Here is a 72,089-nt window from a genome sequence, read left to right as displayed (position 1 = left end):
AGCAGAAATGAAGAGTGAGTTCAAGGCAGTAGATTTCACTCCATAGTTTAGGCCTTCATCCAGCAAGGAACCATAAATGATGATGTCAGCACTCCTCCAGCACGGCGATGCAGCTTAGAGAGGTCGGAGAACCACATGACTTCTCTCACTGGTTATTGATGTTTATCTGTGTCTATATATAATTTATGTCATGTATATATTTGTATATTAATATGTTATTCATGTTACATAAAACATGTTAAACACGGAACGGCGTGGACACAACAAATGAGCTGGTTCAGAGACACGAGGCAAAAAAAGCTGGATGAACTCTTCATTCCAAAAATGACTTCACCCTTGAACACTGACGTCAGGTCATTTTATAGGGTCCTCCATTTTTTCATTTATGTGACGTTGCATATTAGGAAATAATTAATTATAAAAAAATTATATATTTTGATGAAAACTATATTTGATCAGGAAAACTACATTGGGTCAAATATATCCATCGTTAGTGACGGTGTTACTAATTTTAACTTTAGTGCTCTGGTGCTGATTGCCTCATTAAGATCTTCATGAAGAAATAAACTGAGATTTGTAAAAATGTTTTTTTTTTTTCTTTTACAGAGTTGGCAGTTTGAGCATTGAATCTTTCTTTGTGTTGAGAACAAACCCTCAAAGCCTTCATGTTTCAGTTTGCTTCACAGCTAACAGACAAACACCTCTTAGCCTGGTTCTGGTAGTCCAGGTTCTGGTAGTCCAGGTTTAAACACCAACACAAGGATTTTATGCTGATTTCTTCACATGCAGCTGAAATCTAGACTTCGAGTGTTCATGTGAGGTTACAGCTTCACGCCTATTTAGTTTTCAACAAATATTAAGGCACTTTAATGCATTGAGCTTTGAGCATTGAGCCTTTACCAGATCCCCCCCGTGTGTCGGTGAAGTCAACAATACCGGACCGCAGCCGATGAATCCCTCGCTCGTTATGGCAGCAACCGTCCCGCTCGCAGCAGCCCGCAGCAACAGACCTCCGTGAATCCGCAGCAGCGGCACATCCTCCGACTCCGTCGGCAGTAGTGACGCGTCCTCCGTTCATGACTCTCTCCCGAGGCGACTATCCGAAGCTCCTGTCCCGTCCGTGCAGCGTCGTCTCCCTTCAGCGTGGACAGCGTTAGCCTAGCTCCCGCTAGCTTCTGTAACTGGACTTGCCTAGTGCTCAAAACACAATCGGTGGCGGAGAATCCGACTCACGCACTCCGATCACGTCGGTCAATTACAGTTCACAGTCCGTTACCGATAAAAACTCCTCTCCGACGACAAACAGTCTCCAAACTCCGATAACGTTACGCCATTACACGATGCTCCTTCCTCGCGCTCGTTTCTCCCGGAAGTGTAAACACTAAAGGTCATGAACTCACGCACGTAACCTAACGTAATAGAATTACTTTAACATTTTTGAAAGACATTCACACCCCATGAAATGATGTGTTTTTGAAAGTTACTAATTTTAAACAAATTTTATTTACATTTTAATATCTTCTTCATAATACTTATTGATGTAAATTTTAGCTTAACCATGAACTGGCATTTTATTCTTAACTTATTCCTATGAAAATCATGAAATAAGTACCACTGATTTCTCAGAGTATTACATCAACCTAGGATTAAATTAAAGCTGCAGTCAGCGTTGTTTGGGCCTGAGCCTCCTCCCGCCCACCGCAGCCGAGTAGCAGGGGTCGTCCTGAATCCAGTGATGAATTTTATGAAAGCGGTGGGACTTGTAAATTTACAGCAATTGCTTGCAGTGTACTACAAGATTTCAACAGTATCACCCTGTTTATAAAAATACAGTACTTTGCCGTTAATTCTAATAGGAATCTGTTAAATTACACCCCATGACTGTTTAACAGAACTATGCTGTAATGCTAAAATACAGTACTTCACTGTAAATAAATCAACAGTATCATGCAGTATCTTTGCCTTATGGACGCAAGGAGAATCTCCTGAGCTGCACGTGAGGCCAGAGCCTTGGTTATCATCCATCTCAATCACAGTCATTTGGTGAGTAGCGATTGCATTTATTGTAGACACTGGCGCAAAGTCTGTAGGCCAGTGGAGGCTAAGTGAAGTTTCCAGTTTGTGTGGCGACACACGAGTGGGGGTGCACTTATTAAAATATAATAGTGACCAAAGCCGGACAACGCCACCTTGGGAATTTCGCCCAAGGAAATAGTTAACGTACCGACCAAAAGGCACTCACAGGTTCATTTACTAATTGGCAGGAGATGTGGTTCCATGACAAAAATATTTTATTGTAAACAGGCCAGCAGATTAAAAAGATAACAAGAATGAATTTAAACAAGTCTGGAGCTTACCAGTGGGGGGGAGGGATCCCAAGGCAGAAGACACCCTGATCAATTGGGACATCACATTTAAAAACACATGATTAAAGCAAAACAGGGGTGCACAGCACACAAGAGGAAAAGCGACGCCAGGACCGTGAGCTCCCAGTACCTGAAACGAAATGACAAGAATTATAATTTAACACCAAAACTAAAAAAAACAAACACAAAAACCAGAACCAAACTCAAACCACAATTTAAAAATTAATTCGAGAAACAAGATTTAATTATTAAACACAAATTAGCAAGGAAAAATAATACAACCCAAAATAACCAGAAACGAGTTCATTTCTCCATTGCTAGACCAGGGAGCTAACAGATAGCCGTCCAGCAGCTTGCTCCACCCTGAAGCCCAAGCGGAGGAATGGGAAACAATGCAGATCCAAACCTTCAGCGCACCATGAAGTACAGTTCAGTGGCGCCACACGGTGGACATCAGGATCTGGCAGACTGGTTAAACAAGGTGAATTACTGAAACAACCTCCAGTTCAACACACAGCGGATTCCAATTCGTTAACACAGAAGCAGAGCACTCCAGTGAACAAACAAACAAGCAAAACATGTGTAGATGGCCAGTAGGTCACAGAACAGGCTAGTAGCAGAGCAGGGTAGTCTGTAGCCAAACAGTAGCCAGCGCAAAGCAGGGTAGTCTGTAGCCAAACAGCCAGCGCAAAGCAGGGTAGTCTGTAGCCAAACAGCAGCCAGAGCAAAGCAGGGTAGTCTGTAGCCAAACAGCAGCCAGAGCAAAGCAGGGTAGTCTGTAGCCAAACAGCAGCCAGAGCAAAGCAGGGTAGTCTGTAGCCAAACAGCAGCCAGAGCAAAGCAGGGTAGTCTGTAGCCAAACAGCAGCCAGAGCAAAGCAGGGTAGTCTGTAGCCAAACAGCAGCCAGAGCAAAGCAGGGTAGTCTGTAGCCAAACAGCAGCCAGAGCAAAGCAGGGTAGTCTGTAGCCAAACAGCAGCCAGAGCAAAGCAGGGTAGTCTGTAGCCAAACAGCAGCCAGAGCAAAGCAGGGTAGTCTGTAGCCAAACAGCAGCCAGAGCAAAGCAGGGTAGTCTGTAGCCAAACAGCAGCCAGAGCAAAGCAGGGTAGTCTGTAGCCAAACAGCAGCCAGAGCAAAGCAGGGTAGTCTGTAGCCAAACAGCAGCCAGAGCAAAGCAGGGTAGTCTGTAGCCAAACAGCAGCCAGAGCAAAGCAGGGTAGTCTGTAGCCAAACAGCAGCCAGAGCAAAGCAGGGTAGTCTGTAGCCAAACAGCAGCCAGAGCAAAGCAGGGTAGTCTGTAGCCAAACAGCAGCCAGAGCAAAGCAGGGTAGTCTGTAGCCAAACAGCAGCCAGAGCAAAGCAGGGTAGTCTGTAGCCAAACAGCAGCCAGAGCAAAGCAGGGTAGTCTGTAGCCAAACAGCAGCCAGAGCAAAGCAGGGTAGTCTGTAGCAAAACAGCAGCCAGAGCAAAGCAGGGTAGTCTGTAGCCAAACAGCAGCCAGAGCAAAGCAGGGTAGTCTGTAGCCAAACAGCAGCCAGAGCAAAGCAGGGTAGTCTGTAGCAAAACAGCAGCCAGAGCAAAGCAGGGTAGTCTGTAGCAAAACAGCAGCCAGAGCAAAGCAGGAGCATCTAGCAAAGCAGGATAGTCTGGCAAGACAGCGCCCGGTAGCAAAGCAGCAGCTAGTTCTTCCTCAGTGTCACGGCTCACCAGCTGTGCCAATCAGGTGTAGATCGCACGCATGCAGAGCAAAGGGTTTCACAGCTAGTATGCTGTGGCAAACAGCCTCTGCACGTCAGATGGGGGGGGGGGGGTGTTTCCCCACTAGCGGCGATTAAGGGACCGTGTCCCAAAAGCCGGACGCCTACAATTAAACACGTGAATATGAAAAACGTGCATGATCAGCATGCAACACGAGCTACAGGGAGCTACTGCTACATACCAGCACAGACGGTGGCGAGAAGGCAGACGTGAGGCGATCAGAGGCGGAAGCGAGGTGACCAGGAAGTGGGAGGACCGCGGACCCCAAGAGCAAGAGATTGACCAGGTAGATGCTGACCCTATTTATAGAGCAGCGCCTCACACTGGTTGGCTAATGATGGTACAAGCCAAGTCAGGCATCACCAACCAGTCTCACTGCTAGGATGGGACCTCTCATCCTGCCACATTTGCATTGATAATTACACTCGGTGCACATCATGCTAGCCAGATTTAGCAGCTAGCCAAAATGTTGAAAATGCTTGCAAATTAATCCAAAAAACACAGAGAGTTGACTTTACTTTTTACATCTCGAGCCTCCACAAATTAATGTGTGTGACATCTGTATTTTGCCTGTGAATTCATGAAGCTTTCTGATAGACTGAACCATTTTACAGTACACACAATATACGTGTCACACAACAGTTAAGTCGGTTCATATTAAGATGAGTGCACACTGACTGTGTTTACATGCAATTACGTTCCTCCATCTTGTGCTAGGCTACTGCTCTGGCATGAGTCTGTCTGATGGCATGATTACAGTGTAGTTAAGGCCATAGAGCAGAAGCTGTGGTTGTATTTGTTTAAAAAAGAGTGGTTTTAGCATCGTTCAAGTGCCTGCTCATTTGTGTTGATTTTTCTTTGTCTCTGATATTGCCTACAGATGCAGGAGCCTATTTTCCAGCTGCCCTGATCCTAGTAAGTACTTGCCTGTCCATCACATTTCACAGTTAATCAGTTATTTTTTCAGACCTCAAACATTGAAATAGACAACTATGTTATCTGGTCAAAGAAGCTGTTTTTTTCTTCTTCTTCTTCTTCTCTTCTCTTTTCTCCCTCTTTTCTTGGATCTCCAACACTACATCTACATGTATATATTTGATGGCTTATAATGTCTCATTCATCTGAGTGAGTTCCAACACTCCTTTTTTAGGCGCTTCATTGGAATAAATCCTGAGAGTGTCTGCATGTTTTCCCTGTGCTGGTTCTCTCCAGGTACTCCAGCTTCCTTCCACAGTCCAAAGACATGCAAATGGAAATGCAACTCTAAATTGACCGTAGGTATGGCTGTGAGTGTGAATGGTTGTCTGTCAATATTTGTTGGCTGCGGTGGACTGCGATGGACTGCTTACCTGTCCAAGGTAATGTCCCTTCTGGGATAGGCTCCAGCCCCACCCTGTGACCCTTAACAGGATAAGCGGAAAAATGGATGGATGGATGGATGGATGGATGGATGGATGGGTGGGTGGGTGATCACTCACAGGACTGTGAGTCTCTCACTCTGACCACTTCATGCTATGGGACTTACACTCACGTAACCTGATTAGCTCAGTCAGTCGAGCACGAGACTCTTAGTCTCAGGGTTGTTGGTTCAAGCCCCATGTTGGGTGTTGATCTTAAACACCACTGCTTGTCCTCTCAGTTTTGAAAGCTTTGTTTGTAAATTGTCAGAAAAATCAGTGAATAAACAATACAAACTTAGGCTTTGTCAGAAATTCCATGCTTCCAAACTAACCAATATGAAAAAAACAAAAGGTGAGACTTTTTCGTGCATTCGAAAAATTTGTATGCGCTTCATTGTATCCGCTTTCTATACTTCCATGCATCCCAGCTTATTTCTGTTAAGGGTTGCAGGGGGAGGCTGGAGCCTTTCCCAGTGGCTTTCAGGTGAGAGGCAGGTTTCACCCTGGACAGGTAGCCAGTCCATTGCAGACAGAATACCCACGCAGGCACGGAGAGAACATGCACACACCACACAGAAAGAACCTGTGCTCGAGCCAGAACTTGAACTTGCTTTGAGGCGACACTGTTAACCACGGTACCACCGTGCCACCCATTGACTGTAACACATTGTAAACAATATACACTCTTGTTATCATACAACACGTAGCCGTGTACAAAAATCAAATAAATTACATCGCATAAAAAGCAGTGTGAAAAAGTTCAAAAATAAATAGAGTTCATGATCGTTAAAATTGGTTATAATGTGAGCAGGTTAAAAGCATAAATATAATATGTAACATTTAAAAAGTAAAACTATTTACAGTTAAAAAATAAATTCATATAAAGGTCTTTAAGTTCTCTGAGTCTGGAAAAGATCAGTGATCTGAGAATAAGGAGAGGGGAAGAAGCCGTGTTTATATGTAACCTCAATTGTTACCTGTCAATCATTTCATTCCTGTCTTATCTTTGGGTGTATTAAGACCGCAAAAGCCAATGAGAGGAAAGTTACTGTGTAAGGGGTGGGACTAGTGGCGCAGGTTTGTGAGGTGAGTAGTTAGCGCGCATGGGGAGAGAAACAGAGGCAATGATCAGAGAGTTAAGAGGGGAGGCATCATTTGTGTGGAGAGCATTTAAGTTTATTTTGGAGGTCGACGACTGGTGGTCCTGATGTAAACTTCTGTGTGACCTTCGAGAGGTGAATATTTATGCCTGTATTTGCGCTTTATCTAACTGTTATAGTGAAAAGAGACTGGATGTGTACATGGTTAGCGACGTGCTAGCTAGGGATAGCATTCCGTGCTAATGTGCCTGCAGATCGTAGCTTTAGCGTTGTAATATTTTTGGAGCGAAAGGAAAGGTAATGCGAATTCGACACGAGATAATGTTTGATAATTGTGACTAAATTAAGATAATATGCTTGAAGGAGACGGACATTGGAGAGAGAGAGACGGGTTTCCATCCGATGGCTCTGCTGTTCTGCTGTGCCCTGTCCTGCTGTGTTTTCTTCTTCGTGACTTTCGCTGTCCCGCCATTGCGTGTGAGTGTTTGGATTGTGACTGCCACCACCATTGCCATTACCATTCAGACTGTCATCCTCCATTCCCGTTCTCCCCCTTCTAATAAAACCCTGGATTTGTGAGGACTAACATACACATGCACTTGCTTTTATTGTGTGCTCAGCTGCGAGTGAAGCGGCCATTACAGTTGTGAAGCCCCGACCGCACACGAGCTTCAATAAACAGGCCTGAAACAGGTAAAAATCAAATTAAAGGTTTTTCATATGAATGTGTGTGTGCCCACAGGTAAAATATTGAGTTTTAGTTGTTGTAAATTAAAGAATACCGTTTTAGAAAGTAACTTAAGGATTCTGAAAGGGATTAAATATGATGTATATTAAAAAAAAGAAAAGAGTTATCTTTTGTAGAGGAAACTGTTTTTTCCTTACAATTGAGGTGTTAAGGATGAATTGAGGGTATTTTATGTGAAACTATCTAACTAAAAAAGATTTTTATTTTCAGTGGAACGAAAGCTCAGAACCAAGAAAGACATTGTTTGTTTTGTTTTGAAAATCCTCTTCCTCATTGTTAATAATTTTGTTCATTGTATTTTTATAATACGAGAATATATTCAATTTTTATTTCATCCATCTCCGTGAACAAGTACCTGTGAAGGATTAATTTGCAATTCTTTTAACTTCAGCTTGAGGAAAGGGCAGCTTTGAGTCTTTAGGGACCAGCATGAGCGAGCTTCCCTCACACACCTTTTCTTGAAGCGCCTTTCTGCAGCTTTGAAATTGAATTTCATGCAGCGTGTAATTTGAAGTAGACAGATGGCAGATGCAGTACTTTTCTCTCGATGACATCAACATTCTTTTCTTTGTATTGACAGGACACCTATTTGGCGTGTGAAAAGACCGTGAGGCTGTTGCACATCACTTTTTTTCTGAGATTGTAAAGTGAGTGAAATGGATATAGAACCCATGTGTGTAAGAGTCAAGGGCTTACGGCCATCCCGCTCTGAACACGCCCGATCTCGTCTGATCTCGGAAGCTAAGCAGGGTCGGGCCTGGTTAGTACTTGGATGGGAGACCGCCTGGGAATACCAGGCGCTGTAAGCTTTTTTGTTTCTTTGTGAGGAAAGGGCAGCTTTGAATCTTTGGGGACCAGCATGAGCGAGCTTCCCTCACACACCTTTTCTTGAAGCGCCCTCCGCAGCTTTGGAATGGAATTTCATGCAGTGTGTAATTTGAAGTAGACAGATGGCAGATGCAGTACTTTTCTCTCGATGACATCAACATTCTTTTCTTTGTATTGACAGGACACCTATTTGGCATGTGAAAAGACCGTGAGGCTGTTGCACATCAGTTTTTTTCTGAAATTGTAAAGTGAGTGAAATGGATATAGAGCCCATGTGTGTAAGAGTCAAGGGCTTGCGGCCATACTGCTCTGAACACGCCCGATTTCGTCTGATCTTGGAAGCTAAGCAGGGTTGGGCCTGGTTAGTACTTGGATGGGAGTCCGCCAGGGAATACCAGGTGCTGTGAGCTTTTTATTTTCTTTGTGAGGAAAGGGCAGCTTTGAATCTTTGGGGACCAGCATGAACGAGCTTCCCTCACACACCTTTTCTTGAAGCGCCCTCCGCAGCTTTGGAATGGAATTTCATGCAGTGTGTAATTTGAAGTAGACAGATGGCAGATGCAGTACTTTTCTCTCGATGACATCAACATTCTTTTCTTTGTATTGACAGGACACCTATTTGGCGTGTGAAAAGACCGTGAGGCTGTTGCGCATCACTTTTTTTCTGATGTTGTAAAGTGAGTGAAATGGATATAGAGCCCATGTGTGTCAGAGTCAAGGGCTTACGGCCATACCACTCTGAACACGCCCGATCTCGTCTGATCTCGGAAGCTAAGCAGGGTCGGGCCTGGTTAGTACTTGGATGGGAGACTGCCTGGGAATACCAGGTACTCTAAGCTTTTTTTGTTTCTTTGTGAGGAAAGGGCAGCTTTGAGTCTTTAGGGACCAGCATGAGCGAGCTTCCCTCACACACCTTTTCTTGAAGCGCCCTCCGCAGCTTTGGAATGGAATGTCATGCAGTGTGTAATTTGAAGTAGACAGATGGCAGATGCAGTACTTTTCTCTCGATGACATCAACATTCTTTTCGTTGTATTGACAGGACACCTATTTGGCGTGTGAAATAACCCTGAGGCTTTTGCGCATCACTTTTTTTCTGAGGTTGTAAAGTGTGTGAAATGGATATAGAGCCCATGTGTTTCAGAGTCAAGGGCTTACGGCCATACCACTCTGAACATGCCCGAACTTGTCTGATCTTGGAAGATAAGCAGGGTTGGGCCTTGTTAGTACTTGGATGGGAGACCGCTCGGGAATACCAGGTGCTGGAAGCTTTTTTGTTTCTTTGTGAGGAAAGGGCAGCTTTGAGTCTTTGGGGACCAGCATGAGCGAGCTTCCCTCACACACCTTTTCTTGAAGCGTCTTTCCTTTGCTTTGAAATTGAATGTCATGCAGCGTGTAATTTGAAGTAGACAGATGGCAGATGCAGTACTTTTCTCTCTACTTTTCTCTCTACTCCTCTCTCTCCTCCTATATGTGTCATACATAAATTATACTCATAGGTATTACTAACTTGTCTCCTTCTCAGGATCCTTTAAGGCTCCTCTCATTCCAGATCTGGGTGCTGCTGGAGGAGGCTGCAGAGCTGAAGAGGCTCAAGCTGCCACCCGTAGCTCCACCTTCTCACATCACCGTCTGTCCATCAGTCTCTCTCTCTCTTTTTCTCTGTCCCTCTCTTTCCTTCTACATATCCGTCTTCCTCCATTATCTGTTTTGTTCCTGTTCTCTTTCCCCCCAACCGGTCAAAGCAGAAGGCCGTCCCCATTGAACCTGGATCTGCTCGATGTTCCTGCCTGTTAAAAGGAAGGTTTTTGTCGCCGCTGTTGCAGGATGTGCTTGCTGATGGAGAATTGTTGGGTGTAGATTCATTGAAGGAGTTTGGTACTGGACCTGCTCTACCTGTGAAGTGTCATGAGATAAGTTTTGTTGTGATTTGGTGCAATATAAATAAGATTAACTTGACCAGTGTTATTTGTGGTCTTTCGTTAATTGCATGCCACATGAAATTATTATTAGTCACTTTTATCTCACATTTGACCTGCAGCTACAGTCTCACAGTGGCAAGACGAGAACACTTCTACTTCTGATGATAACAGTTTGTTCAACACTAAACTTCATCCAGTACCATGTTGTCAAACACTGGAACACCAGCACAGCACCTGAACAAGGACTTGAACCCTGGACCCTCTGATTAAAAGTCTGATGCTCTACCGTCTGAGCTACTCAGGCTCTTCCTACAGCATTTAGACAGGAAAAGAAACACCTGTGAAGGTCAAACTGCTGCTTTCTTGACTTGTTCAATCCTCCATGTTAAAGTCCACCATGCTTTTGATTGGCTCTGATTCTCTGTGGCAAAATCCAACAAGAGAATCCAAAAATGTCTTGAATGTCATAAGAATGCACAGGACAAGATGTTAGTCTCCTTCATGTCTGCAGTTCCTCTACTGGGAAGTAAAGTCAATGCTGTTCCTCTGCTGAAACCTGGGATCGGACCAGGGACCTTTAGATCTTCAGTCTAACGCTCTCCCAACTGAGCTATTTCAGCTCCGAGTGAGGGCCCTGCTTCTCTCATTTTATAATCTGTTCCACTCTCACTAGAACTTAGAGAGGATTTGAGCTTCTGAAGTCATGACACATTGAACAGTTCTACAGGACCATTTTTGATGAATGTCTGAATCACACAAGCCTTTTTTGTTTGTCTTCTTCCCAGTTGCCTCAACATTGTGTGAGCCAATAATTCCACATCTGTACCAGACACACCTCTGGTTGGTGGGTTTTCTGGATCTTTCTGTTCTAACAGTGTCTTTTATCTTAAATATGCCACTTTCACATGAAAACATCAATAACAGGACAATATCAAAACTATTATTGCTGCTGTTGCTGTTGTTGGTTTTTGTGTCTGTCTTCCATCCCCCTGTCCCCCTGTCTTTCTCTCTGCTTGTCTTTCACCCTCATCTTGTTCCCCATCTTTTTGTCATTCTCTCCCTCATTTCTCTCTGTCTTTTGTCTTTTCTTCTCCATATTTGTCTTCTGCTGCTCCAGGATCAGCTTCTATCACACAGTGGTCCAGAACCATTATGAAGCCTGATCATGAATGTGAGCAAAGCTCTTGGAACAGGCCTGCTGTCACCACAACTAAGATCCTGCAGGTCACTAGAAACTCCAGTGTCCAGCTGACAAGTGGACTTTCTTCTGATCAATGGTGGTGCTGAGTTTAGCAAACATCTCCAACAAGAAGATGAAGGAGGCCATCAACTCCTCCAAGCTCAACATCTATACTGGCTTTACTGGGAGATAAGGAGGTCAAAGCAGATCTTCACCCTCCACCTCAGATGGTTTCTACTCACAGAGATGAGGGACCAGTTCAAACCAGCTACCTGGAGCTCCCTTAAGCCATTGTCCCCATCAGCTAACATCTGGATCTGGACCTGCACCGGTGCTGATTTGTGTCTTGAGTTCCCAGAGTTTGTTGAACCAGAGAGGCTTCAACTGGTGACGGTCGTGCAACCAAGCGTGAAGGTGAGCCTGCATTGTCTGATCTGGAGCTAACAGGGGAATTAGCAAGTGCTCTGACTGTTCTAGAGTTGCTGCTTAGTTGAATTTGAATTTATTTGTTGAAATGTTCCAGTTTCTATGAGGTCAGGGAAGATTGGTGTGGATCTAAAGGTCCCTGGTTGGATCCCAGGACATTGTTTTGGCTCATTTGAACATTTTCAAACCCTCGTTGCTCAGATTTTACATGAATTTGATCATGACTTTTGGACAAATGTTCTGTTTATTAATTAAATAATCACTTCAGTTATGAATTAAGTGAGTCACCCAGACTTGGTCAATAACAAAAGTTAGTCTGGTTATTATTCAGTTTCCAGTCAGTAGGGACACACACACACACACACACACACACACACACACACACACACACACACACACACACAGCCTGTCTTTGGTATAAAATGGTCTGTCACGTTCACGTTGGAAGATTTCTCTGACTCAATTGTGAATAAAGAGATTCTTCATCTGACACCTGAGTCTTGATCCACTGATTCCTCTGATCCACCTCTTTCTGCTCCAACAAGGCTGACATGGATCAGGTGGGTCCATGTCATCCAATCAGTAGGTTTCTCCTCTCAATTAATTTTCTTCATCCCAGTTTAGATTGATTCTTCTCAGCCTCATGAAGGAGCATCTGATCAGGTGTTTGGCTGCTTGTTAGTTGTAATTCCATAGATTTTTATCTCAGATGTTATAGAATTAATAAGAACATCTTAAAGACCTTTGTCCAACACTTGAAACTCACCTGTCTGTGGAGGCCCAACTGGCCTTTGGTAGTGAGGTGGTGGATGCATGTGAATGAAATGAGGCTCGTGTTGCTGTGAGGAGCCACTAGAGGGAGACACCTGTCGGTCCTCCCAGCTGACAATGAGGCTTCACAGCTGCATTTGAAGCTGTCCTTTATGAGTCACAACTGTCTTGAGCTCAGGAGCCAAACTCACCGAAAACATATGCAAGTGGCTTTGGACAAAAGCATCTGCTCAATGAAATTGTAGGATTATAGAATTCTATAAATGTAGAATATAATTGTAGAAATGCTCTCTATCACCACCCCCAACGTCTGTGCCAGGGTCTCTGGCCAGTGGTCAATGGCTCCTATCACCTGCCCAGGATGGATCAAGCTTTGTCTTTGTAATTCTGCACTTATTAGAGACCTGGAAACAAAGGAATGCTGAAAAAGAGAAAATAGGACCTCACACAAATGGGCTTGGAACATAATTTTAAAGAATTGTGTAAATGTGAATCTTTTACAAATGTGTGTGTGAATGTGGTTGTTGTGGCCGAGTGGTGAAGGCGATGGACTAGAAATCCATTGGGGTCTCCCTGCTCAGGTTGGAGTCCTGCCAACAACGTTAAAGTGTTGATGTTCTGGAGGAGACAACATCTGATCTTTTTAGATCCACGAGTCAAAGGTTTTCTTTAAAGTGCTGCAGCAGCTGAGGATGAGGGAGAGACAGAATTTCAAACCATCTTTGTGAGGACATTTTGAAAAATGATGATATTTGCCACAGTTATTATTGACTTGGAACACTGCAAAAATATCCCCTCTCCAAAAACCCTCCTCTTCAACTTTGTACCCAAGTTGTCTCCTCATCAGGCACCACAGTGTCCAGGATGTTCAGTCAAAAAGTCATTAATGATTTTAAAAATGTCCATCAAACACAAAATAAGGCTTCAAATAGGTAAAATCACCATCTGTAGACTGAACCAATATGCTGATGTGATCCTTTGATTAGTTTAGGATCAGTCAGAGATCAAAGACTGAAGCAGGAGATCAATGCTCAGAACCCAGAGATCAAAGACAGAATTCAGACATCAAACACATACCTGATGGAGGCTCCACCCCCCCCAGACAGTTTCCATGTAAGTCGTAAGTTTTATTTTTAAAGCGCCAAATCACAACAAGTGTTATCTTCTTTTTATTCTTTTTATTAAAGATTGAAGCTCCATACAAGACAGAGTTTGTAGACAAGAACATCACAGCCTGGGAAGCTTTCACTTCTTTTGATGGACAGCTTTGATTTCAGGTTCTACCTCTGTAAAATTGAAAGTAAAGTAAATGAAGCACCTGTGAAGGTAAAACTGATGATGTCATGACTTGTTCAGTCCTCCAACGTTAAAGTCCAGCAAGCTTTTGATTGTCTCTGATTCTCTGTGGCAAAATCCAACAAGAGGAAACAGAAAATCTTGAGGTTGTCTCACTTTTTTTTTTAAAGAAACTCTGCATAGGACAGTGATAGGATGCTTGTTTCCTTGGATGAAAAAGTCTGGTACTCTCATCTTCTTAAACATTTACTTGTTCAATCAGGACAAGAGAATCTGAGCTTGGATGTCATTTTGTAGTAAAAGGTGAATTAAACTTGTAAACATCAGCTGGTGTTCACTCTGATGATGTATCGATGGTTTGTATTCTGCCTTCTGTAGCACGATGCTGCTGGGAAGAAGCCTGATTATGTCAGAGTTGTGTTCAGTGGCTCCTGCTGGGTCCATTTCTGAAAAATAGGCTCCAAAGAGTTCAGGTGTTTAAAAGCTCAGGGTTGCTGTCAGCAGACGAGGTGGCCGAGTGGTTAAGGCGATGGACTGCTAATCCATTGTGCTCTGCACGCATGGGTTCGAATCCCATCCTCGTCGTGAGCGACTCTGGTTTCTACTCCAACATTATGGAATTACTGTGAGGCTTTTAACTGACACAGATACCAGTTGGGTCAACTTCCCTTTCACAACCTGACCAAAACAACTCTGACACCCAGAGCTCACATGTGTCAATCACCTCTGTAGAAGGTCCCGCCCCCACAGAGCTATAAATCCTCCCATCAGTGAAGAAAACTGAAGACACCTCTTGGATGAGAGCTGAAGCATCTTCAAGAAACCTGAAACAGTCCACTTGGTATGTTTAAATAATTCTACAATTTCTATAAGCTTTTGTCCAAAGCCACGTGCATGTATCACATGTATATAATATATATGTGATACTCTTTCATCTACTCATGAACCAAAAATGCAGTCTAATACCAGTAAATTTGTGCAGAAAAATGTCATTTGTGCTCCTTCTTTTATTTATTTGTTTATTTAGTATTTTTTTAATGTATTTACTTTCAATTCACATTTTGTCCATTAACTTCATAATCACTCTTCACAGTCGCCATCTCATCACATGACTAAAGTTTGGGTTCTGTATTGGTGGTAAAATATCCTTCCATGCCCCTCACTAGTTTGCACACAGAAAAGCATATTTTACTGGTTTCAAATCTCTTAGTGTGTTCTCTCTCTTAAACCAGCTGTGGCAGCTTTCATTGTGTGATTGATTTTAAAATATAAAGATAGAACAGAACCATTGGAAGAAGATGTCAGGACATTTGAAGGAATGTAAATCTCCTCTTGAAATGTTGCAGTGTGCAGCTGAGGCTCTCTGGCAGTGGCACAAGGAGCCACAATGGCAGAACCTGGACCCTCCTGGAGGAGAACCACAGGTGAGGGCCTTCTTGGCTCCAGATTGATGGAAATCAAGTGTCTGAGGCTGTTAGCAGCCATGAAGTTGATCTGGTTGGGCACTGGTATTTTTTCTTGCTGCAGCTCAGGAGTGATTCAGGAGAAGAGTTTCAGAACAGCCAAGGTTGGGGACTGGAATTTTCAAATTTCCCCTGGAACCAGACAACCTTGGGAGGTAAAACCTCACATCATAGCCACTCAGATGCAGCAGCAGAAAGAAGCTGTCATCTACCCTGACAGTCAGAGCATCAAGTCAAGAAAACATCAACCATCTTGTAGTTCCAAACCTTCACCTGTCAGATTCAGCTACTTCTTATTGTGGGACTTTAAATTTGAACACAATGGAATTTGGACAAGGAGTTTTCCTTCAAGTCAGAACATCATCGTCCAGCCTCCAACCAGAGGTCCATCAGTTATCATGGGAGCCACATGTGGAGTCTGGATTCTTTTCTAGAATGTGACGGCAATGACAGTCCTGCCAAGTGACATCACTGACATGAATGGATGACTTCAGTCACATGAATGGATGACTTCAGTCACATGAATGGATGGCTTCAGTCACGTGACTGGATGGCTTTAGTCACGTGACTGGATGACTTCAGTCACATGACTGGATGATTTGAAAATTTTGTTGTTGGCCTCTGGACCTTTTTTAAATCAGTAGTTGACCACAGGTAGCTTAGCCAACTGTTAACTAATTAACTTTTAGTCCAGACAAAGAATGTGGGTTGACAGTTATTCATACACAGTCTTTGGTTTCAGATGCAGCCTCAACTGAGACTCCTGGTTCAGAGGATGGGTTTGTTTGCTGTCAGGTTGCCACCTTTCAGAAATGAAAATCAGGGACGCCCACCACGGCTCCTGGGGGCCATGACCACCAGGGGCCTGACTCCCATGAGGTGGGTGCCCACAGCAGTGGTGTGTTTTATTTTGTAGGTGTTATTAGTCAAGGGGTGATCAAGAAAGCAATTCCTCCTACTTAAAGCTTGAAATGCTTTATCACCAATAAACACATTCTTTATTGTTCAACACTGAACTGCACATTTAAGTTTTAAAATACAAACTCAATAAATGGAGAACTTTATGTGACTTAAGTTCATAACACATCAGCAGGTTTCCCTCCCTTCTTTTTCCAAGTCTCCTTCTTGTTCCTCCTTGCAGCTCTGGGGAACTCTTGGTCTCTCAAAGCCCTGTTGGAAAACTCTGAACAGGACTGCTCAAAGTTGAGAGTGATCACTCCTTTGAGCTCCATGGAGCTCCTGTTCCTGCAGTTACTCCATTTCTGCTTTTCATTTTGTGTTTGTATTAAAGTTCTATTGCTGAAAAAAAAGAGAATTTTTTGCCTTTTTCTTGAAGTAAATATATGAGGGTCGAAACTGACCCATAACACCATGGATGTTACAAAAGTTAATAATATTAAAATGAATAATAAATCAAACCAATCCATGTCAGAGATGTGTTCTAACACCCCTCAGTAATGGTCAGGAAACACAACAACATTTTGTTTATTTCTATGATTTTCTGGAGGTTCATTTGATCATTTTTTCACTGAAATCGAGGGTTTACTGACTAAAAAAAGGTCCAGAGGCCCACAACAAAATATTCCAATCAATATTTCCATGGATAAGGAAGCCTAACAAGGTAACCGGGAGATGGGAAACAACTTGGATGATAGAAAATTGTTTTTAGTTTATTTTACAGCTGATTGAAGACGAGGGTCAAAACTGACCTGTTAACATCAGAGATGGGAACAGAAAGCTAACACAAGAGGAAGGTTGAAGCTATGAAAAAGGAGTTTGATAAAAATCTTGAACTGACAGTAGAAATATCCTTTTGTGTGTTTACCTTTGTTGACAGAAGTCACTTTAGCTTGGCAGTGAAAAGAATCTCTGCTAGCTTGACAAATAAGTGGCACAAACTGGGTTCAAGCTGGACTTTGGACACTGGTATCTGCAACAACTCCCATCAACTCCTAATCTAGCATCTCTGCTGTGCTCAAACTATTTTACAGAACATTTGACAGACCTGTGGAGCAGTGAGGACAGACATGAGTTGATCCACATGATCCACTGAAGCGCCATTTTACCCTGCCACTGAGGTCACCAACATGAGCTGGAGTTGGGACTCTTGAACTGAACCTGGTATCACAGCGACACCTACTGCTGCAAAATGGAACAGCAACATTGAACCCAAGTACAGGATTGGAGGGAGACTGATGGTCGCTGTTTGGGTTTTTGAAGAACAAGGAGGGCGTTGGTTCAAGCTGGATTCTCAGAGACTATTTCCCCAACCTCTACATTGGAATCTACACTGTCATCCAGTCATGTGACTGAAGTCATCCAGTCATGTGACTGAAGTCATCCATTCATGTCAGTGATGTCACTTGGCAGGACTGTCATTGCCTTCACATTCTAGAAAAGAACCCAGACTCCACATTTCCTCCTATCTATTATTGTGTCCCACCCTCCTGGTCCTTACTCTGAATTCTCTGAGTTTATATCCAGTTCAGTTCTCAAAAGAGACTCAGTCATGAGTGTAGATTAGTTTCCTTTTCTCCACTGATTATATGTCAAGGTTTGTGTGTGGGGGTGGAGCCTATCCCAGCAGCCTTCGGACAAGAGGCGGGGTTCACCCTGGATGAGTCACCAGTCCATCACAGGGCCAACACACATAGACAGACAACCATTCACACTCACAGTCACACCTACAGTCAATTTAGAGTATCAATCAGCCTCGTCCCCTCTTGATGTCTTTGGACTGTGGGAGGAAGCTGGAGTACCAGAGAGAACCCACACAGACACAGGGAGAACATGCAGACTCCACACAGCTGGGGCTCGAATCTGGAACCTTCTTGCTGTGAGGCCACAGTGCTGACCACTGCACCATTGTGTCCCCTGAAAATGCCACCAGATCGTTTGGATTGTCTATAAAATCAAGTACACATGAACATGAAGAGGTTTTCACAGGGCTGGTGGTGCAATGGATAGCATGACTGACTACTGTCAGAAGATTCCAGGTTCAACTCCTGGCTCGCTCACTTAAAATTTTATACTCAGAAGCTTTCACACCTGAAGTGTGAACCACTGCTAAAAGTCCCTGAAATCCTCCAAGGTTTCCTCCTTGTCTGCTGTAAACATGAACACATGCATGGATCCTGCTACCTCTCACATGTTAAGCTGGCACTTGACAGTGACAGCAGGAGAACAAGAAATCCCAGTGTGTCATCAACATTTCCTGGAAACTAAATGACAGAAGCCAGTGGCGGCTGGTGAAAAAAATTCTTGGTGGGGCTGGTGTGCCAAAAACATTTCCGTGCCTAGTCTAGTATAATCATTCAAAAAGAGCAGCCGGACAATTATTAAATGTTTTAAAATAGTATTTACTTTCCTTCTTAAAATTGACAGTTTCAAAGACAAAAAAAACAACAACAATTTACAACTACAGTCAATTTTATGCGATCAAATATTATACAATGATGTTAACTTTACAGAAGGTGATTTGAGCTTAATCTATACAATACAAATCAACAATGTGTGTGTGTCTCTCTCTGTCTCTCTCTTTGTTCATCTGTGTCTGTCTCTGTCTCCTTCTCTGTGTCTCCGTCTTTGTGTCCTTTTCTCTGTGTCTCTATCTCTGTTTGTTTGTCTCTTAGTGTGTCTGTCTCTCTCTGTCTCTCTCTCTTTGTGTCCGTCTCTCTTTCTCTCTTCGTCTACCTGTCTCTCTCCCTCTGTCTCTCTGTCTATTTGTTTCAGTCTTTCTGGGTGTGTGTTCGAATTCAGCAGTCATTTGTACAGGAACTTTGCTCGTCTCTCTTTCTGGGAGGCAAATTTCTCAATGACCCTGGTGTTGAAACCAGGAATGTTTCGTGTCAGTTTTTTCTCAATGGAGAGCATAGCCAGAGCGTTGAGCCGATCTTGTGCCATGGTATTTGTAAGAAAAGTTTTTATCCTCTTCAAAGTGGAGAAGCACCTCTCAGATTCTGACGTTGTCATTGGTGTGGTGATGAGGATGTTGAGCAGACTTACAGTTTCAGTGAACGTGTCTTGAAGGTTATTTTCCATCAAAACCTGATAGAGAGCCAGTGCACCACTGCAACTCTGAAACTCTTCGTTCCCGTAGATCAGAGACAGCTCTGTTTAAAGTCTGGCCTTGTCCAATGAGGGATAGGCTTCCACTGTGGTTTTCAGTGCTGAATCTGGGAACTTTCGGCTGTGCTGTGGGAACAGGTCTCCTTGCAGGAGTGTGGCGCTGACAAGATGCTTGGTGAAACTAAATCTCTCCTTGGCATGGCTCACAATGGTGTCACATACCTATGCAATGATATAATTATACAAAATAGGAATTATTGCATCTTCACTTGTCTTAATACATTGACCTGATGAGCTAGCCTACATTATGTAATAAACATACTGTAATGATTCATATCATCATAAAACAATATACATTTAAGTCTGGACCACTGTATCATATGGCCAACATCTTATTTTGATTTTATTTAATAATGTGATTCAAATCACACTAAGAAGCAAGTTCTTACCTCCAGTGCCAAATGGTGCAGTGTGTCTTCTCCCAAGGTTCTGCGTCTCTTTGCGGGTGGCTCCTGAGCAGGTCCCCTGAACTCCTCATCCTCAGCCAGAGTAGGCACATCCTCCCTGACCCAACACATAAGTTTCATGAGTAAGTTCTAAAAACTGGTTAGGGATACATGAACAAAACCAAAGGTGGATATCATTACTGTCAATTATATTATACAGATAAATCAATTCTTTAAATAAGATGATATATAAGCATTTAAGTCTACATATACAGAGAAATTTAGGTTAGGCTACAAATTAATTAATTTAGCATACCTGATAGCCTGCATGTGGTCAATGAATGTCTGGGTGACTCCTGCCATGTAGACAGCATCAATGTTTCTCTTCTGCAGCTGGTTGTAAAGGATGTCCACATGTGGCATGATTTTGTGGAACAGGGCCAGTAAAAAACAAAAAGTTTCATCTTCCAGCATTCTCACATAGCCACCAGCTTCTCTCTTTGTCTGGCTATCAAACCCTTCACTGTTCCTGATAGCCTGAAAGCAATTCACCAGATCCTTCTTGTGCTCATAAACTGTGTTAACACGACTGTTGAAGTTCCAACGTGTTGATGATGCACTTGGAAGTCGGTGCGCAACCATCTCATCAAGCACTGCAGTTCTCTTGCTTGACTTAGAGAAAAGAGAAGCAAATCCCCCCATGTCAGAAAAAAAGTGACTGATCTGAGGGATGTGGGAGGTTGCTTGCTGCAGTATCAGGTTTAACTGATGGGCATAGCAGTGAACATAGTGAGCGTTTGGATAGATGTCTTGTACCTTTCGCTGCACTCCTCCTTTGGCACCCCTCATCACAGCTGCCCCATCACAGGCCTGGGCAATCAGCTTCTTTTCTTGTCCCTCAGAAAGGATGCTGTGCAGCCTCTCCAATAAGGCACTGGCTATTGCATCCGCACAGGTGTTGGGCAGTTTCAAAAATTCAAAGAACCGTTCTTGAATATTGTGGCGGTCGTCAATGTATCTCAGAACTAAGACTAACTGACACTGTGTTGAAACGTCAGTAGTTTCATCAGCCTGGATCGCTAAAAAGTCTGCCGATTTAACTTCATCCAGGATCTGTTCTCTCAAAACTGCCAGCATACAGTCCAGGAGCTCGTTCTGTACTGTCTTCGAGGTGCCTTTAAAAACGGTTGCATTTTCAAGGTGCTCCCTCAAGTACCGATCAATGGATGCCATCAAGTCAACTGGACCTCTGAATATTCCAGCGTTGTCAGAGGAATCACTTTCGTCATGTCCCCGCAGAGCCAGTTCAAAAGCACCACAGAATTTAACAGTTAATTATCTTAGATAAGATGTTACGGTTCTTATCTACGTCATCATTGTGCTTCCTTACAGCGATGCGGTGACTGTCATCGAGCTGCGTTGCTATGCTAATCTTCCCAAGAACCGCTAGCTTCACGCAGTTTTCCATGTGAATTTTCGCTCTTTCGTGTTTCTTAATCCGCTCGGAGAGGTGCTTCAGGTCAGTGATTCCTGTCTGTGTCCATGCTGAATCACACCGGTCACTCCTGAAAGGGATGCAGGGGAAGCAAAAAAGTGCGTTGGCTGCTCCACAACCCGTCAGCCACGGCTTGCGCTGAAACCAGCTCCGGCAAAAAGTCCTGTTGTAGGATTTAGCCTTTTCCTTGGACTGCTGCTGGATGTTGATTTCAGGCTTGTCCGGTCCCAGCTCCTTAACGCGGATTTTTTCCGCCATGGTCCTCCTCGCAAAAGGGAAATTTAAAAGGGATCTCACCGAATTCGGTGGAAACTGCTGCTCTTGAACTTCGATCGTTGTTGTCGCCATTTTCTCTCTCACTCACTTCTCGCGGTATTTTTTTTCGTAGGGATTCGGAAATCTGGGAATCTCACTACGCAAAAAGAATATCGCGGGCTCCTCGGCTAGCTTTAGCAATCCAAACCTTCACGCATTTTACGTTGGCGTAGGGGCGACTTTTCCAGCGCCCCTACGCCGTTAAATTTGGCGATGTTGATTGGCCAATTATTTATTATTTTTCCCTAGCAACCATACAGGATTGGCTAATTAATTGCAGGTCTGGGGCGCTTTGACGAGCGCCCCTAAAGACAAATTATACAGTCTATCAGAGTAAATTCACTATTAATTGAATGAGTCAGTTGGCGTAAATGTTGTTTAAATGACCCATATTGCATGTAGACACACACAATTAAGTAAGGCTGACATTGACGATACAAATTGTAAACATATGCACATATATATGTATAAATACATGTAGAGATTTTCCTCTCCACAGCTGGTGGGGTGGCGCCCCAGCGCCCCCTATGAGCCAGCCGCTACTGATACTGGCTTTACTGGGAGATCAGGAGGACAAAGCAGATCTTCACCCTCCACCTCAGATGGTTTCTACTCACAGAGATGAGGGACCAGTTCAAACCAGCTACCTGGAGCTCCCTTAAGCCATTGTCCCCATCAGCTAACATCTGGATCTGGACCTGCACCGGTGCTGATTTGTGTCTTGAGTCCCCAGAGTTTGTTGAACCAGAGAAGCTTCAACTGGTGACGGTCGTACAACCAAGCGTGAAGGTGAGCCTGCATTGTCTGATCTGGAGCTAACAGGGGAATTAGCAAGTGCTCTGACTGTTCTAGAGTTGCTGCTTAGTTGAATTTGAATTTATTTGTTGAAATGTTCCAGTTTCTATGAGGTCAGGGAAGATTTGTGTGGATCTAAAGGTCCCTGTTTGGATCCCAGGACATTGTTTTGGCTCATTTGAACATTTTCAAACCCTCGTTGCTCAGATTTTACATGAATTTGATCATGACTTTTGGACAAATGTCTTGTTTATTAATTAAATAATCACTTCAGTTATGAATTTAGTGAGTCACCCAGACTTGGTCAATAACAAAAGTTAGTCTGGTTATTATTCAGTTTCCAGTCAGTTAGGACACACACACACACACACACACACACACACACACACAAACACACACACACACACACACACACACACACACACACACACACACACGGCCTGTCTGTGGTATAAAATGGTCTGTCACGTTCTCTCACATTGGAAGATTTCTCTGACTCCATTGTCAATAAAGACATTCTGCATCTGACACCTGAGTCTTGATCCACTGATTCCTCTGATCCACCTCTTTCTGCTCCAACAAGGCTGACATGGATCAGGTGGGTCCATGTCATCCAATCAGTAGGTTTCTCCTCTCAATTAATTTTCTTCATCCCAGTTTAGATTGATTCTTCTCAGCCTCATGAAGGAGCATCTGATCAGGTGTTTGACTGCTTGTTAGTTGTAATTCCATAGATTTTAATCTCAGGTGTTATAGAATTAATAAGAACATCTTAAAGACCTTTGTCCAACACTTGAAACTCACCTGTCTGTCGAGGCCCAACTGGCCTTTGGTAGTGAGGTGGTGGATGCATGTGAATGAAATGAGGCACGTGTTGCTGTGAGGAGCCACTAGAGGGAGACACCTGTCGTTCCTCCCAGCTGACAATGAGGCTTCACAGCTGCATTTGAAGCTGTCCTTTATGAGTCACAACTGTCTTGAGCTCAGGAGCCAAACTCACCAAAAACATATGCAAGTGGCTTTGGACAAAAGCGTCTGCTCAATGAAATTGTAGGATTGTAGAATTCTATAAATGTAGAATATAATTGTAGAAATGCTCTCTCTCACCACCCCCAACGTCTGTGCCAGGGTCTCTGGCCAGTGGTCAATGGCTCCTATCACCTGCCCAGGATGGATCAAGCTTGCTTGTCTTTGTAATTCTGCACTTATTAGAGACCTGGAAACAAAGGAATGCTGAAAAAGAGAAAATAGGACCTCACACAAATGGGCTTGTAACATAATTTTAAAGAATTGTGTAAATGTGAATCTTTTACAAATGTGTGTGTGAATGTGGTTGTTGTGGCCGAGTGGTGAAGGCGATGGACTAGAAATCCATTGGGGTCTCCCTGCTCAGGTTGGAGTCCTGCCAACAACGTTAAAGTGTTGATGTTCTGGAGGAGACAACATCTGATCTTTTTAGATCCACGAGTCAAAGGTTTTCTTTAAAGTGCTGCAGCAGCTGAGGATGAGGGAGAGACAGAATTTCAAACCATCTTCGTGAGGACATTTTGAAAAATGATGACATTTTGCCACAGTTATTATTGACTTGGAACACTGCAAAAATATCCCTTCTCCAAAAACCCTCCTCTTCTACTTTGTACCCAAGTTGTCTCCTCATCAGGCACCACAGTGTCCAGGATGTTCAGTCAAAAAGTCATTAATGATTTTAAAAATGTCCATCAAACACAAAATAAGGCTTCAAATAGGTAAAATCACCATCTGTAGACTGGACCAATATGCTGATGTGATCCTTTGATTAGTTTAGGATCAGTCAGAGATCAAAGACTGAAGCAGGAGATCAATGCTCAGAACCCAGAGATCAAAGACAGAATTCAGACATCAGAGACAGAATTCAGACATCAAACACATACCTGATGGAGGCTCCACCCCCCCCCCAACAGTTTCCATGTAAGTCGTAAGTTTTATTTTTAAAGCGCCAAATCACAACAAATGTTGTCTTCTTTTTATTCTTTTTATTATAGATTGAAGCTCCATACAAGACAGAGTTTGTAGACAAGAACATCACAGCCTGGGAAGCTTTCACTTCTTTTGATGGACAGCTTTGATTTCAGGTTCTACCTCTGTAAAATTGAAAGTAAAGTAAATGAAGCACCTGTGAAGGTAAAACTGATGATGTCATGACTTGTTCAGTCCTCCAACGTTAAAGTCCAACAAGCTTTTGATTGTCTCTGATTCTCTGTGGCAAAATCCAACAAGAGGAAAAAGAAAATCTTGGGGTTGTCTCACTTTTTTTCATAGAAACTCTGCATAGGGCAGTGATAGGATGCTTGTTTCCTTGGATGAAAAAGTCTGGTACTCTCATCTTCTTAAACATTTACTTGTTCAATCAGGACAAGAGAATCTGAGCTTGGATGTCATTTTTTAGTAAAAGGTGAATTAAACTTGTAAACATCAGCTGGTGTTCACTCTGATGATGTGTCGATGGTCTGTATTCTGCCTTCTGCAGCACGATGCTGCTGGGAAGAAGCCTGATTATGTCAGAGTTGTGTTCAGTGGCTCCTGCTGGGTCCATTTCTGACAAATAGGCTCCAAAGAGTTCAGCTGTTTAAAAGGTGAGGGTTGCCATCAGCAGACGAGGTGGCCGAGTGGTTAAGGTGATGGACTGCTAATCCATTGTGCTCTGCATGCATGGGTTTGAATCCCATCCTCGTCCCAAGTGACTCTGGTTTCTACTTCTAGATTATTGAATTACTGTGAGGCTTTTTTTTTTTTTTGGAACTTATTTTTTATTTAACATACATACAGCACAGATAGAACATGACAGAGATGCGCAGACAAATATTCCAGACAAGTGTTCAGATACTTTTCCAAGATACACATGAAAAAAAATAAATAAATAATTTTTTTTAAAAAAATGTTGATGTTTATAATTCCAATACTGTTTTCACTGGTGCCCATCTTTCAGCAAACTGTCCTGTTTTCAGCTGTAACCTTGCTGTGATTTTTTCCATGATGTATACATTTTTTACTCTATTCCTCCATTGTGATATGTTTGGAGGTTCTGGCTTTAGCAAGCAGGCTGTTATTGTCTTTTTAGCGATCAGAATCAAAATCCTCCACAAAGCAATCAGGTTTCTGTCTGTCAGATTCTCAGGTGGTATGCCGAGGATAAACATTGCTGCGTCCAAAGCAAAATTAATGTCCAAAATTTGCCCAATCTCCTTCCGACCATTCTCCCAGAAGTTCAACAGCTGTGGGCAATCCCAGAATATGTGCGTAAAATCTCCTATTAACTGACATCCTCTCCAACACAGTTCAGATGTGTTGCTATATTTTGAAGTCTTAGATGGAGTGTTGAAATATCTCATCTTCACCTTCCAGTCAAACTCCCTCCACATTGGGCTGCTTGTTAATTTGTGTCCTGCTCTGAATGTTTCCTCCCAATTTTCATCTGGTATAATCGTATTTGTTTCTAATTCCCATTTTTCCTTAACATCCAAATTGTTGTCCTTACATTCATGTTGTAGTACTCTATAGATTTTTGATATTAACCCCTTTTTAGTCTCCCCCTCCAAATACGACAACAGCAATTCCTCCAGCTTAGATGGTGTTCTACAAATATTTTCCCACTCTCTGTGCTTCTGAAGGTAGTGTCTTCATTGTAGAAATTTGTAGAAGTCATGGTTCGGTAAGTTAAACTCTTTTTTAAGTTGCTCAAACGACTTCATATACTGTCCATTGAAAACTTGTGCAATATAAATTAACCCCTTACTTCTCCATTTGTTGTACCCTGCATCCATAACAGATGGTAAAAAGTCTGGATTTCCTGCTTTTTTGGTGATTCTACTTATTGAGTTCGATATTTTCAGTTTTTTTCGCACTATTGACCATACTTTTATTGTTACCCTAATCCAGTCATTACGCAGCCCCTCTTTTTTCTGCATCTTCTCTTTCAAAAACGGGAGTACCTCCAAAGGTGTTTTCTGACAGGAATTTTGTTCCATTCCCACCCACATTGTGTCTGTCTCCTTCGTGATCCACGTAATAATCGCTCTAAGTTGTGCTGCCCAATAATAATTTTTTAGACCAGGTAAATTTAACCCTCCCTTCTCTTTTGGGCAAAGAAGGATTTTGTATTTGATTCTAGCTTTTTTATTTTGCCAAACAAATTTAGATATGATTTTGTCTAACATCTTAAAAGTTGAACTAGAGACCATAATTGGCAGTGACTCGAACAGAAACAACAATCTGGGTACAATGTTCATTCTCACTGTTTCGATTCTTCCCACCATCGACAGGGGCAATATCTCCCATCTGGCCAAATCCTTCTTTATTTCTGTAATCAGTTTTCCATAATTTTCTTTAAATAGCTGTGATATAATGGGAGTAATAATGATGCCAAGATATCTAAACCCTGTGGTGGTCCATTTGAAATTGAACTTTCCCTCTAATTCAGTTGGATATTTGCCTGAAAGCATCATTGCTACTGACTTAGATTCATTAGTTAAATAACCTGATAATTCTCCATATTCATTCAGATTGTTCAATAAAGCTGGTATAGTTCAGGAGGGTTCACTTAGATATGTTCATATATCGTCAGCAAATAAAGATATTTTATGCTCCACTCCCCCTTCATCTCTTATTCCCTTAATATCCTTATTTTGTCTTATTGATTCGGCTAATGGTTCAGTACTTAATGCCAACAGCAATGGACTCAGACAATCCCCTTGTCTGACCCCTCTTTTGAGGGGAAAGAAATCTGAACAGCATCCGTTAACTCTAATCCGTGATTTGGGGTTTTTATAAACCAATTTTACCCAATCTATAAATGTTGAATGAAACCCAAAAACTTCTAATGTCCAATATAGGAAGCTCCATTTTACCCGGTCAAATGCCTTTTGTGCATCTAAACTGAGCATCAAAGCGGGCTGTCTGTTGTTTTTAGTACATGATATAAGATTTAATGTTCTCCTAATATTGTTAGCTCCTTGTCTACCAGGGATGAACCCTGTCTGATCTGGTTTGATTAATTTTGTTATATATATCTGTATCCTATGTGCTAAAATATGAGTCAATATCTTCAGATCACTACATAACAAGCTGACAGGCCTGTATCCTTCACATGTGGTTGGGTCCTTTCCTTCTTTATGTATGACTGAGATAATGGCTTCTGACCAAGATGTTGCTGGGTCACCTGATGTCAGGGCATAATTAAATCCTTTGAAAAGGGCTGGTGTAATCTCCTTCGCAAAACACTTATCAAATTCTCCCGAGAGCCCATCCGTGCCAGGGGATTTATTATTTTTAAGTACCTTAATTGTATTAGCTATTTCCTGTACTGAGATTGGCCGAACCATTTCAGATGCCTCCTCTGTTAATAATGACGGTAAGTGCAATCTTTTGAGGAATGCCAGTGTTTTATTTTCTAGTGATTGCGAGTCAGGGTCATCATATAGATTTTTATAATATTCTGCAAAGGCTGCTGCTATCTCCGTTGGCTTTATCATATATTTTTTAGAGTTAGGATGTCTTATTTTATTTATCGTCCTATTTGCCTGGGCTTTTCTAAGTTGAAATGCTAATAATCTGCTGGCTCTATTCCCCATCTCATAATATCTCTGATTCGTAAACCTTAAAGCCCCCTCTGCTTTGTAAGTTAATAGTTCATCGAGCCGTTGTTTGATTTTTTTCAGTTCGATAAGTGTTGAGTTACTTGATGTTCTTTTGTGTTCCAATTCCAACTCTCTAATTTTATTCTCTAACATATTTTGTTGCTTTAATCGGGCCTTTCTCATTCTGGAAGATATCTCTATTATTTTCCCTCTAATAACTGCCTTCCCCCCGTCCCATAAAATTGAAGGTGAAACTTCCCCTTTGTCATTAGTTTGAAAGTATTCCTTTAAATTTTGTTTTAGTTCCTTTACCACACTCTCATCTGATAACAGAGATACATTAAGTCTCCAGTATTTGAAAAAAGATTCATTACCCATATCTACCGTTAGCGTAATAGGAGCATGATCACTTATAGTGATGGTGTCTGTGCCACAGTCCAGCACTTTATGCATATGTTGTTGTGAAACGCAGAAAAAATCTATCCTTGAATAACTCCCGTGTGGGTTTGAGTAAAAAGTCAAATCCTTCCCTCTAGGGTTATTTCTTCTCCATGGATCAGTAAGACCTCGCTCTCTTATGACATTGTTTAGTACCTTCGATTTTTTTGCACTTGGTCCCTGTTCTGGAGGCAATCTATCCAGCTTACCATTCTGCACTGTGTTAAAATCACCCCCAATCACTATCATCCCTTTCCCATTGTTGGCAATTACGTTGGCTATATTTTTAAAGAATGCCGCATTTTCCTCATTTGGGGCATAAACATTTAGTATGGATATTGTCATATCGCTTATGGAACCAACTATCATTATATATCTTCCCAGATGATCTTTTATCACTTTCTCTGTATGAAATTGCAGGGATTTATTTATTAATATGGCTACTCCCCTTCTTTTTCCAAAAGAAGCATGAAATACTAAAACCCACCAACCAGAGGTGTGTCTGGTACAGATGTGGAATTATTGGCTCTCACAATGTTGAGGCAACTGGGAAGAAGACAAACCAAAAAGGCTTGTGTGATTCAGACATTCATCAAAAATGGTCCAGTAGAACTGTTCAATGTGTCATGACTTCAGAAGCTCAAATCCTCTCTAAGTTCTAGTGAGAGTGGAAGAGATTATAAAATGAGAGAAGCAGGGCCCTCCCTCAGAGCTGAAACAGCTCAGTTGGGAGAGTGTTAGACTGAAGATCTAAAGGTCCCTGGTCCGATCCCAGGTTTCAGCAGAGGAAGAGCATTGACTTTACTTTCCAGTGGAGGAACTGCAGACATGAAGGAAACTACCATCTTGTCCTGTGCATTCTTATGACATTCAAGACGTTTTTGGAGCCTGTTGTTGGATTTTGCCACAGAGAATCAGAGCCAATCAAACGCATGGTGGACTTTAACATGGAGGATTGAACAAGTCAAGAAAGCAGCAGTTTGACCTTCACAGGTGTTTCTTTTCCTGTCTAAATGCTGTAGAAAGAGCCTGAGTAGCTCAGACGGTAGAGCATCAGACTTTTAATCTGAGGGTCCAGGGTTCAAGTTCAGGTGCTGTGGATGTTCCAGTGTTTGACAACATGGTACTGGATGAAGTTTAGTGTTGAACAAACGGTCATCATTAAAAGTAGAAGTGTTCTTGTCTTGCCACTGTGAGACTGTCACTAGAAAAGTGACAGTTTGTGTCACTGCAGGTCAAATGTGAGATAAAAGTGACTAATAATAATTTCATGTGGCATGCAATTAACAAAACACCTACATTAATGGTTGCAGGGGGGCTGGAGCCTATCCCAGCATCTACGGGCGAGAGGCAGGGTTCACCTGTGAGCTCTGTCAGGTATGAAGGAACCTGACTGTTGAGGACGTCAGACATGCAAAGACACAAACACACCCACCAACTGGACCCTGCACACACAACGCTGCATAGGACCCAGGCCTGGGGCTATCACCAGTGTTCCCATAGAAACCACCAGCGTCGTCCAACATTGGGAACATGAACTGTGTTATAATACTTTTCCAGACGTCTCATGGAAAAAGTCAACAGAAGGACAAAAGTAATTTTAGCCCACCAGATATTTGTTTGGACACTGAGTTCATGTGAAATTTAAATGACAGCTGAGAATCACGCCAGAGGCCTGGATATTCAAAGTCTTCAACTTTTGCTTTTGTTGTTCCATCAAGAAAGCCAATGAGCAGTTAGTTGTCAACCAAGAATCAGGTCAAACGGAAAACAACATACGATATGAGGTTTTTCTTGTTTCTTGATGGGCAGCCAAGAATATTTTCAGCATTGGATCATTAAAGTCTGTTTCATTTCTGATGTCGTGTTCAAAAATAATTGCTCACCTAAGAAGATTCTAAAAAGTCAGACTTTCTCAGTGATATTCTCTTCTCAGGCTTTCAAATCTTTTACATTTCCATTTTCCACAAGTGAGTAGAAAGTTGTTACTCTCTTTGAATCCAGGATTTAAATCTAGGGTTCATTTCATGAGGCTTGAACCCTGGATTAAAAGCACATCATTAAATGACTTGTAGTGATATTCTCCTGTTAACATTCCAAATTATTCATTGAGATTTGGACTTTACGGAAACATTTTTCCAGATTTTGGTGGGCCAGTACAGCAGGAACTGGGGCTCATTCATGTAGTGGTGTAAATTTGAGCCTGGGTTTCTTCCCCTGCAAGATAAATCTGGAAAGCATTTTGTTCAATTCAGAAACGGTTTTGAAGGCAATTTCTCCAGTTGGTCCTGGAACTAGAAAGAGATCTTGTGGGAGGACATTTATTTTTACTCTATCAATCCTGTGACTCAGACTCAGAAAGGAAATGGAGTTCCATCTTCTTCTATCATCTTCAAGGAGTTCTGGCCCCAATCCAGGTGGAGGTTTTCCTCCATGTGTTCTGGAGGTGAGGGATTGAAGGTCAGAACCTGTGTTTTAGAATGGAGAATTAATATCCAGCAGAGCTTCCCAGTGTTTCAAAGAGTTTTATTAATGCAGGTCCTGTGTTAGGGGGCTCACTTCAATATGTTAAAACATCATCAGCGTCCAGCGCCACCTTGTGTTCTTCTCCATTTATGTGGACACCTTTAATATTTGTGGTCTCTCTCAACCACTGTACGAGGGGCTCGATATGAAGAGCTGGAAGCAGCAGGAACTGGAGGGTCATGTCTCATGGTCTCTCTTATTTTGATATCCCATTTGTGTCCTGTTCTTCCTGTTTTAGTTTGATGTCGAACCTCCCTCTCATTTTCAGGTTACTTCACTTGCCCTTGTCTTCTGTTTGCCTGAGTCTCTCGGTGCATCTGAATAGACGTCAGGACTCTGGCAGGGAACGACCTCAGCAGAGACTCCTCTATTTCGAGGAAAGTAGAGCTCAGAGAACCCTTTTTTGACATCATTCAACATCCTCAGGGACGATCGTTTACAAAGTTCGATTCAATATAGGACACATAAAATCACACCACATGAAGCAGGCTAATGAATAATAAATCAAATATAAAAATGCTTTATTTAAGATATAAAATATCTTGTGAATATCTGGAGCTTAATTCCAGCAGCAGACCTCCTCAGGTGATGGAATTTATATTTGACATGTTTACCATTAAATGAGACACATTTGCAGTCCATTGAAATCTACTTGTGTTCATGGTGAGTTGATTTCAAAACATGAGCTGACAGAATCTACGTTTAGGGAGGAACCACCATATCCAGGGGTCTGGACCTTTTTGTAGTCAGAGCCATCAAAGTAGCAGACTAAGCTAGCAGACATTAGCATTGAGAAGAAACTGATACCTGGAGCCTACTTTTGGGTCTGGTCAAGTGATAACAAAAAAATATGACATCATTGTCAGACTGACGCCTGCTCAACACTGACCAAACACTGCCTTATTGCATTGTGGGAAATTTCAGCTTGGTTTGTGTCCATCAGTACACGCAAGAAATTTGTCTCATGCTGCCGTGACCTGGAGCCAAACCAGGGTTGCTGCGGCCACAACACAGAGTACTAACCACTATGGGATCACGGCCTCCTCAATACCAGATTGAGCGTCCATGTCTTTGAGATCAAACAAAGAATTCTAAAATCAAACACAAAACCCTTAGATCAAAGGTTGAAGTTCCTCAAGATTCAATTTTAGCTCAGACCCTCTTCAAGGTGGAACCAGCAGAGGAGCTCAGTAGAGACAACTGGACAGCAGCAGGACAGAACAGAGGCTCTGCACAATGGCAGGAGACAGGAAACAGGTTTGGACCATCTGGGCTTCTGTCCACTTTGATGGTTTTTAAAACATTGAAGGAAAATGTAAAAATCAACATTGCGTTTAAATCATGATTTCTAGTTGAGTGTGTTTGCTCATCTGTTCCAGAAGCTTCTTCTAGAGTTGACCCTGAATGAGTGGAGGGACCTTTTTGATCATCAGGACTGGTTTTTGATGGCCTGATGGTGCATCGGGGTCATCATGGTCCTCCACCATCTGCAGGGGTTCCAGGACTGTTGTGGTGTTTGTGGGAACTGCAGGGAGAAGCTGAGACCTGGAGAGGAAGTCCCGGACACCAGCAGACCTCTCAACACCTGCAGCATTTTTTCAGCTCCACCAAACCCAACATTCACTGCCTCCTCATCATCTGGGCATCAAAAGCAGCTCAGACCTGCTGCAGCTCAGCAGACCTCAGCCATTTTTAGGATGTCTCAATGATTCTCCTTCACATGATTTTCATTCAGAAACAATAGAATTGTCAAATATCACAACAGTTTTCAGCTTGCTGGTAAACAACATACACACACACACACACACACACACAAAAAGTTTGTGTTTGTGAGAAGATTAAAAAAATTGACTGTGCTTCGATGAAAATGAAATGTTGAATATCAATCCTCTACTCATGCTCATGGGAGTGTAGTTGTTGTGGCTGAGTGGTTAAGGCGATGGACTAGAAATCCATTGGGGTCTCCCCGCGCAGGTTCGAGTCCTGCCAACAACGTTAAACTGCTGTTCCAGAGGAGACAACATCTGCTCCTACTGTAGGTCCATGTGTCAAAGGTTTTCTTTCAAGGGCTGTAGCAGCTGATGATGAGGGAGAGAGAGAGGATTGGTAGCATGTTGTCTTGTCTCAACCATTCTGGTGTTGACCAAAATCTTTGTTGATACTCCAGTGGTGGTGAAGGTGATGGAAATGTTCCAAGTGGGACGGTTCCATGTTCAACCAGTTTCATCTGGAACTGAGGTGGAGCTTAGGGTTAAGTAGGAATTGGTTTGGTTTAGTCCCTTGGTTTGGAATCCATCTTAGTCAGGACATTTTGAGAAAATTCTATCATGTCGTTGTAGTTATTTTGATTTACAACACTGGAAAAAAAAATCCCCTCCCTTCCAAAAACCCTCCTCTTCAACTTTGTACCCAAGTTGTCTCCTCATCAGGCACCACAGGATCCAGTAGGTTCAGTTAAAACAAGTCATTAGAGATTTAAAAAATGTCCATCAAACACAAAATAAGGCTTCAAATAGGTTTCCAATTTTATTTCATGTTGACACATTTTGTCCATTTAACATCAGGACTGATCCCAGATCATCTCCATGACCTCATCCCAGCACCAGAGTACCGCCCAAGTTCATCAAGGACAGCAAACATGAGCAGGTCTAGGTTCACCTCCATATTTGGAGGTTGTTGAATTTCCTCCTGAGCACCGTCAGGCTGTTTCCTTACTTTGCTGTGACACAACAGCAGACAGCAACAAGGACTGCTGTAGTGCACTTGGTAATTGGATGCACTGAAGTCATCCATTCATGTCAGTGATGTCACTTGGCAGGACTGTCATTGCCGTCACATTCTAGAAAAGAATCCAGACTCCACACGTGGCTCCCATGATAACTGATGGACCTCTGGTTGGAGGCTGGACGATGATGTTTGGTCTGGGGGGGTTAAGATTGTGGGGGTTGTTTCAGTTCTAGTGCTGAAGGCTTTCGCCATGACAGTCAGACTCTCATCTGTCCTTCATGTTCCCTCAAATGTGCAATGTGGACCTCACACTCTGACATTTAGCCTGAAAACTCTTCATGAAAAGCAGGAGACTCAGAGTCTCTGTGGCTCAATCGGTCAGCGCACTCGGCTGTTAACAGAGAGGCTGGTGGTTCGAGCCCACCCAGGGACGATGAACAGGTTCTACTGGTGCTTAGGACTCTGTTGATCAGCTGCTGAGTTGCTACTTGATGTCAACATTGGTCTGTTTCATCCTGAGTAGTTTGATCATAGCAGAGATGTTGCATCAATGATCTGAATGTGGACGGACAGATTGACCCTCCACAGCAGACGCATGTGACAGATCTCTTGATGAGACACTTTGTGGTAAAGCCAGATTCTGCCAGTCCCACTGACATATTTCAATCACACATGTTCAGAGATGGTTTTTTTTTCCTGAATACATTTATTATTTTCTGATCACCTTGTGGATTTTTCATCATTCTCCTCATTACCATACTTTAGGTTGCAGTATGTACACCTGAGTTAGTCTTGGGTTTCAGAAATCATACAGCATACAAATAATAGCAGGTTGAAACATATTTATTTAAAAGAATTTAACATGGTTACACACACACACACACACACACACACACACACACACACACACACACACACACACACAGCCTGTCTTTGGTATAAAATGGTCTGTCACGTTCTCTCACATTGCACAACAACAAAACAAACAAAGACGGCCATGTCCAGTGTGGTCCTGGATATGACGACTGGACTGCAGGGTCCCAGTATCACTGTGACAATTCTTTTACCAGCTATGACCTTGGACAAGAACTTCTCAGGAGGAAACTTATCATGGTGGCACAGTGAAGAAAACTAGACCTGAGCTGCCTGCTGAAATCTTGCAGGTGAAGGACAGAGCTCCACCTCTTTGACAGACACCACCACTGTTGGCTCATGTTGTCAAAAAAAAGTGTCAGTTTTTGACACACACGCATCTACACACACACACATACACATGCATGTTCTTACACACAGAGACTTTTCCTCTGTTTTTGTTTTTTACTGGTTTTGAACCAGTAGTTGGTTTCTGTTGGTTTGATTTGCTTGACTGGTTGTTGTTTGTTTGACCTTGCAAATCCATATTTTGGGTTCTGGCCTTTTCTGCTTTTCATTTTATGTTTGTATTAAAGTTCTGTTGCTGAAAAAAAGACTTTTTTGTCTTTTTGTTGAAGTAAATATATGTGGGTCGAAACTGACCCATAACACCATGGATGTTACAATAGTTTATAATATTAAAATGAATAATAAATCAAACCAATCCATGTCAGAGATGTGTTCTAACACCCCTCAGTAATGGTCAGCAAACACAACAACATTTTGTTTATTTCTATGATTTTCTTGAGGTTCATTTGATCATTTTTTAATTGAAATCGAGGGTTTACTGACTAAAAAAAGGTCCAGAGGCCCACAACAAAATATTCCAATCAATATTTCCATGGATAAGGAAGCCTAACAAGGTAACCAAGAGATGGGAAACAACTTGGATGATAGAAAATTGTTTTTAGTTTATTTTACAGCTGATTGAAGACGGGGGTCAAAACCGACCTGTTAACATCAGAGATGGGAACAGAAAGCTAACACAAGAGGAAGGTTGAAGCTATGAAAAAGGAGTTTGATAAAAATCTTGAACTGACAGTAGAAATATCCTTTTGTATGTTTACCTTTGTTGACAGAAGTCACTTTAGCTTGGCAGTGAAAAGAATCTCTGCTAGCTTGACAAATAAGTGGCACAAACTGGGTTCAAGCTGGACTTTGGACACTGGTATCTGCAACAACTCCCATCAACTCCTAATCTAGCATCTCTGCTGTGCTCAAACTATTTTACAGAACATTTGACAGACCTGTGGAGCAGTGAGGACAGACATGAGTTGATCCACATGATCCACTGAAGCGCCATTTTCCCCTGCCACTGAGGTCACCAACATGAGCTGGAGTTGGGACTCTTGAACTGAACCTGGTATCACAGCGACACCTACTGCTGCTAAATGGAACAGCAACATTGAACCCAAGTACAGGATTGGAGGGAGACTGATGGTCGCTGTTTGGGTTTTTGAAGAACAAGGAGGGCGTTGGTTCAAGCTGGATTCTCAGAGACTATTTCCCCAACCTCTACATTGGAATCTACACTGTCATCCAGTCATGTGACTGAAGTCATCCATTCATGTCAGTGATGTCACTTGGCAGGACTGTCATTCCCGTCACATTCTAGAAAAGAATCCAGACTCCACATGTGGCTCCCATGATAACTGATGGACCTCTGGTTGGAGGCTGGACGATGATGTTTGGACTTGAAGGAAAACTCCTTGTCCAAATTCCATTGTGTTCAAATTTAAAGTCCCACAATAAGAAGTAGCTGAATCTGACAGGTGAAGGTTTGGAACTCCAAGATGGTTGATGTTTTCTTGACTTGATGCTCTGACTGTCAGGGTAGATGACAGCTTCTTTCTGCTGCTGCATCTGAGTGGCTGTGATTGGAGGTTTTACCTCCCAAGGTTGTCTGGTTCCAGAGGAAATTTTAAAATTCCAGTCCCCAACCTTGGCTGTTCTGAAACTCTTCTCCTGAATCACTCCTGAGCTGCAGAAAGAAAAAATACCAGTGCCCAACCAGATCAACTTCATGGCTGCTGACAGCCTCAGACACTTGATTTCCATCAATCTGGAGCCAAGAAGGCCCTCACCTGTGGTTCTCCTCCAGGAGGGTCCAGGTTCTGCCATTGTGGCTCCTTGTGCCACTGCCAGAGAGCCTCAGCTGCACACTGCAACATTTCAACAGGAGATTTACATTCCTTCAAATGTCCTGACATCTTATTGCAATGGTTCTGTTCCATATTTATATTTTAAAATCAATCACACAATGAAAGCTGCCACAGCTGGTTTAAGAGAGAGAACACGCTAAGAGATTTGAAACCAGTAAAATATGCTTTTCTGTGTGCAAACTACTGAGGGGCATGGAAGGATATTTTACCACCAATACAGAACCCAAACTTCAGTCATGTGATGAGATGGTGACTCTGATTATGAAGTTAATGGACAAAATGTGAATTGAAAGAAAATGCATTTCTTCTGTAGACTTTGATCCAACATCTGAAGTTAGATTTTGGTGGCTGCTCCATGTTGGAGGAAACCAGGCCGATGTTGGAACGTCACAGGGAAACTCGTTTGCCTCCTCTGCTGCCAGTTCAACCCACTTTGGCAGACGACCACTCACTCCCATCAGTGGAGAGCAGCTTCAACTTGGTTTGGAAGTTTCCATTGTGGATGCATAGGAATGTGGAGAAAACATCCTTTGTTAAAAGAGGGATTTGAACCCACGCCTCCAGGAGAGACTGCGACCTGAACGCAGCGCCTTAGACCGCTCGGCCATCCTGACAGAAACTAAACGTTGCAGACTGCAATATGAAATGAATTAATTCATTGACAAAGTAGAATTTTTCCACTGGAGCTACTGGCTCCTGAGTTGTTGCATTTATTGTTAACATTAAACACACAGTCTGTGTTCATGGCAGTAAGAAATTAATTTAATTTTTCTAAAGGACAAGAAATGAACCAGAACATTAGAACCACATAATATCTCTCTATCAGTTTGTTCCATGGGACACATTCCAGACAGGAAGGTCCCTCTGAGACTTGAACTCTGATCACTGATTCAGAGTGCAGAGTGCTCACCATTTCACCATGGAGCCAAACACAAGGAGGAGTTTCCTCAAAATACAACTTGACATCACCTGCAATCCAAACTGTTGCTATTTGGAGGTTCATCTTGCTCTTGTTCCAGACTACATTGCCAAAAGGAATATGAACCACAAGGAAATCATGGTTAACCAGGAGGAATCCTGCTCCTGAACCATGGATGGAACAAAATCCACTGGAAAACTCAGCAATTCCTGAGTGCCACATCCATCCAGGAGCTTGGGTCTCCACTTGACTGTGATGATCCATGAGATCCAAGGAGGACAGAGGAAAGAAGGATCCTGTTGGAGATCTCCTACCTTCTTCCTACAAGTCAGAGGTTCATAACCTCACTTGTTGGTGGTGCCCTCAACCTGCTGAGAGCATCACTTAGTTAACTACAGAGAAACATAGCAGCTCTTCTGAAGGCTGCAGGAAACCTGCTGGAACTGAGACTTGGACTCAGGTCACTGGATTCAAAGTCCAGGGTGCTAACAGGTCCACCATGGCATCTGGGCTTTACTTACCGTGTAAACAGGACCACAGTGGTCGTCTGGTTTTAATTTTCACAAACAAATACGGTTTAAAACTTGTAGACAGTGACACAGGGCTCTTATTTGAAGGGCCATGGGATGTGAAATATCCCAAACCTCTGAGATCAGAGCGCTCACTTTGATCTCAGGGTCCTGACCTTGGGGGTTCTTCCTTTGGTCTTCCAATACTTGTGGTTTTTATTGGCATAACTTTCAACTTGCATGCAAAAAGAGAATCACAGTCAATTTAAACCCAGCAGACAGTGTTTATTTCTAATGAATCAGACAATCGCACAAATGAGAATTAAAGGAAAAACAAAAAAAAAAAGGTTTAAAAAAAATCATTCTCCACTCTGAAGCTTTTGAAAGTTCATTTGAAGGTTTAAAGGTGGTGGTGAGGAGGACACCCTGATCCTCCCTGTCGTCACTGCCAGGATTCTTTCTTCTGGTGCTGTGGTTCTTCTGATGAAGGGCGGCATGATGTTTGCTGTCTCAGGCTCCACCAAATGTCCTCTTTAGGACGCCACAATGCGTCCTCTTCAGTGCTCCATCTTCCCTGCATCGGAGACACAAGGGTTTCTCCTGGTGCCGACTCTATCATCCTTCTACCGAATGGTGCGGCGATGGATCCTCAGAGGACGCTGGGATCCTTCTTCTCATCAGTGCCACAGTTTTTCATGGAGGGAACAACAGGAGCTTTTTAGTCATGTTTTGCTTGGTGTTTCCTGCTCAGAGCATCAGGATCTGTGACGCCATCTTGTGATAGTGGGTCATCATCTTGTTGTGTGATAGTGGATTCATTCATCTGCTATTTCAACACATTCAAGTTCATTATCCCTACATGTCAAAATACATTTGGTGTGGAGTTTTACTTTCTGGCCTCAATCATAATGTGTGCATTTATTCTTCATCAACATTTCTCAGCTTTGTAAGTTTATGATATTTTGTCTTCCTCTGTTTTCTATTCCATTGTTGTTGATGATTCTATTGCAGGTTTGAGTTCCCTGTTGACTGAAGCAGAAACAGGAACAAAAAGCTGGAGGTGGTCAGAGCTCCAAGTTGGGACGCTGATATTAAAGTAGGAGATGAACACATCCAGGTTAGCCATCACTCTCAGAACCTGCTACTTTACCTCTTCAGAATGTAGCAGCATAGCATAGCTTCATCTCACCAGTTAGTGGCCCACTTTGATGTCTGGGATATGAGGTTAAAGGTTCTTTACAGCTCTGAATGAAGGGTTTATAAAGTGTTTACAATGCCATAAATAACACAAGCATTCAGTAATCCTTGATAAAAGGAGACTCACCATCAAGTTGGACCAGTTGATTTTTCCATTTATGTGACGTTGCACATTGGGAAATAATTAATGATAAAAAAATAATATTTTGATGAAAACTATATTTGATCAGGAAAACTACATTGGGTCAAATAAATCCATCGTTAGTGACGGTGTTACTAATTTTAACTTTAGTGCTCTGGTGCTGATTGCCTCATTAAGATCTTCATGAAGAAATAAACTGAGATTTGTAAAAATGTTTTTTTTTTTTTTTTTTTACAGAGTTGGCAGTTGTCTGAGCATTGAATCTTTCTTTGTGTTGAGAACAAACCCTCAAAGCCTTCATGTTTCAGTTTGCTTCACAGCTAACAGACAAACACCTCTTAGCCTGGTTCTGGTAGTCCAGGTTTAAACACCAACACAAGGATTTTATGCTGATTTCTTCACATGCAGCTGAAATCTAGACTTCAAGTGTTCATGTGAGGTTACAGCTTCATGCCTATTTAGTTTTCAACAAATATTAAGTCACTAATGCATTGAGCTCACTAACGAACTTTAGTCTCAGTAGCTGAATCTGTTAGGGGGAAGGCAGTGTGGACCGGCAGGAGCCTCCTACAAAATGCAATGGAGAGAAGAAGAAATCCTGAGGAGTCGCTATGAGATTGAAGTGTTAAAGACGTGGCTCCTTTGGTGGTGATAGGATTTGAGCTATTGACTCTATTTTTAGTTTATTTCAATGTTATTGCAAACATCAGCTGCTCACTTATCAGCTAGCAAGTAAACAACAGTATTGTTCAGTGTGCTAGCTGAAGTAGACCGAGCGGTCAGTTGAGTCTTTATTTCCATGTGTGCTCATGGTAGCAGGGGTTTAGATTTCTAAATGTAACCCTTTTACCACCGGCTCCAATATTAAAACCCACCTTAGGCTTACAGGGAACACTTTAACTCATTTCAAATATCTTGTATGGTAAAAGTCCCATCTGGAATAATTAATATCAATCTAGGGCAATGTATGATTCTCACTCTTAAATATTCAACTGGAGGCTATGGGGAGTACACTTGACCTTTAAACTCTGCTGTAAAGCTTCAGTAACAACACACAAATTCAATGAAACAACACAAGATTTCAGTTTAGAAAATGTATTAAAGGCTTGCAGAAAAACACATTCAAACCTTGAATAAACAAGACTATAGAAAATAAAAAGAACCCCGGGGTATATTGTTTGTCTTTTTCAACTGTCTAGTTTTATTTCGAGTGCACTCTTGTTTACTTTCGTTGGCGCGCTTTAGTTGGAGCTCATGATGGAAACCTTTACCAGATCCCCCGTGTGTCGGTGACGTCAACAATACCGGACCGCAGCCGATGAATCCCTCGCTCGTTGTGGCAGCAACCGTCCCGCTCGCAGCAGCCCGCAGCAACAGACCTCCGTGACTCGGCAGCAGCGGCACATCCTCCGGCTCCGTCGGCAACCACGACCCGTCCTCCGACTCCGTCGGCAGCAGTGACGCGTCCTCCGTTAACGACTCTCTCCCGAGGCGACTATCCGAAGCTCCTGTCCCGTCCTTGCAGCGGCGTCTCCCTTCAGCGTGGACAGCGTTAGCCTAGCTCCCGCTAGCTTCTGTAACTGGACTTGCCTGGTGCTCAACAAAACACAATCGGTGGCGGAGAATCCGACTCACGCACTCCGATCACGTCGGTCAATTACAGTTCACAGTCCGTTACCGATAAAAACTCCTCTCCGACGACACACAGTCTCCAAACTCCGATAACGTTACGCCATTCACACGATGCTCCTTCCTCGCGCTCGTTTCTCCCGGAAGTGTAAACACTAAAGGTCATGAACTCACGCACGTAACCTAACGTAAGAGAATTACTTTAACTTTTTTTTTTAGACATTCACACCCCATGAAATGTTTTTTTGAAAGTTACTAATATTCAACAAATTTTATACAATATCTTCATAACAAATACTTATGTAAATTTTAGCTTAACCATGAACTGGCATTTTATTCTTAATTTATTCCTATGAAAATCATGAAATAAATACCACTGAGTTATCAGAGTATTACATAAACCTAGGATTAAATTAAAGCTGCAGTCAGCGTTGTTTGGGCCTGAGCCTCCTCCCGCCCACCGCAGCCGAGTAGCAGGGGTCGTCCTGAATCAGTGATGAATTTTATGAAAGCGGTGGGACTTGTAAATTTACAGCAATTGCTTGCAGTGTACTACAAGATTTCAATAGTGTCACCCTGTTTATAAAAATACAGTACTTTGCCGTTAATTCTAATAGGAATCTGTTAAATTACACCCCATGACTGTTTAACAGAACTATGCTGTAATGCTAAAATACAGTACTTCACTGTAAATAAATCAAGAGTATCATGCAGTATCTTTGCCTTCTGGACACAAGGAGAATCTCCTGAGCTGCACATGTGAGGCCAGAGCCTTGGTTTTCGTCATCCATCTCAATCTCAGTCATTTGGTGAGTAGCGATTGCATTTATTGTAGACACTGGCGCAAAGTCTGTAGGCCAGTGGAGGCTAAGTGAAGTTTCCAGTTTGTGTGGCGACACACGAGTGGGGGGTGCACTTATTAAAATATAATAGTGACCAAAGCCGGACAACGCCACCTTGGGAATTTCGCCCAAGGAAATAGTTAACGTACCGACCAAAAGGCACTCACAGGTTCATTTACTAATTGGCAGGAGACGTGGTTCCATGACAAAAATATTTTATTGTAAACAGGCCAGCAGATTAAAAAGAGAACAAGAATAAATCTAAACAAGTCTGGAGCTTACCAGTGGGGGGGAGGGATCCCAAGGCAGAAGACACCCTGATCAATTGGGACATCACATTTAAAAAACAAAACAAAAACACATGATTAAAGCAAAACAGGGGTGCACAGCACACAAGAGGAAAAGAGACGCCAGGACCGTGAGCTTCCAGTACCTGAAACGAAATGACTAGAATTATAATTTAACTCCAAAACTAAACAAAAAAAAACAGAACCAAACTCAAAACAATTTACAAATTAATTCGAGAAACAAGATTTAATTATTAAACACAAATTAGCAAGGAAAAATAACCCAAAATAACCAGAAACTGGAGTTCATTTCTCCATTGCTAGACCAGGGAGCTAACGGATAGCCGTCCAGCAGCTTGCTACACCCTGAAGCCCAAGCAGAGGAATGGGAAACAATGCAGATCCAAACCTTCAGAGCACCATGAAGTACAGTTCAGTGGCGCCACACGGTGGACATCAGGATCTGGCAGACTCTGGTTAAACAAGGTGAATTACTGAAACAACCTCCAGTTCAACACACAGCGGATTCCAATTCGTTAACACAGAAGTAGAGCACTCCAGTGAACACAGTAAACAGTGAACAAACAAGCAAAACATGTGTAGATGGCCAGTAGGTCGCAGAACAGGCTAGTAGCAGAGCAGGCTAATAGAGCAGGAGCCTGTAACAAAGCAGGGTAGTCTGTAGCAAAACAGCAGCCCGAGCAAAGCAGGGTAGTCTGTAGCCAAACAGTAGCCAGAGCAAAGCAGGGTAGTCTGTAGCAAAACAGCAGCCAGAGCAAAGCAGGGTAGTCTGCAGCAAAACAGTAGCCCGAGCAAAGCAGGGTAGTCTGTAGCCAAACAGCAGCCCGAGCAAAGCAGGGTAGTCTGCAGCAAAACAGCAGCCAGAGCAAAGCAGGAGCATCTAGCAAAGCAAGATAGTCTGGCAAGACAGCGCCCGTTAGCAAAGCAGCAGCTAGTTCTTCCTCAGTGTCACGGCTCACCAGCTGTGCCAATCAGGTGTAGATCATGTGTGTGTGGTGTTTCCCCACTAGCGGCGATTAAGGGACCGTGTCCCAAAAGCCGGACGCCTACAATTAAACACGTGAATATGAAAAACGTGCATGATCAGCATGCAACACGAGCTACAGGGAGCTACTACTACATACCAGCAAAGACGGTGGCGAGAAGGCAGACGTGAGGCGATCAGAGGCGGAAGCGAGGTGACCAGGAAGTGGGTGGACCACAGACCCCAAGAGCAAGAGATTGACCAGGTAGATGCTTCCCCTATTTATAGAGCAGCGCCACACACTGGTTAGCTAATGATGGTACAAGCCAAGTCAGGCATCACCAACCAGTCTCACTGCTAGGATGGGACCTCTCATCCTGCCACATTTGCATTGATAATTACACTCGGTGCACATCATGCTAGCCAGATTTAGCAGCTAGCCAAAATGTTGAAAATGCTTGCAAATTAATCCAAAAAACACAGAGAGTTGACTTTACTTTTTACATCTCGAGCCTCCACAAATTAATGTGTGCGACATCTGTATTTTGCCTGTGAATTCATGAAGCTTTCTGATAGTCTGAACCATTTTACAGTACACACAATATACGTGTCACACAACAGTTAAGTCGGTTCATATTAAGATGAGTGCACACTGACTGTGTTTACATGCAATTACGTTCCTCCATCTTGTGCTAGGCTACTGCTCTGGCATGAGTCTGTCTGATGGCATGATTACAGTGTACTTAAGGCCATAGATCAGGAGCTGTGGTTGTATTTGTTTAAAAAAGAGTGGTTTTAGCATCGTTCAAGTGCCTGCTCATTTGTGTTGATTTTTCTTTGTCTCTGATATTGCCTACAGATGCAGGAGCCTATTTTCCAGCTGCCCTGATCCTAGTAAGTACTTGCCTGTCCATCACATTTCACAGTTAATCAGTTATTTTTTCAGACCTCAAACATTGAAATAGACAACTATGTTATCTGGTCAAAGAAGCTGTTTTTTTCTTCTTCTTCTTCTTCTCTTCTCTTTTCTCCCTGTTTTCTTGGATCTCCAACACTATATCTACATGTATATATTTGATGGCTTATAATGTCTCATTCATCTGAGTGAGTTCCAACACTCCTTTTTTAGGCGCTTCATTGGAATAAATCCTGAGAGTGTCTGCATGTTTTCCCTGTGCTGGTTCTCTCCAGGTACTCCAGCTTCCTTCCACAGTCCAAAGACATGCAAATGGAAATGCAACTCTACATTGACCGTAGGTATGGCTGTGAGTGTGAATGGTTGTCTGTCAATATTTGTTGGCTGCGGTGGACTGCGATGGACTGCTTACCTGTCCAAGGTAATGTCCCTTCTGGGATAGGCTCCAGCCCCACCCTGTGACCCTTAACAGGATAAGCGGAAAAAATGGATGGATGTATGGATGGATGGATAGATGGGTGGGTGATCACTCACAGGACTGTGAGTCTCTCACTCTGACCACTTCATGCTATGGGACTTACACTGACGTAACCTGATTAGCTCAGTCAGTCGAGCGTGAGACTCTTAGTCTCAGGGTTGTTGGTTCAAGCCCCATGTTGGGTGTTGATCTTAAACACCACTGCTTGTCCTCTCAGTTTTGAAAGCTTTGTTTGTAAATTGTCAGAAAAATCAGTGAATAAACAATACAAACTGAGGCTTTGTCAGAAATTCCATGCTTCCAAACTAACCAATATGAAAAAAACAAAAGGTGAGACTTTTTCGTGCGTTCGAAAAATTTGTATGCGCTTCATTGTATCCGCTTTCTATACTTCCATGCATCCCAGCTTATTTCTGTTAAGGGTTGCAGGGGGAGGCTGGAGCCTTTCCCAGTGGCTTTCAGGTGAGAGGCAGGTTTCACCCTGGACAGGTAGCCAGTCCATTGCAGGGCCAACACAAATAGACAGACAAGCCACGCAGACACGGGGAGAACATGCACACACCACACAGAAAGAACCTGTGCTCGAGCCAGGACTTGAACTTGCTTTGAGGCGACACTGTTAACCACGGTACCACCGTGCCACCCATTGACTGTAACACATTGTAAACAATATACACTCTTGTTATCATACAACACGTAGCCCTGTACAAAAATCAAATAAATTACATAGCATAAAAAGCATAAAAAGATGTGTTAAAAAGTTCAAAAATAAATGGAGTTCATGATCGTTAAAATTGGTTATAATGTGAGCAGGTTAAAAGCATAAATATAGTATGTAACATTTAAAAAGTAAAACTATTTACAGTTCAAAAATAAATTCATATAAAGGTCTTTAAGTTCTCTGAGTCTGTAAAAGATCAGTGATCTGAGAATAAGGAGAGGGGAAGAAGCCGTGTTTATATGTAACCTCAATTGTTACCTGTCAATCATTTCATTCCTGTTTTATCTTTGGGTGTATTAAGACCGCAAAAGCCAATCAGAGGAAAGTTACTGTGTAAGGGGTGGGACTAGTGGCGCAGGTTTGTGAGGTGAGTAGTTAGCGCGCATGGGGAGAGAAACAGAGGCAATGATCAGAGAGCGAAGAGGGGAGGTATCATTTGTGTGGAGAGCATTTAAGTTTATTTTGGAGGTCGACGACTGGTGGTCCTGATGTAAACTTCTGTGTGACCTTCGAGAGGTGAATATTTATGCCTGTATTTGCGCTTTATCTAACTGTTATAGTGAAAAGAGACTGGATGTGTACATGGTTAGCGACGTGCTAGCTAGGGATAGCATTCCGTGCTAATGTGCCAGCAGATCGTAGCTTTAGCGTTGTAAAGTGAGTGAAATGGATATAGAGCCCATGTGTGTCAGAGTAAAGGGCTTACGGCCATACCACTCTGAACGCGCCCGATTTCGTCTGATCTTGGAAGCTAAGCAGGGTTGGGCCTGGTTAGTACTTGGATGGGAGACCGCCTGGGAATACCAGGTGCTGTAAGCTTTTTTGTTTCTTTGTGAGGAAAGGGCAGCTTTGAGTCTTTTGGGACCAGCATGAGCGAGCTTCCCTCACACACTTCTTGTTAAAGCGCCTTTCCGCAGCATTGAAATTTAAACAGTCAAGCAGCGTGTATCTCGAGAAATATTTGAAGGAGACAGATGGCAGATGCAGTAGTTTTCTCTTCAGTTTTATTCTTTTGTATATTTAGAATTGTAAGGTACGATCTCTCATAGCTAAATGTTACATCCATGGAATAGTTAATTCAAAGTTTAGTGTTTTCTCAGGTAGCAATTTTCTCCTCTGCTTTTTCTCTCTCCTGCACTGCTTCAGTGGTGAATTTCATTCTCATACTCTCCATAGGCCTTTATGTAGACCTTCAACTCCATTGTCATGAAATAAGTGGATCTTTTCTTCTTGTTTTCATGGTGACTTGTGGTATCAGGGCTCCACACACTGTTTTTTATCATGGTTGTGCACATGTGCAACTCAAGATGACTATACTCACAGTTGATTCAACCAACTCCGATCAGCTGTTTCGGAAATGGATACTCAGAGTTTCCCATTTAAGAATAAGTCAACTCAAGAGTAATTGAGGAGAAGAGTTTCAGAACAGCTGAAGTTCCATCCAACCATCCAACCATCCATTCGGGGATCTGTAGTTTTTGACACACATGCATCTAAACACACACACATACTCATGCATGTTCTTACACACAGAGACTTTTCCTCTGTTTTTGTTTTTTACTGGTTTTGAACCAGTAGTTGGTTTCTGGTGGTTTGGTTTGCTTGACTGGTTGTTTTTTGTTGACCTTGAAAATCCATATTTTGGGTTCTGGCCTGTTCTGCTTTTCATTTTTGTGTTTGTATTAAAGTTCTGTTGCTGAAAAACAGACTTTTTTCCCTTTTTCTTGAAGTAAATACATGAGGGTCGAAACTGACCCATAACACCATGGATGTTACAATAGATAATAATATTAAAATGAAGAATAAATCAAACCAATCCATGTCAGAGATGTGTTCTAACACCCCTCAGTAATGGTCAGGAAACACAACAACCTTTTGTTTATTTATAAGTTTTTCTTGAGGTTCATTTTATCATTTTTTAACTGAAATCGAGGAGTTTACTGACTAAAAAAAGGTCCAGAGGCCCACAACAAAATATTCCAATCAATATTTCCATGATAAGGAAGCCTAACAAGGTAACCAAGAGATGGAAACAACTTGGATGATAGAAAATTGTTTTTAGTTTATTTGACAGCTGATTGAAGACGTGGGTCAAAACTGACCTGTTAACATAAGAGATGGGAACAGAAAGCTAACACAAGAGGAAGGTTGAAGCTATGAAAAAGGAGTTTGATAAAAATCTTGAACTGACAGTAGAAATATCCTTTTGTGTGTTTACCTTTGTTGACAGAAGTCACTTTAGCTTGGCAGTGAAAAGAATCTCTGCTAGCTTGACAAATAAGTGGCACAAACTGGGTTCAAGCTGGACTTTGGACACTGGTATCTGCAACAACTCCCATCAACTCCTAATCTAGCATCTCTGCTGTGCTCAAACTATTTTACAGAACATTTGACAGACCTGTGGAGCAGTGAGGACAGACATGAGTTGATCCACATGATCCACTGAAGCGCCATTTTACCCTGCCACTGAGGTCACCAACATGAGCTGGAGTTGGGAATCTTGAACTGAACCTGGTATCACAGCGACACCTACTGCTGCTAAATGGAACAGCAACATTGAACCCAAGTACAGGATTGAAGGGAGACTGATGGTCGCTGTTTGGGTTTTTGAAGAACAAGGAGGGCGTTGGTTCAAGCTGGATTCTCAGAGACTATTTCCCCAACCTCTACATTGGCATCTACACTGTCATCCAGTCAGGTGACTGAAGTCATCCAGTCATGTGACTGAAGTCATCCATTCATGTCAGTGATGTCACTTGGCAGGACTGTCATTGCCGTCACATTCTAGAAAAGAATCCAGACTCCACATTGACTCCTGTCTATTATTGTGTACCACCCTCCTGGTCCTTACTCTGAATTCTCAGAGTTTATATCCAGTTCAGTTCTCAAAACAGATTCAGTCATGAGTGTAGATTAATTTCCTTTTCTCCACTGATTATATGTCAAGGTTTGTGTGGGGGGGTGGAGCCTATCCCAGCAGCCTTCGGACAAGAGGCGGGGTTCATCCTGGACAGGTCACCAGTCCATCACAGGGCCAACACATAGAGACAGACAACCATTCACACTCACAGCCACACCTACAGTCAATTTAGAGTATCAATCAGCCTCGTCCCCTCTTGATGTCTTTGGACTGTGGGAGGAAGCTGGAGTACCAGAGAGAACCCACACAGGAACAGGGAGAACATGCAGACTCACACAGCTGGGGTTCGAATCTGTAACCTTCTTGCTGTGAGGCCACAGTGCTGACCACTGCACCATTGTGTCCCCTGAAAATGCCACCAGATCGTTTGGATTTTCTGTAAAATCAAGTACACATGAACATGAAGAGGTTTTCACAGGGCTGGCGGTGCAATGGATAGCATGACTGACTACTGTCAGAAAGGAAGGCCTGGCCAGTCTTTGCTCACAGGTCATACGATGTACTTAGAAGGTCCTGAATAAATCTGGAGTTCCATGATTTCCTTGTGGTTCATGTTTCTTTTGGCAATGTAGTCTGGAACAAGAGCAAGATGAACCTCCAAATAGCAACAGTTTGGATTGCAGGTGATGTCAAGTTGTATTTTGAGGAAACTCCTCCTTGTGTTTGGTTCCATGGTGAAATGGTGAGCACTCTGGACTCTGAATCAGTGATCAGAGTTCAAGTCTCAGGGGGACCTTCCTGTCTGGAATGTGTCCCATGGGACAAACTGATAGAGAGATATTATGTGGTTCTAATGTTCTGGTTCATTTCTTGTCCTTTAGAAAAATGAAATTAATTTCTTACTGCCATGAACACAGACTGTGTTTAATGTTAACAATAAATGCAACAACTCAGGAGCCAGTAGCTCCAGTGGAAAAATTCTACTTTGTCAATGAATTAATTCATTTCATATTGCAGTCTGCCACTTTAAGTTTCTGTCAGGATGGCCGAGCGGTCTAAGGCGCTGTGGATGCAAATCCCACTTCTGACAAAGGACATTTTCTCCACATTCCTATGCAATGAAATGTGAAAATTAACCCCCCAAGTGCCAAATCTTGCTCCACAGCAACACCTACATCTCTACCACATCTGCCACCTATGGCCCTTCAAATAAGAGCTCTGTGTCACTGTACAAAAACTTGAAAACATATGTTTGTGAAAATTATATCCTGAAAACCACTGTCGTCCCTCAATCATGATTAGTGCCATAATTTGTCTCACTCATTTCCTCTTTGACAGGTTCCATGGTGTAATGGTGAGCACTCTGCACTTTGAATCCAGTGATCTGAGTTCAAATCTCAGTGGAGCCTCCAGCTGGTCTCTGACAGGTGTTGATAGAGGAGTTGTGTTTGTCTGTGGCTGCTAACTACGGCGCAAGACACCATCAACAAGTGACGTTCAGAAAATCTCAACTCCTTCATGTTGAAGAGAAAAAGCAGTCTCTTTTCACGCTGGAGTTGGGAATCTTGAACTGAACCTGGTATCACAGCGACACCTACTGCTGAAGTCATCCAGTCATGTGACTGAAGTCATCCTGTCATGTGACTGAAGTCATCCAGTCATGTCAGTGATGTCACTTGGCAGGACTGTCATTGCCGTCACAGTCTAGAAAAGAATCCAGACTCCACATGTGGCTCCCATGGTAACTGATGGACCTCTGGTTGGAGGCTGGACGATGATGTTTGGACTTGAAGGAAAACTCCTTGTCCAAATTCCATTGTGTTCAAATTTAAAGTCCCACAATAAGAAGTAGCTGAATCTGACAGGTGAAGGTTTGGAACTACAAGATGGTTGATGTTTTCTTGACTTGATGCTCTGACTGTCAGGGTAGATGACAGCTTCTTTCTGCTGCTGCATCTGAGTGGCTATGATGTGAGGTTTTACCTCCCAAGGTTGTCTGGTTCCAGGGGAAATTTTAAAATTCCAGTCCCAACCTTGGCTGTTCTGAAACTCTTCTCCTGAATCACTCCTGAGCTGCAGCAAGAAAAAATACCAGTGCCCAACCAGATCAACTTCATGGCTGCTAACAGCCTCAGACACTTGATTTCCATCAATCTGGAGCCAAGAAGGCCCTCACCTGTGGTTCTCCTCCAGGAGGGTCCAGGTTCTGCCATTGTGGCTCCTTGTGCCACTGCCAGAGAGCCTCAGCTGCACACTGCAACATTTCAACAGGAGATTTACATTCCTTCAAATGTCCTGACATCTTCTTCCAATGGTTCTGTTCCATATTTATATCTTAAAATAAATCACATGATGAAAGCTTCCACAGCTGGTTTAAGTGAGAGAACACACTAAGAGATTTGAAGATGAATGTAAACATGGGGCTTGAAGCCACCACCCTGAGATTAAGAGTCTCATGCTCTACTGACTGAGGTCGTCAGGCCAGGGCTTCCATGTTCTACAGCATGAAGAGATCAGAGTGAGAGACGTTTGCTGCACACAAGCTCTTCATCAGACTGAGAAAGAAAAGAACAGCGCCATCTTAAAAACAAGTGATCATTCTAGTCAGACACATTCACTATGATGCTGCTGAGCCTGAAGGTAGGATGAATAAAGGAGTGTCTGAGAGAGCTTCAACAGACAAACTGTCCAGTTTAACAACAAATACTAGTCAGTATTCATGTTGCTGCCGTGACCCGGATTCAAACCAGGGTTGCTGCAGCCACAACACAGAGTACTGACCACTATAGGATCACGGCCTCCTGGAGGCTGAGGTTTGAGCTTCTATGTCTTTGTCTCATTGAGAGATCAAAGACAATTTGTGCCCACAAAGAAATCATTGATAAATCAAGGTGAGATCAAAGAAAGAATTCTAAGATGAAACACAAAACTCTGAGATCAAATGCCGAAGTTCCCCAAGGTTCAGTTTTAGCTCAGACCCTCTTTAATATCTGTATACTGCCACTTGTCATCAGGAGACTCAGTATAAACTTCTACAGTTCTGCTGATGTCACACAGCTGTACATCGCCGTGTCTCCTGATGACTCAGGACCAGTTGATGTCCTCTTACCTGCATTTAGAGATCCAGTCATGGATGCAGAGAACTTTCTCCAGATCAGCCAGGACAAAACTGAGGTCTTCATTATTAGTCCTGAAGCTCAGAGAGAAACTGAATGCAAAACTAGAAACACGAGCACTTGAGGCCTCTCAACAAGTGAAAAACCTTGGTCTCATCTTTGATTCAGATCTTAGTTCAGAACCACTCATCAGAAACAGAACCAAACCAGCATTTTATCATCCTAAGAATGTTGTGGGAGTCCAGCTGTCATGATGACAAAGATGGATTTGGATTGTGACCCAACGACTCAGGTCCTGGACACCAGCAGACCTCTCAACACCTGCAGCATTTTTTCAGCTCCACCAAACCCAACATTCACTGCCTCCTCATCATCTGGGCATCAAAAGCAGCTCAGACCTGCTGCAGCTCAGCAGACCTCAGCCATTTTTAGGATGTCTCAATGATTCTCCTTCACGTGATTTTCATTCAGAAACAATAGAATTGTCAAATACCACAACAGTTTTCAGCTTGCTGGTAAACAGTATTTCAACTTCCATTCCACTGTGTAATGGCAGTGACTGATGTGTACTATATGCAGTACTAATCAAGTACAGCCCTGACTGATATTTTATCTCCAATGCTAGGAAGGATAAGAATGTTGAAATGGACCAAGCAGGAATAGAATCTCAAGTCATGTCTACTTTACTGAGCAGCACTCAGTTAATTTCAGGAAACACAAGACTCTCCATCTCCACGCGCTGTTTTCTAAGATTCGCGGTGTCCAGAGGAAAACGCAGTGCCTGGAATATTCGGTTTAAAAAGAAAAAAAACGAAGCATATGAACTTCTACAGGTTCTAAAACTTTATATACGCCGCGTATAAAGCCTTAAGTAGCGAGTAAGGCGATTGATAAAGGCACCTGAAGCTGGTAGACTTTAGCTGAAGTTAATGCTAATGCTACCTAACATTCTTGCTAGTTTATGAACTTTAATGGCAGGAGAATGAAGGGAACTATGTTCTTTTTCTGTACTGCATCAAACATGGAGGTGAGTTTAGTCTCATTTTGTGTATAAAATACTATCACAACATACAGACACAAGGTTTGATGTAACTTCACTATTTTAGGACATTAAACTGTTGAATTTCTTTTTTCTTTTTTTTTGGGGGGGGGGGGGGTGAAGGTCCTGTATTATTTTGTTTAATTTGTGCTTTTCTTTTCCTGAGAGTTCATAGTGGCATTATCAGCTTGAGTCAGTAGAGGGCAGTATGCACCTTATTGTTGTTTAGTTTGATGTGTCAAATTAATTTGACCTTGTCTGCTGCCTCTTGCAGGTTTCAGCTTGAATGAGAAAGTTTTTTATTATCCACTAATATTGGTAATGGACAAGATGTAAATTCATGATGTAACTGTGAACAAGTTACTGCAATGGTACATTTTGCATTTATCGTGAACATTAAAAGCTGCTGAAGCAGTTCTTCATTTGAAACATTTTTAAACTTAATCCAGCTTTATCTTGTTAAATGCTTTCTTCCTGTAGTTAAAAAAACAGTTGTGGATTCCCAGCGCAGCTGAACTTGACATTTTTGATGAGACTGAGGCAGCAGTGGAGGAAGACGTCCTCCTTGAACTCCTGGAGGCCAATCCAGACGTAGGTGATGAAGGCAGGAGTCATTATGAAGCTTTGCTGTTAACAAACAGTCAGAAACACATTTTCTCTGATGCAGCTTAACTTGACATGTTAATGAAATCTGGACTGCAGTGACAGAGTTGGGTCACATTTCTGTAACATGTTCAGTTATTAAATACAGGTTACTTGAAAGACTGAAAATGAAATCTCAATGATTTGAACTACTTTGTGGAAAAATAACAAAATGGACGCAGCCATAAAAATGGAGTTTCACAAACATATCTGTTTCTAGATTTGTCTCCTTTAGATCATTCAACACCATCTCCACTCACACAAACCTCATCACTTTGTCTTAAAAGTCAATTGAAAATTGAAATTTATTTTTACCTCTTGTGTGTGGATGGTAGAAAATGGCTTACTGGGGAAACCTGGAGATGATGATGTCAGCAGTTTTAATTTCTAGAACTTTGGGGTTTTGACAATGACTTGGATTCATAGGATGGGACACAAATTCAAAAATAGTAAACCTTCTTCTTTATCTGTGTTTTTGTTTCACTGTTGTCCTTTGTATTTTTGTTGAACTTTAACAGGAGCGCTTCTATGATGGAAAAGGGGGCTGAATATTTCTGTTCTAGCAGACAAAGTCCAGGAGTGCAGTAAAACAGCCGGTCAAGGAAGCAACGGTGCTTCAAGCAAAAGGACCAGAGATCAGCAGCCATGTTGCCTCAGCAGCTTGAAGGTGACTCTTGTAGGGAGACCATTTCATTTCTTGTTCACTCTCCCAATGAAGCTGATGTGTTTCAAAAGATCAAGTTAGGAAGCAGCAAAATGCACCGAGTGACCTCAAGTTAATTTTAGGTTGGAGGAGCGGAGCTCTGGTTCCGCTGGTATCAGCCCGGTCCAGTGTTGTGGATTTCTCTCTCTTCTCTCCAACATTGTAGACCAGCAAAAGCAAGTTAAGAGCAAAAACAGGTTTCTATCAGGTCGTCTCTCTAAATGCTGCACGTCTGTGCTGATAAACGTCTCATGATTGTGGTTTGTCTCCACCGGCCTCCCCCCTCCTCTCTATCAGCCTCTGACTCTCACTCTCACCCAATGTCCTCCCTTCCTCCTGCTTCTACGACTGAACAAAGATTTGTAGATTTGACACAAAAATACAAGCCTGTGGTGCAACGCTGCTTCTCACACAGAAATACATGGAAACACTTGGCCCTCAATCTGCTGGTCTGACCAACACATTCACTTGCAGGGTTCTTTTAACAGGCCTGAATCACCAGTTCAGTTTCCCTGCTTTGAAATATGTGGTGACAATGTGTGAACATGACCAAGTTAAAGGTTGAAGTACTGCAGTTACTACAAGATAAGAAGTACCTGGATGATGAAGCCTCTTCAAGACATTCAAGCAAGTCCAGTTGCTTTTATCCTTTAAACTCAAATCTGATCCAGGATCAGTGAGTTGACACTCAAAGCTATCATTAAAGTGAATTAACTTTTTTCCTGTCTGTTCTATTCATGATTCCTCTGGCAGGTTTGTTATTAATATTCCAGGAATGTGTGTCAGTTTTCAGTCTTTTTTTCCTGTTTCCTTCACAAACATGGGGGATGAAGTCCTGAGTGACGATCAAGAAACTCCCTAAAAATGAGAAGTAACGACAGCAAGGAAATCACCTGAAGTCAGTAAAAGTGTCATTTTGATAAATGGATTTAAAAGTCAGATCAGAGATTTTGTCAGATTTTACTTTTATTAAATGCCTTGGAAAAGCTTGCTTTCATCCTGAGCTCAGGAGCGTTCACTGTTTTGTTGTGCAGTGTTGAGTTTTTGCCTCTGGAATGAAATTTCATTCTTATGTACACTGCTTGTTCTCTCTCTCTCTCTCTCTCTCTCTCTCTCTCTCTCTCTCTCTCTCTCTCTCTCTCTCTCTCTCCCCCCCCCCCCCGACCTTGGTTAGCATTCTAGTGAAACTCAGCTAATTTATCTGAGGACTTCACTTTGAAACCCTCTGTTTCAGACACGCTGTCGTCTGCCTCCTCAGATGCTGAAACTGTCAGACGTCCTAAAAAATGTCTGGAGAATCATGGATGAGATTCACCTCTAGTAGGATTCAACAAAACATCTCTGTGTTGTTAAATGCAGTTGACATGAAATGTGTTAAGTTGGTCAGGCTTGTTTTATGAAGTAGGTGTCGTTTTATATCAGGAAACAGGAGATGTGGTGCTGACAATCTGATGCGTCTGCAGCAGTGAAGGAGAGGAAACTGCTCATCTGATCAGAAGATCATGAGTGTCGCAACTCTGATGTGGATGACGTGTCCGACCCTCAGCTTTATCTTTGTATCACTTCAGCACATCAGGAGCTGTTGACACGGACATGAAAAGCTGCACTTAAGAGTCCTGATGAGGAAATAAGAGTGAAGAAACTAGTAGCAGACGATCAGAGGAGCTTGACACTGGACATGGATGGCAGGGTGCTGCTGGTGCTGCTGGTGCTGTGGAGCTCAGGTAGGCTTCCTGTTGGAGGTGTTGTTGATCTGCATGGCTCACATACACGTGTGTTTGAAACGGCTCAAATCAACTGGCTCATGTCCTGGAGGCAGCAGCTGCATTTCTGGATTGACTCCCTCACTGTTTGCTCCAGTCGGCCCTCAACTGCTCTGATGTTCTGTGTTCCGTATGTCAAGAAGTCAAATAAATGGACTGTTCTCCAGTTGTAGTGTGCTGGTACAAACACAGTAGTTCAATCACATCAGGTGGCTGAGCTGCTGCTAAACCCAGAGAGTGTCGGTCCTCCACAGTCTAACTAGTCTCAGCTTAGTTTCAGATCAACTTGAAAAATATTCTTTTAATTTACATGAAGCAGGAGAGACAAGATAACAGGAACGCTGAGAAAAGACCGAGTGTCAACAACTGAACCATGAAATAAGAGACAAGAATCAAAGACACTGAAGCCACATTTACAGAAATTGTGTGTGTGTGTTTGGGGAGGGGGGTTCAGAACCAGAAAAGACTTTTTTGCCAATGTTGTGCATTGAGGAGCGATTTGGTCAAAATTATAATTGTCAATAATTATGAATATAATTTTTGATTATTGAATGAAATACTAATTAATATTGAATATTAATCAATCGGGGCACCACCCTGATGAGTTCAGGGAAACTAAAATGTTGACCAAATTTGTAAAAATTGTCAGTCTCAAACAGAGTTTATCCACTAAACAGTCAATATTCTGTAATATCAACTAAACAGGGACAACTCTGATCTTAGAAGGGTGAGATCAGAGCGCTGCCTATCACTGAGACACGTGACCACAGTTTTGGACACAAAAAACACTGCGACTTCTCTCTTATGATTAAAAATGTTTATTAAACACAATGCATCAATCAATCAGCAACACGTTGGTATAACAGTTCAATCGAACCAAAAGATACAAAGTGATAACGTGTGTGTGTGTGTGTGTGTGTATGTGTGTGTGTGTGTGTGTGTGTGTATGTATGAGTGTCCCAAAGAGAGAAGGAGGAGGGGGAACCTGTCCAGTCAGCATCAGCAGCAGAGGCTCACAGCTGAGGCTGGCTAGCCACTAGTTAGCAGCGTCGGGTGTGGAACCAAACGAAAGGAGGAAGCTGCTGATGGAAGCCACCAGCCGCTATTCCATCTCCTCCCAGTTCAACCCCCAGACCCAATGTCAGGGCGTCTGCTCATGACATATTTGTCTCATTTATTTATTATTCATTTATTCAAGTAGTTGAGCAATCGGACGGTTGAAAGTCATTTTGTGTGTTTTCTCTTTAAAGAGGACTGGACAAACTGGAAAGGGAGAGGCAGGAAATTGGAGGAAACAATGAACAAGATTAATTCATGAATTGAAATGCTACAATTAAAAGAATTATCTGGGGGAAAAAAGAAATAAACTAAAAATAATTTTAACAAATCAATAATTCATTAATAATGAGAGACTAATATTGTGTCAGTGTTGTGTGTAAATTGATGGTGTGTGTGTTGTGTTCATTATCTTTGTATCTCAATCATATTAATAATGAATGATGAATATCTATCATGGTAGGCTGATGAATGACATCTGAAGAAGATCATTGTAAAAAGAAATAGAATAAATGAATGGGTAGAGAAATAAATCCTACTTTAAGGCCTTTTAACATTTGTAATTGAGAACCTCTGGTTTCTATCATACAGAAATATCAATAAAATATAATTCCACAATAATTTTGTACAGCAAAGAATAAACAAACACAAAGGAGACAAAGAGTAGAAATATGTAATTAATGACTATCACCATAATAAGAAAAACAATAACCATAGTTGTGATATTAATATAAAGGTGATGTCATCATTAACAACATTGTTAATGCCAGAACAATAATAGCAAGAGTAGTGATGAGAACCAGAAAACAGTGATGCCACAAAAACAGTGATAATAATAATAATAATAATAATAATAATAATAATAATAATAATGAGAGAGAAGTGTCACATTTCATTAATAACTTGTGTTTGGTAATAATAATGGTGAATGAGGATAAATTGTTCATCTCTGGTTTGCTGTTCCTATTTTTTTCCTCCTCCACTTGCAGTGATTCCTCATACAGGATTTGTAGCATTTCTACTGTCAAAAAATATATAAACAAGCAAGTGGACGAGGAGAAAGAGACCAGAACATAGTTATAATGTCTGAAATGATACATTATTAACAATAAAATAGAACAAAATATTGATTGAGTGAGAGTATTAATAATAATAACAATAATAATAATTTCATCATGCAGTAATTCTGTATTATTCAGAATCAATGGTATCCTTTTCAATGCTTTTGTTGTTATCACCACGATCAGTAGAAATGTTTCTAATACAGCAACAATAATATCAAATATAATATGATTATGATATTGTAATGAAAACAATAAATGTATGAACAAATAAAGGCATTTTAAAAAGAATAAAGGGTGAATGGAGCTGGTGTGTGTGTGTGTCTGTGTGTGTGTGTGTGTGTGTGTGTGTGTGTGTTGAATGTGTTGGGTGTTTGTATGTTCAATGTCACTTTGAGGGTTGGAGGTCAGGCATCTCAGAGGTTCATTTATTGATGGTAGTGGACCAGGTTTTACTGAAGTTGGTGGTTTCATGGTTGATGGATGCAGACATTTTTCCAGGGATTTCTGCTCAGCAGCTTCTTCCACTGTAGGATGTTGAGGTTGTTTGGAGGTTTCCAGTCTAACAGGATGGACTTCTGGGTGATAGTGAGTGCTGGAGGGGAATGCTGGAAGATGGATGATGGAATGGTCGTTGCCTCCTGGCTCCAGTTTGAACTCTTCTCCAGTACGACCTCCATCATTTTTCTGTCCTCAGTAACTGTGATAATTGTGTGTACGTGTGAGCATTTGACACCAGAAAAGACCACTGAGGCAGGTTTACTGGTCACCAGCACCTCTCCTCTCCTGTGAAAGGTCTCCTGCTCCTCTCCTCCTCCACTGAGGGAGGGGGGAGGGGGGAGGGGGGAGGGGGGGCACAGCTCCCTTCTATTTCCTTTAAGTTGGCTCATAGCACCGTAATTGAAAAGGTCCTGGAAACTCATCATGACACAGTTGTTAATCCAGGTCTGAGTGAACATGACCCTCTCAGAGTCTTGATACTCCAGTCTGGAATTTCAGTTTCTTTTTGGAGTCCTTTCTCTATAAACCCATCATGATACTGGTCCTCTTTGGTGATGTAACAGACTTAAATACTCTTGTAACTGTCATGTCCATGCATGTAGTGGTGTTCTTTGTTTGCCATGTGTCTATGTTGTGTCATGACGTCCTGTTTTATTTTGAAATTTAACCATCCTCCCAGTTTCTGGTAACTTCCACTTCCCCGTGGTGGATTTCCCACCAGTCTGATTGTCTTCCCCACCCCGACTGTGTCCTCCTGTTTCCATCACCTCATGAGTTTATGTCGTCTGCATTTCTCTTTGTCTGGTGCGAGTTTGTCTTTTCCGTCAGTTCCAAACGTGCTACGTCATTTAATGCCTCATCAAGTTTGTGTTTTTGTTGAATCTTTGTCTAGTCAGGTTTTGTTTTCCATGCCATGCTCCTTACCTGATCTAACTTTGAGTTTCTTTGTCACTTTGTCGAGTCAGGTTCTCCTCAGTCGAGTGAGTTTGAGTTTTTGTAGTTTAGGCTTTTTTCCTCATAAGAGTGGTTTTGATTTGTACTTTAGTTATAAACTTTCTTCATCTGGCACCTTGCCTGGGAGTCGTGGCTTTGGGTTCTCGTCCAAGCTCAATTCATGACAGGAACAGAGATAAAGTGTGCACTTGATTTATTAGGTGGTACATAATTATTGAAGTGGTAAAATTGTTAAAATGTCAATAATCATATCATAAATCAAAATAATTCTTGGATAATATATCCTGGGAGACATGGTTGTGCAGTGGTCAGCACTGTTGCCTCACAGCTAAAGGTTCCAGGTTTGAGCCCAAACTTGAGCACAGGATCTTTCTGTGTGGAGTCTGCATGTTCTCCCTGTGTCTGTGTGGGTTCTCTCTGGTACTCCAGCTTCCTCCCACAGTCCAAAGACATCAAGAGGGGACGAGGCTGATTGATACTCTAAATTGTCCGTAGGTGTGGCTTTGAGTGTGAATGGTTGTCTGTCTCTATGTGTTGGCCCTGTGATGGACTGGTGACCTGTCCAGGTTGAACCTGGCCTCTCACAGGAAGGCTGCTGTGATAGGCTCCAGGCCCCCGCCACCCTTAACAAGATAAGAGGTACGAAATTGATGGGATACATCAACTAACATAATGTGTTACTGTGACAGGCCTAATATACACTCGTAATTTTAGGAGGTGCACTTGTTCACCTGGTGCAATAAAAACATTTTCCACTGAATATGTACAAATAGCCTCGATGATGTATATTAAACATCAATTATAGATTCAAATTTGTCATTGTTCAGAGTACAAGTACTGACATGCAGCTAGCATCCAACCAGAAGTGCAAATCAACTGGAACGTGCAGATGAATCCAAGTATAAATGTGGAATAATGTTGTATTATACAGTTTAGGCAGGAGTGTCATGAGAATCACACCATTAACTTGCTGTGTACATGAGGTTAGATCACATATAAACAAAGCTAGTATGTTTACTTCAAACCAGAGGTGCTGCCTGGAAATGTAGCATCAGTCTTTATGTATTTAGCTGCTTCTCAAGGACATTTTCTTCTCCCTCCCTGTCGGCTCCACCCTCCTCCAATTGCAGTACTTTTGAGTCCCAAAATGCTGAGGCAGGTGAAGGAAAAGTGCTCTCACTTGACTGGACCTGCAGTGAGCAGTAGAAAGTAAAATGTAAAACTTATCCAGGAAGGCCAATTAGAGGTTGGACTTTTTGGACCAGCAGAGTCTCCATTCTGGGCTCAGGTGTTCCAGTGTGAGGGCCATGAATCTTCCCTCCTGGACTGTGGACGCTCAGGGTCTGGAAACACCTGCTCACCTGGCAAATCAGTTGGACTCATCTGCTCAGGTGGAGCTTTGGTTCAGGTCCTCCTCCGTCCTGTTGCATATTCATGTATTAATGATCCTCTTGTCTCTGCTCAGATGCTGATGATGTCAGGTTGGTGGGAGGAGCAAACCACTGTGCTGGTAGACTGGAGGTGAAATACCTGGGAGAGTGGAGAGCAGCAGAGACAGACCGGTCCTGGACCCTGAAGGAAACAGCTGTGATATGTAGACGGCTGGACTGTGGTTCTGCTGTCTCAACACAGCAGAGAGACGAGTCCTCAGAACGACTCATGTGGTTCATCTACTCTGAGTGTGTTCAGTCTACATCAACACTGAAGGAGTGTGTGAGATCACGGAACTCTCCTGGTTCCACCATCCAGGAAATCACCTGCTCAGGTAACATTATTGACACTAACAGTCATGTGACTGAGATCCAGGACAAGTTGTCTTTGGCTATTTACATGAACACAAATGTTCCTCTATGATTCTGACAATAACATAACAATTTTTTTAACCTTCATCTCGCCAGAAGACTCTCACTGCGTGTTTTCTCAATCGCATACTTCTATACTGCATACTTAAAATTTTGAGTCTACTCAACTCAAAATGGAAAAACGTTTGGATAGTTTTCAAAAATTGAGAATGCAAAAGTTCCCGGATGACGTACTCCAATCAGTTAAGATTTTGAGTGTGCAACTGTGGACACTTGCTGTGGTGAGAGTCGGCCAACACTGACTTGTATAGAGTCATCTTTACATGAAATAACAGGGACAAGTAGGAAATTCTGTGTGGACACGGGTTTGAAAAGATAAAATCACTTGTCACCAAAATGTTGTGCTAAATAAATCACACAATTAAACTCTACAGACAGTTGCATCTTCAGCCAGTAGAAGGAGGACATCGTGTTGTTGGTGCCTATTGTGGTGTAACAATGTGCGATGACCCTCCATTTTGCTTTTTTACTGCTTCAGAAATTGACAAACAAGCACAGGCAAAAGGAGGCGGTAATTAGCTGATGCTGATGCGGTGCTCGCCAGTCACAAATCTGTGTAGAAGAAGAAGACATCACGTCATCATTTTGAAGAGTGCACCGCACGGCAGGATGTGGTTTGGGACAGCACTGCACCCTCGAAACACGCGCACTGCGCGATTGAGTACATACTTTGCTTAGAATACTCAGTTTGAAAATTTTACATATGCAGTATGGAAGTATGTGATTTGGTACACAGTAATGCAGTCATGTTACTATGATCCAGTACAAGTGACTTTGTTTTTTTACATGCACACAAATATTCACAAAACTCCAGTGTTTTTATTTTTTTACCTTTATTTAGTCCAAGGAAACTCACTGAGAGTGACTCACATTTGCAGGAGCACCCTGATCACATTCACAGTCATAGAACAGCAGCTGCTCAGTACCACCTCTGAGAGCCTTGCTCAAGGGCATCTTGGTGGTGTTAATGAGTGTGGCTGCTTCTTCCTACCAGTCCTGAGGATTGAACCAACAACCTTTTAGTTTCAAGTTCACTTCTCTGTCCTTCAGGCATGTGGTTGTCTAACTCTTGAAGCAAGTACCTCCATGATGAGCATGGAACAGTGTCATAGCGCCTCTGTTCAGCTGCATAAGAGGTGGACAGCATGTTTTCTCAGAGTCAGAGTGAGTCAGAGGCCAACCATCAGACAACCATAGAGAAACATGAAACACTGGAATATTTTATGAATCTGAACTTGTTTTCAAGTGTGTGTGTCAATCTGGTGAACTCTGAGGTTCCAGTGAAAAGATCCACTTGTTGCCAATTACTGCTATAAATGATGCATTGATCCCTGATGAAATACAGTAAATTATATTAGAAATAGTGTTTGAGAATATTTGAAAGTAAGGAGCTGGGCAGTGTCTTTTGTATCAGTGCTCTGATGCAGCAGTCAGCTGGAGCCTCTGTTGGAATCACCTTTGATAGCAATACACACTGAGCACAGGTTCCAATAGAAGACCCAGTGTGTGCTGCTCAGGGTCCAGCACAGGTAGGCCAACACACTGTTGCTGTTTGACTGAGATGCACACCAGACAGTTGTAGAATCACACACATCAGAATGTATCTTAGCATCAATCAGGGAAACGCTGGCTCTGGTTCTTCTGTGGAGGCGAGCAGCAGTGACGTGAGTTCATCCTCAGGACAACACAGGAGTTGGGAATCATTCAGCTCCTCCAGGAGCTGTGGCCTCATGACGATCTCTTCCAGGGTTTTCACACTGAACAACGCCAGGGCCGGCTTTTCCTTCATCACCATTGTTATGATTTGCAGTTCCCTCCTGTCAGATCACCTGCTATTGAGCTACTGGTGTAGCAGATGTTTGTTTTTATTTCCTGACACTCTGACTATTTCCCGTTCATCAGACTGAAAGCCTGAGGGTAGAAACTGTTTTTAGCCTGGTGGTCTCAGCATCCAGGGCTCTGTCGCATCTTCCAGAGGGGAGGGGATCAAACAGTTTGTGACTGGGGTGTGATGGGTCTGCAGAGATGGTGCCTGTCCGTTTCCTGACCCTGGACCGATAAAGGTCCTGGATGACAGGTAGGTCGGCCCCCATGATTCTCTCTGCTGACCCGATTGTTCGTTGCAGTCTGATCCTGTCTTGTTTGGTGGCCGATCCAAACCAGAGTGATGGCTGTGAACAGGACAGACTGAATGATTGTAGTATAGAAGATGATCAGCAGCTCCTGTGGCAGGTTCAACTTCCTGAGCTGTCACAGGAAGTCCAACCTCTGCTGAGCTTTTTTTCTGGACAGTGTCCATGTTAGAGGTGGACTTCAGGTTCTTGGAGATTGTGGTTCCCAGGAACTTGAACATGTCCTCAGGAGACACTGTGTTGTTGAGGATGGTGAGGGGGGAGAGTGTGGGTGGGCTTCTCCTGAAGTCCACTGTCATCTCCACATTCTTGAGCAGGTTCAGCTCCAGGTGGTTCAGACTGCCCCAGTGGACCAGCTGCTCCACCTCCTGTCTGAAAGCAGACTTGGAACCATCCTTGATTGATACAGATATGTATTTTCTTTCAAAATTGTTTGCTATTTTTTCTATAGTATTCATTGTTTCAAAACAATTTTGACTTGTTTAACTTTCCAAAAGATATTTGGGTTTTCCACAGTTTGAGAATCACAACTTTAGGCTGCCACTGCTAGGATCTGAAAATGGTGGTGATGATAACGTAAACTAGAGATTCCAGTTGTGTTCTCTGGTATCCACATGTGGGATATTAGATGGTTTAGGGAGGAAAGAGCAGGAATCATGATTCCCAGCTTCAATAATCACATGAATTATTTCAAAGAGGATAAATTCCTTGCAATTCTATATTTTCCTTCTCACTCTCAGGATAAATTCCTTGGAAATCTGTGTTTTCCTGTCTCATTTCCAGGGTTTGCTAGTTAACATGTCAGAGGCATGAACAGGTGAGTTCATGTTGACATGAATTCATTCTCATCATGAATCTGCCTCTTGTTGTCTTTTTCAGAGTCTGTCAGGCTGGTGGACGGGTCGGACCTTTGCTCTGGCAGACTGGAGGTGAAATCTAACCAGCTGTGGTCCTCGGTGTGTGAAGAGGACTTTGACATGCAGGATGCAGAGGTGCTGTGTGGAGAGCTGAGATGTGGGACACCTTCAGTCCTGGAGGGGGGACTTTTTGGACCAGCAGAGTCTCCATTCTGGACTCAGGTGTTCCAGTGTGAGGGCCATGAATCTTCCCTCCTGGACTGTGGACGCTCAGGGTCTGGAAACACCTGCTCACCTGGCAAATCAGTTGGACTCATCTGCTCAGGTGCAGCTTTGGTTCAGGTCCTCCTCCGTCCTGTTGCATATTCATTTATTAATGATGCTCTTGTCTCTGCTCAGATGCTGATGATGTCAGGTTGGTGGGAGGAGCAAACCACTGTGCTGGTAGACTGGAGGTGAAACACCTGGGAGAGTGGAGAGCAGCAGAGACAGACCGGTCCTGGACCCTGAAGGAAACAGCTGTGATATGTAGATGGCTGGACTGTGGTTCTGCTGTCTCAACACAGCAGAGAGACGAGTCCTCAGAACGACTCGTGTGGTTCATCAACTCTGAGTGTGTTCAGTCTACATCAACACTGAAGGAGTGTGTGAGATCACGGAACTCTTCTGGTTCCACCATCCAGGAAATCACCTGCTCAGGTAACATTATTGACACTAACAGTCATGTGACTGAGATCCAAGACAAGTTGTCTTTGGCTGTTTACATGAACACAAATATTCCTCTATTATTCTGACAACGATGATATCCCATTTTTAACCTTTATTTAACCAGAGGAAACTCCCTGAGTGACTCACATTTGCAGCACCACTCTGATAATGTTCTTGAAAACAACACAAGCTGCTCAGTACAGCCACTGAGGGCCTTGCTCAAGGGCCCCATGGTGGTGGTAGTGAGGGAGGAAGCAGTGCTGCTTGTAGCTCAATCCTGGTGAGACAAAGGTGAAGTGTACTGATGTTTCCAGTAGCTTTTTAATCTGTTCAGCTTTCAGTTGTATTTTAACAGAATTTACTGTCTCTCTGTTTCATTTTTGTGTTCAGAAAAAAACCTTCAGAGCTAAAAGACAGATAAATGAAATGAAATCAGTTCTTAATAAAAACACAAATTTTAAACGTCAGATGTGCAACATGAACAATCTTCAAAACAATGAATCACAAAAATGAGTCATGTTCACCCATAGTGTGCTCATGTGGTGAGGTAGAGAAGCTAACAAGACTGAGAAACAGTTGTGACCAAAGCTCATGGTTTTAGACTCCATTGGTTTCCATCAGTCTGCAGGTGAGCCCACTCACTGTCTCAGTCACACCCTCAACCTCGTCCTGTCGTACGGATTTGAAGCCGAATATCAAGTTGTATTTCCACAGAACTCTTTTTAATCCCCGTCCCAATCTGTCCATCAGTCTCTTCCACTTTCTCTCTGTCTTTACATCTGTCCCTCTCTTTCCTTCTGTTTATCTGTCTTCCTCCCTTTTCTGTCTTGTCCTGCTCTCCTGCTCTCTTTCCCCCAGCTATTCAAAGCAGAAGGCCGTTCCTGTTGAGCCTGGATCTGCTCGACGTTCCTGCCTGTTAAAAGGAAGGCTTTTGTCACTGCTTTTGTGCCTGCTGATGGAGAATTGTTGGGTGTAGATTCATTGAAGAAGTTTGGTGCTGGACCTGCTGTACTTGTAAAGTGTCATGAGATAACTTTTGTAGTGATTTGGCTCAATACAAATAAAAGTGACTTGACTTGACTGATGTCAGCATAGCCTTTACCTCCACACACAGATACAAAAACCCCACCCAAAACACAGAACATGGCATCAAACAGAACAATGACAGAAGACCTTGTTCTCATTCCAACGTGGCGCTTCAAAGTTTTGAATGATTCCTACATGTTAGGAGCCTCGACTAAAAAAGGCCTGAAGAAAATAAAAGCTCACAGAGTTTAACCCCAATAACAGCCTATCAGATTCATTTTCACTCCTTCTTCCTGCCTCTCCTGATGATTGAACTGACAACCCTCCCATCACAAGTTCACTTCTCTATGTGGTCAGGATGCTGATGTAAACCAGAGATTCCAGTTGAGTTCTCTGATTTAGAAATGTGGGATATTAAATCCTGGGATATTAGGTTCAGTGAGAAATGAGCAGGAATATTGTTTCCCAGTTTCAACAATCACATGAATTTTTCCAAGGAGGATAAATTCCTAGGAAATCTTTTTTCCTGTCTCATTTACAGGATTTGCTAGTTAACATGTCAGAGGCATGAACAGGTGAGTTCATGTTGACATGAATTCATTCTCATCATGAATCTTCCTCTTGTTGTCTTTTTCAGAGTCTGTCAGGCTGGTGGACGGGTCGGACCTTTGTTCTGGAAGACTGGAGGTGAAATCTAACCAGCTGTGGTCCTCGGTGTGTGAAGAGGACTTTGACATGCAGGATGCAGAGGTGCTGTGTGGAGAGCTGAGATGTGGGACACCTTTAGTCCTGGAGGGGGGACTTTTTGGACCAGCAGAGTCTCCATTCTGGACTCAGGCGTTCCAGTGTGAGCACCATGAATCTTCCCTCCTGGACTGTGGACGCTCATGGTCTGGAAACACCTGCTCACCTGGCAAATCAGTTGGACTCATCTGCTCAGGTGGAGCTTTGGTTCATGTCCTCCTCCGTCCTGTTTCATATTCATGTATTAATGATGTTCTTGTCTCTGCTCAGATGCTGATGATGTCAGGTTGGTGGGAGGAGCAAACCACTGTGCTGGTAGACTGGAGGTGAAACACCTGGGAGAGTGGAGAGCAGCAGAGACATACTGGTCCTGGACCCTGAAGGAAACAGCTGTGATATGTAGACGGCTGGACTGTGGTTCTGCTGTCTCAACACAGCAGAGAGACGAGTCCTCAGAACGACTCATGTGGTTCATCAACTCTGAGTGTGTTCAGTCTACATCAACACTGAAGGAGTGTGTGAGATCATGGAACTCTTCTGGTTCCACCATCCAGGAAATCACCTGCTCAGGTAACATGATTGACACTAACAGTCATGTGACTGAGATCCAGGACAAGTTGTCTTTGGCTGTTTACATGAACACAAATGTTCCTCTGTGATTCTGACAATGATGAGATCCTGAATTTGATGAGGGTCATGTTGATGATGTGAAATATGGAATCCAGATGTTTCACTTTAAGCAGAGAGACCAAGGTGTCTCAAATACGAGTGTGTGTATGTGCGTGTGTGTGTGTATGTGTGTGTGTGTGTGTGTGTGTGTGTGTGTGTGTGTGTGTGTGTGTGTTTTGGGGGTTCAGCCTCATCAAGCAATAACAAGAGGAAGGTGAGTCAGGAAGGGAAGTTTCATGGTTCTTGTTTTTTCCGATGAGTTTAAGCAGGATTAGTAGCTGAGAAAAATGGGTGAATATTAGAATGATGATTTCCTGATGTCTCCACAGAGTCTGTCAGGCTGGTGGGGGGGTCCAGTCTGTGCTCAGGCAGACTGGAGGTGAAGTCTAACCAGTCATGGTCCTCTGTGTGTGAGGAGGATTTTGGCCTGCAGGATGCAGAGGTGCTGTGTAGAGAGTTGGGGTGTGGGGCTCCGTCCCTCCTCCACGGGGGCCCGTATACAGACATGGAGACCCCAGTCATGGCAGCAAAGTTCCAGTGTGGTGGAGATGAATCTGCTCTGCTAAACTGTGGAAGGTCTGGCTCAGTGAGGAAGACCTGCTTACCTGGGAAAAGCGTTGGCCTCGTCTGCTCAGGTGAAGGTCATAGATCTGCTTCATCTCACTGCTTTACTTCTACCACTCATGATTCCTGTGTTTGCTCAGAGCCTGATGGAGTCAGGATGGTGGGAGAGCCCAGTCGCTGTGCTGGGACCCTGGAGATCAAACACCAGGGAGAGTGGAGACCAGCGGCCCCTGGGGGTCTTGAATGGCTCCACCAGTCTGCCTCTGCAGTGTGTAGACGGATGAATTGTGGCTCTGCTGCTTTAACAAATAAAAGAAGGAACTCACGATCCAGGCCTGTGTGGTGGATCAGGTCTTCTTGTGTCCAGTCAGCATCTGGACTGCGGGAGTGTGTACTGGAGACTGATAGAGTTGAAAGTGCTACCAGTCTGATGGTGGTGTGCTCAGGTAAAACTGGACATTCCAAACAAGCTGCTGCTTCCTCGATGACACCAGCACATCTGCTGATTCAGCCTTTCTTCTGCTCCCCCCTCCACAGATTTGCTGGTCCAGCCAAACATCTCCTTCTCTGCCTTCACTGACGGCGTCTCTGAGGTGAGGCAGCAGGAGACTCTGCTGCTCCGGGGCTCCAACTTCACCATCAGTTGCTCTGTTGAACCACAGTACCCAGGAGGCCTGTTCCAGCTCATCTTCTCCACCTCCAGCACGGCACAGAACTACACCCTACCAGCGCTCAAGCACTCCGCCCAGTTCCTGTTCTCAGCAGCAGACCACACCCACCGAGGGAACTACAAATGTGTTTATCACCTGTCCCATGTTTTCCCCCATCACTTCTCCTCTGAGAGCCAGGAGCTCCACCTCATCATAGCAGGTGACAACAGGACCAGCTGGAGTCAGACAGAAGAATGTGACCCTGACTACATTTACATGCACTTTCTACTCCTCTGTTCTCCTGCTTCTTGTTTTTAGCCTGAAAATGACAACATTCTGATGAAGCTGTTTACATGACTATGGAAAATAGTCCAGCTAGCTAATTCTAACTAGCTAGGCTAGTCTGAGAGATGAAGGGCGGAGCTAAAGTTCACTGTCAAATTGATCATTTTCTTGATAGTCCAACAGGCTCCTTAAGAACAACTTTGGACTCAAATGCCCCGTTAAAAAAGAAATCTATAAGTCCAAGGAAACAAGCACCTTGGTACAATTCAGAAAGCAGACACCTGTAAAGTGTCATGAGATAACTTTTGTTGTGATTTGGTGCAATATAGATAAAACTGACTTGACTTGTCATTTGTTTGTCTCCCATCCAGTTAAAGTGTCTCACACTGTGAGACACTACAGTTTTAATTCCTCCTGAAGTTCATTCATGACAGAAAAGCCTCAAACCTAAATAATATTGGTCTGTCCTACGTTTTCATTGAGAAATGCTCAGTTTTGAAAACCCACCCAGAATAAACTCTTTCTAGAATCCTGATTAAATCTGGACTGTTGTCATTTTCAGAATAACAGTGGAACGATGGCGGACGTGTAAAAGTAGTCTGTGTTAAATGAATCCACCAACCTTCTGGGAAATATGCTTCTTTTCCATCATCCCCAGAACCAGACAAGGAGACAGAGACTCTCCTCTAGGGAGCTGAGACCCTCGCTAGTTAGCTTAGCACATTGAATCGTAGCGGTTGGGAAGTGTTAGCAAGTGTTAATAGTTTCTCCAGAAACATTTGTTCGTCCTATCATTTGCTCATGTGAAGGTCCCACTTCAAACTCAGTGTCAGAACGAACCTGACAGGAAACGATCTCGTTGCAAGAGGCCCCAGACTTGAACTGGACAGTTTGAACAAACAGGAAACAAAGAGAGAGGAAACTGCATGAGGTTCAACACGTTGGTGAAATCAAACCAAGAATGTTGTAATTACATGTTCTGTGTGTCCATGAGGGAGCTGAGACCAGCAGAGACCAGCAGACCATGAGTTAGCTTAGCATAATGAATGGTAGTGAGTGGGAAGTGTTAGCATCAACTGTCTCAGGATCATGATGTTGGTTTGTCCTGCAGTCCTCCTCCTCCTCCTCTCTTACAAAGTCGGCCATGATCAGTAGCAGCAGTCGCTCTCCTGCTCCAACAAACATTTGGTTTTGGTGGCCAAATCACTGCTCCCAGTCAGGAAAGTAGTCCCAGCTATGTGTCTGATTCTAAAATTAGAATGTCTGTTAAAAGTGATCCACAAGCCCAGATATATGAATGCAGGTGTAGCGGCTCCAGACTGAGGGGTATCTGGACGCTACATGTGATACCCAGGATGAAGACTGAGGATCAATGAAGAGAGAAACGATGGATGAACGCCTTCTCAAGTCCGTTTGATTTCTGAGGCTTCGTTGGGCCTGTGGGAAAAATCTCTCAGCCTAACCCACGTAACCGTCAGAGCTCCACCTACTGGTCAGGTGGAATAAATTCAAAAAATAGGGGGTGTCTGTTTTATGTGAAAACGCATTAAATCCCAACATTTTCTGTCTGTTTACATTAAAACTTTTATTTTCATTTTTTTCAGTTCCTTCCACAGGCAATGACTGTTTGGGACTTTTATGCTAACATTTCCCACCTCCTACCATTCATTGTGCTAAGCTAACTAGCATGAGTCTCAGCTCCTAGAGAAGGGTCTCCATCTTCTAGTCTGGCTCTGGGGATGATGGACAGTCAGAGACTTCTCCTAAAATTTAGCGTGTTCCTTTAACATGCAGCCTTCCATCAAGAACCTTCAACCATCAACATGTCTGTGATGGTCAGTGGTGATGTCATTGATCAAATGTGATGATTCTAAATGTTTTTCAGTGCCTTTAAGTGATTTCATCATCAGAGCGTTCATCCACCATCTGATCCTGGGGTCATGTGCTGTCTTCTTCTACCGCTACTTCAAGGTAACACGACGTAGCTTCGTAGTCCTTGGCTATGAGCAGTTGTTTCAGCAGCAACTGGAGGTCTGAGTTGTCATGTCTTCCAGGCCAAAATGGAGCGGCAGGCAGGACACCAGGAGAACATTGAACTCAACGCTGGCGATGCTACAGAGGAAGGCTTGGTTGATGAAGAGGCTGGAGTTCACCACCAAGACACCACGGACGTGTGACTGCAGCGCCGCCACAACTGAGCTCCAGGCTTCTTCTTCTTTAAAGCAACAGGACGTCTCCTCATTGCAGTCTTGTGGTTTTTCTCATGTTTTCATGATCGTCCGTCTCTGTTCTCAAGGTCAAGTCTCAGTTCTGGCCTGTTTTATCAGATAGATCAAAGGTTATTGAAGGTCCCTGAAATGAAAACTCCATGTTCTCAGTTCTGATCCTGCATCTCTGTGGTCATGGCTCATTTATCTCTCCACACATGACAAACCAAAAACATCCCTTTTCCAGTGTTTTCACATCAAACTCCCTGTTTTTCTTTTTTTCTCTTCCTGTTAAAACAATCCAAACATTTGAGGACTCATCCTTCCCTCAGTGGCGTCGACTCATTTTCCATCCAATGGAAACGTCTCCTCAGATTTGGATGCTCCTCCCCCATCCACCACGTGATGCACTGTGGCCCCAAAATACTTTTTTCCCATAAACATTTAAGAAGAAGTGTCTGTAAAACATTGGATTCATTGTTTTAGTCTCTACAGCCCAAACTGACTCGTTCCACTGACAGAATAAAACTGATGGAAAGTCTGAAGGGACCATGATTCCATTTTTGTACCCACTTTTGTTAGCAGCAAGCTAACAAGTAGCCAGAGCAGGTCAAGTGAACATGTTCTGCTGTGCAGGGGTGCGTTCACTGCTTCTGGCTCAAGTAGAGGTCACATCCTGTCACATGACCCATGAGGACAGAGGTTCTGTTCATCATCAGAACTGTTGAGGAGCCGTCTGAGCACATTTTGTTGAAAAATAATCACAAATCAACTTTAAACAAGTTCCCATCTACCAGCATAGCAGAGATCAGCTCATGGTCCAATACTGGGCCTCCTCCTGATTAGTAGGCTGGATTTTTACAGTGAACATTTGAAGTCACCAAATGAGAGATGGAAACAAAATGAAGTCCAGTTTGATGCTGGAAAACCACTTCTTTGACAAAACTGTTTTTCTCAGCTTTCGTTAAAAAATGACAGTTTTTTCATGAAACCATCCTTCATTCAGGTGTTGATGAAAAATATAATAGACTCACTGACAACAAATCTTTTGAAATGAAAACAGACACCTTGGTCTTTGTTCTGATGTTGTTCAACTGTTGGTCTCTGAGCCTCAGCACCCCTGCCTGTTTGAAGGCGTATTCTGTCCAAGTAGAGCTCATGATGTGTTCATCTGACCAAAATAAAAATGGATGAAAATGTCAAGAACCTCCCTCCCAAATGTGATGTCTTCCACTGAAACAACTCTGGAACATTGAGAGGTTTCCTCCTCCAACAGTCCTGTCTTCTTACCAGCTTTGCTCTCTCACTACTGTT

General features: G+C 42.8%; 7 non-coding genes and 2 pseudogenes across 7 annotated transcripts; 8 read left to right on the top strand and 1 right to left on the bottom strand.

Annotated features, from left to right (window-relative positions):
* The first annotated feature begins 8,061 nt into the window (after nucleotides 1–8,061).
* Nucleotides 8,062–8,180, top strand: LOC147267057 (5S ribosomal RNA). The gene has a single exon (XR_015113257.1). It is a non-coding gene; the product is annotated as a 5S ribosomal RNA (ribosomal RNA).
* Nucleotides 8,181–8,490: 310 nt separating this feature from the next.
* On the top strand, nucleotides 8,491–8,609 carry LOC147267056 (5S ribosomal RNA; annotated as a pseudogene).
* A 310-nt stretch (nucleotides 8,610–8,919) lies between these two features.
* On the top strand, nucleotides 8,920–9,038 carry LOC147267055 (5S ribosomal RNA). The gene has a single exon (XR_015115090.1). It is a non-coding gene; the product is annotated as a 5S ribosomal RNA (ribosomal RNA).
* Nucleotides 9,039–9,349: 311 nt separating this feature from the next.
* Nucleotides 9,350–9,468, top strand: LOC147267054 (5S ribosomal RNA; annotated as a pseudogene).
* A 1,198-nt stretch (nucleotides 9,469–10,666) lies between these two features.
* trnaf-gaa (transfer RNA phenylalanine (anticodon GAA)) lies at nucleotides 10,667–10,739 on the bottom strand. The gene has a single exon. It is a non-coding gene; the product is annotated as a tRNA-Phe (tRNA).
* A 3,556-nt stretch (nucleotides 10,740–14,295) lies between these two features.
* On the top strand, nucleotides 14,296–14,377 carry trnas-gcu (transfer RNA serine (anticodon GCU)). The gene has a single exon. It is a non-coding gene; the product is annotated as a tRNA-Ser (tRNA).
* An 18,486-nt stretch (nucleotides 14,378–32,863) lies between these two features.
* On the top strand, nucleotides 32,864–32,945 carry trnas-aga (transfer RNA serine (anticodon AGA)). The gene has a single exon. It is a non-coding gene; the product is annotated as a tRNA-Ser (tRNA).
* A 13,131-nt stretch (nucleotides 32,946–46,076) lies between these two features.
* LOC147267050 (5S ribosomal RNA) lies at nucleotides 46,077–46,195 on the top strand. Its single transcript, XR_015113036.1, has one exon. It is a non-coding gene; the product is annotated as a 5S ribosomal RNA (ribosomal RNA).
* A 3,378-nt stretch (nucleotides 46,196–49,573) lies between these two features.
* trnaq-uug (transfer RNA glutamine (anticodon UUG)) lies at nucleotides 49,574–49,645 on the top strand. The gene has a single exon. It is a non-coding gene; the product is annotated as a tRNA-Gln (tRNA).
* The last annotated feature ends 22,444 nt before the right edge of the window (nucleotides 49,646–72,089 follow it).

The sequence above is a fragment of the Aulostomus chinensis genome, chromosome 4 (genome assembly GCF_037954235.1).
Source record: "Aulostomus chinensis isolate RoL2024-O1b breed Wild chromosome 4, RoL_Achi_v1.0, whole genome shotgun sequence".
Classification (NCBI taxonomy): domain Eukaryota; kingdom Metazoa; phylum Chordata; class Actinopteri; order Syngnathiformes; family Aulostomidae; genus Aulostomus; species Aulostomus chinensis.
This window is presented reverse-complemented; position numbering and strand designations above follow the sequence as displayed.